The sequence below is a fragment of the Dicentrarchus labrax genome, unplaced genomic scaffold (genome assembly GCF_905237075.1).
Source record: "Dicentrarchus labrax unplaced genomic scaffold, dlabrax2021, whole genome shotgun sequence".
NCBI lineage: Eukaryota > Metazoa > Chordata > Actinopteri > Moronidae > Dicentrarchus > Dicentrarchus labrax.
In genome coordinates this window covers 11228434-11294117 of record NW_026136710.1, presented here as the reverse complement: position 1 = coordinate 11294117, position 65684 = coordinate 11228434, and the positions used below count along the sequence as shown (strand labels likewise).

Genomic DNA, 65684 nt, shown 5'->3' with positions numbered 1-65684 from the left:
ATCTGCTGTCCATTTAGCTTCCCCACCACCGGCATTGGCTTTGTGCTGCTTTGAGTTTGCAGTCTCACGAAGTTATAAGGTTTTGCCGTTGAAGCCAACCTCAAGACCCAGTGCTTTTAAGAGGAGAGTGGTATAAAGCAGTGCATTCCTCTACCAAGGGAATCTTGGGCTAAGGGGTTAGGGTGGCTTCTCTCTAGAGGTTAAGTGGGATAAGTGTGTGGCTCATGTCAACCCCTCTACCCCCCAATAGTTTCTGGAAAATTTGCAATGGGGTCAGATTGGATTACTGTGTTTTGGTATTTACATGGAGACATAGGGCTTTGAAATGGAAAACCATAGGCGGAAAAGCAAGTGCCATGCAGTCTGAAAGGCTGGGTAAAAGAAACCAGCACTGATTTCCACTGACTGGATGGTTGAATACATGTCTTTTATGTCTTTCTGCCCCACAATCAGACATTTTGTTACTGAGAATGGTGATTGAGGTAAATGGATCAAGGGCAATACCAATCTCTAAAGTAAATCCATGGTAAGTACTATGATAGACATTCAATAGGAAATATGGAGGTTTCAGGCATGGTACTTATGCTCACAGATATACCACATCATAGCGGTGACTGTGGCTTAAAGGGAGCTCCTTAAATGCAGTTAAGGTATTTTGCTGCGCAGTTATGCTACATAAACAGCAGTATCCCCCATCCCAAAATGACCTTGTAAAAACTAGGTGTCAGTTCCCCTCAAGGTAAGTCAGGTCTCCCTGGATTTGTGCCTCAGGATGTCTGTCATTTTTTCCTGTTCAACCTTGTTGAAGACCTGCTGGGATGAGTTTTCTGGGTTATTTTGGGAAAGATTCTCCAGCCACTCCCTACAGGTGCTGTGTGCAGGCCTGAGCCCATAATCCACTCTTTTCAATGCGGATTTCACTGCACCTCGTCCTACATAGGATTTGTTGTATTCTGTTTAGGTGAAGCAGCAGCTACAGAATTATTACCCCATAGACTAAAAAGCATTTATTTTTTAATAATAAATTATGATTTCGCTCTGTTCAGAATAGTTTGAGAGCTCAAAGAAAAGATCACTCTCAAATGACAGATTGTTTCACACCTTGAATGAAAAAAAAAACATTTTTTTTAATACAGCAGAATATGAATGGCATTCTTAAATAAAAGTGTAAGCTGATTTTTATTTATATTAAAACAGACTCTTTCAGAATGGTAGGCCCTATTTGTTGTCAGATTACTCCCTACTTTATCCTCCCCACAGAGAAGTGACACTGTCACACATCTTTAGAGGGAATCCATGAATTTTTAAATATCTCGTCTCATTTGACACTGCCCTGTTAGAGCTCAGACTTTCCCTTTTTAGATTTCTCTTTTTAAACACTGATAAATAAAAGCAACAGGTGTCAAACCTTTATGATTTTCGCTGAGCATTTTAGCAGAGTTCGGGGCTCTTTATGTGTAACTACCTTTGCGATCTGACACAAACGTTCCTGCAAGTTGTAGGCTACTTTTTTTTCTTCTTGCTCCTGCTGAAACTTGACCTCCCGTTTCTGGGTGAATTAACGGTTTTGTCAGTAGCGAGAACAACAATTTGAAGTGTATGCAGCAAGCTCAAGCGGCGGCAAAGTTGAGTGCGGTCAATTGAATCTCCCACATGCTTCTCTGCGCGATGGATGGATCCCTCTATTAACTGTTAAAACCACAATGCTTTGTTAATGTTTAAGGAAAAACTCCTCTGGATATGGAGCATTGCATTAAGTTGTTTGGAGTTGTTTTTTTTAACAGATATTTCTTCACTAAATTACATATAATGTAAAAATATTAACAAAAAAATAAGATTTTTAAAATATATATATATTAGATATATTACATATTAATGTTTAGAAAGGACTCATATTTTTAGGAGTCGGTATGTGTTTTCTTTGCAAATGCAAAGTTAAAATATTATTTTATTTTGCAAACCTCCTCAGATCACCCCTCTAGCTAAAGCTCACTTTCCCTCTTGGAATACAATTAGAATTTGAACAGGCTTATTTAAATAATGCTTAAACTTACCTCTGTGTGTTTACACTGCAGATAAGTTAGTTGTCTCTTTGCTTTTTTCTGTATAATGTAGCAACTGATGTTGTGCGTCAACAGGTTTATCTGGCCTGGTGCGCACTGAGCGTGTGCTGCTGTCTTGTATGGGATATGTGAATTGAAAAGCCTATTGTACCACCAGTTAGCCTAATAGTCTATTAGGTTTGACACAACCCTAACAGTTTGCCATCTCATAGTCTGCATCGAGCTTTATCCGCCTTCACTGAATAAAAAAAATCTTTCTTTAGATCTATTATGAGTTTAATGTGACTCAGGTTAGACAGTTTCAGAACCACCTTTCTGTCTTTCTTTCTTTCTTTTTTACTAGCTGTTTGCCTTTGCTTCTTTTTCATGTTCAAATTGCAAGTCGTCAGAGACTTGTGACATTTGAAATATGAGACTGGCCATATTTACGAAGTTAGACAATACACGAAAACCACATGAAAATCAAAATAAGTAGGATGCGGTTAGGAGCTGTGCTTTCATTTATTGAAGTCCCTACAGATGTTTTGCATAAAGACGTTTTTTGGGGTAATGAGGGGGAGTATTTGAACGTAAACTGAACCTGGTTGGCTTAACTTATAGGATTCTACAGTAACCCCGGATAAGCACAGAGGAGGCTGAATCTGGGCAACTGTTGCAAAAAGTAGCCAACAGGAAAAACAATGTGACTGTGTCCGAGGTTTGTGGGGTAAGTGTTGAAATGGTGGTTATGGCCACCTTTATAACTTTATTTTAGTCTGTTGTAACTTTGCAAAGTGGACCAAAGAGGCTTTTAAAAACAAAGTAGGCTATTAATAAAAAGAAAAAATCGTGTAAAATGCCAAAACTGCTTTACAAAGACACCTTTTGATTTAACCTGCAACCATATATATTGATATAAAACTTTATAAAATAATACTGATTATACATTTATATTGCATGACTCCATCCATCAGCCTTTTTCCATGCTTTCCACTTTTGTGGATCCGCGCTGAAATACAAACATTCATCCCACTGCACACACCGAAAGGACACAAGCACCAACCAACCAATTAAAATCCGATTAGGAAACATCTTAGTTTTCCAACCGAGGGCAGTGAAAAAGTCTGTAACCTTTCCTCGCTGAGGTCATCCACCTAATAAGATCCATTGCCTATAGTGAAGCCGCAGACCTTCACAAATGTTCCTGGCGACCGACTGTGGCCCCGGAGACCTTTGGCATACATGGCAGTTTAATTGGTCACTGTATTTAGGAATAAGGTGGGATTCCAGTTAATTAGTGGAGAAGTGAATACGATTGAACATTATATGATTTACTCCCGGCCCCTGGTTTGTTAGTGCGGATTTGGGGTGGATCAGCTTTTGTGCTCGACAAATGAGAAGTGAGTAGCGTGGTGCCGATGCACAGTGTCGTTTTGTGGACTGGCGACAGTCTCGATTCATGGGAAAAACTTAAAGGAGACCCGCGTTATCACAGGACCTCATTATCTCATGTCTGCAACCATCTTTTGGGAACAATCCCTAATCAAGAGTGGCACAGACCTACTTTGCAGAACTTTGGTATAATAGCCCCCTTCCTCTCTCGCTCTCTCACTACAAACCACACACACACACACACACACACACACACACACACACACACACACGCACACGCGCGCACACGTACTTGCACACACTTTGCGTGATGTGGGGTGCCACATGACAATGTGGCAATGTGATCTTAGCTGGAATATTGAGATCACCTTTTGGAAGGCTATGAAAAAACATTTAGAATAACTGCGCACGCCAGTATTCAGACATAGACCTTCAAACACCTCCGACAGGTAGGCTAGTAGGAATTATATTTGATTTAATATATAATTATTCACTCTAAATGCATTGCGTCTTTCTTTAAAAACTTTATTGTATTATACGTTATAATACAGTTTATGCATTTGACTGCATATAAGCTTTAAAATATACACAGTCTACTCTTTTTTATTTGGAAACGTGTAATTTTCTTCTTCTGTGTCTTTTGATAGATTACTAATAAAAAATAATCTATAAATAGATTTACTCGATATCAAGGAGGTGGTTTAAGATTCTTTTTCTGCCAGATAATTGAAAAACGATATTGAAAAATATTTTTTTTAAATTCCCTAATCTTTAAACATTAACAACTGCAATACATTACCTATGTTGTCTTTTCAGTGTACAACTCAGCGCACGACAATGACAACTACCCCGGGGGTGTTCTCTTTCTGTGCAAAAGCCCACAAGACCAGAGAGGTGGTTCATTTACTTGGCCATAAACCATTTATTTACCTTCAGGTGAGTGTCGCAGAGAGTGCAGAGTAAAGATCGCAGGAGAGATTTACACCTGTCTCTCTGCTCAAATAGAGAAGCCTATAGCCTACAGAGATGGCCACTGGAGCCAGCTTGTCTGGAGCTCTGTTAGACAGCCCACCCCCTCCCCTCATCCACTGTGGATTAAACAACATCATAAAAAATGACCATCAACGCGCACACTGTAAACAGATTATTCTCCTTGGCGCCTGGCGCACAAACTGCACGCTAAAGGCAAGAAGCGTCCTGCAGCATGTGTTGCAGCAGCGAGGGGTGGCTCTGTTGCTTGGTCATCCTTTTTCAGCCATTTAAACACACTTCTCTGGACACTTCCCGGTCGTGTAAATACTGACGAGCGTTTGATGTCATGGCTGCGGCTTTGGTAGACTCTTGGGAGGCTGCTGAGGGACATTTGTTACAGATGAAGAGTCACATTTCTCCACAGACCTCCATCATGCAACAGGAAAGCTTGTTTAGGCGGAAGGCTGTTGTAGATATTTATCTATTTAAAGATGTACCATAGGCTCTGGTAATTTACAAAAGCTTAATTAGTTATAGATGTGATGTCTCTACATGACAATCACAATACACACATAAACTAAATAACTTCTTTTGACCCCTGTTTTACCTGTTGCATCTCAGGGGTTCTTAGGATTCTGGATGTTACAACATGTTGAAGTATCCTTAAAATACTTTTTTGTCTCATTTCCCCGAAGTAAGGTGCGTGTACAGGTCTGCTCCTAAACCTCTCAACCTGGTGAAATCAATTCATCACATTAGAGCCTGAGCAGTGTCATCATTAGTGCATTACTTCATGGCAATCAGCCTAGAGATCTCGATTTTCAGCCCTGTCCTCCAGCATTCTCCACAGAGCTGCTTTTAGGCAGCATCCTACACGCCTGACATGTCTGTACTTTCTCTAAATATCATCAATGGAGACCCATCACCTGATGGCTGTTCACATGCAACCACAGTTATTGAAGGCTGGGTTTCAACAGGTTATTCTTCTGTCACTATGGTTTATTACGCTTATTGTGGCAATATCCTATGTAAGGTCAAATATCACAATAGTTAAAATAGTCCCCGCTGTGATTCAAGTGTGAAAATAAAGGGGTGAATATGTGGAGCAGAGCAAGAACAGACCACACAATTTTAAATTCCTATTTCAGCAGATTTGGTAAAAGTGACAGGCTGTTTCATACCATTTCACATACGGTTAAAATAGAAACTCTCCAAAATCCCTTCTCACTTACACACACGTAAAAACACACACAAATATCAACCTCTATTTTTCTCTCTCAGGCACACACTCATGTTTGTCTTTTTTCCCCCTCTTCCCTATCTCTCTTTCTCTCACACACACAATGATACACAATTTCAGCACAGTCACAGACACTGGCACGTTACTTCAGTGGTCACTTTGTTTGCCTTGAAACAGACGGGGTGTCTAGTGGTCAGCCAGTGAATTTCATGCCCTATTGATGAGAATAATCCTACTCGGTGTGAGACTGACAGTGTGGAGATTCTGCCTGATTTCTGCAAATTTAAAGTCTTAACATGCAGGTTGCTCTAAAAAAGGTCTGCAATTACTCAGTCATCAGGCTGTCATCATCCACATGTTAAGCTCTCCATGAATATTTTGGATTTTAAGCAAAGTCTTCTAGCGTGCTCAGTTGTCTTGTGTTGCTATTCTGTTCGACTGCTGTGCACTGCACTCTTTCCTCTGATCTCTGCATTTTTCTCCTCCAGTTCGGATGCTGACTCACAGATAGTTTGTCTAATACTTTATTCTTGAAATATGGGCCAAGACACAAAATGGGTCATGGGCCCCCTTTTAGTGGCTCTTTGTGTGACAATGTGAGAGTGTTTAGAAGAGCCTGGGTCACAAGGCCAGAGTGGTTTTATTCAAATTAGGTCTAGAGCTCACAAAAGCCCCCGTATGCCATCGTAACTAGCATTATATCCCACAAAATATTTTATTTCAGATAATGTCACCTGAATGTTACATAATATTGGCTCTAAAAGGTGCTCCTCCATATGCAAGACAATGGTTTGTTGGAATTTGTCAGTAAATCCTCAGCAAAATCCATTTTAAAACACACTAAAAAAGCATGATTGATTATTTGCTGAGTAGCATAGATCACAATTATTAGTCCCTTCTGGTAATGGAGCAGCTTTTAGCTTAAACACCAATATATAGACGTCTCTAGTTGTAAATTATCCTAAGAGACCCAAACTTGTGTTTTGCTGTAAAATTTTAAACGGGGGTTAACTAATTTGATCACTATAGATGCATCCTGTTGTTGCAGAGTTAATGAATACATTCACTCCATCCCTTATAATTTTTTACTTCTATCACTGACTCATTCAATCATTCAACTCAGCCTTTGACATGTGTATGTTTTTCGAGAAGGGAGGGAGGGGGGGTTGGTGGCATATGTGCAACTTGGAAATTATAAAAGGAAGCCTTCCATCTAGTGCAGCCATAAGGGAATACAGAGAGAGAGGCAGCAGGAGCAAATCGAGAACGGTGATTTCCAAAATGGCTCAGCTATTGAATGACAATAGCCAGGCCCCTCTGCCCGTCTCTTTTTCTTTCACTGCTGCAGACTAAAAAAACTAACATAATAAAGCAGGCAGAGAAAATTACCAAATGTGATTTATTCTGATTTGAACAAATCATTTGTGATTTAAATCTGGCAGGAGAGATGTCCATGGTAACTGAATTTCTAGTCGTCCTATTTCGTTTGACTTGTGTCCTTTTTTTGTTATTGTCATAAACAAGGGTTGGGGGTCCCACAGTATCAGCACATGTTTCTGCAACCACTTCTTCTTCCCCGTGGAATCCCACGTGTTCCTGTCAGAGGGAATATATACACTGAAGTTTATCATATTTATTCTAGAAGATAGTATTTATAAAAATGCACCATTCAAACATTTTAAGGAGGCACTGACACCCTGACACAGCTTTGGAAGAGCTAAGAAATAATGAGCTGTTTGGAAAGGCACAGTACATGATCTATAAAGAGTTTTTAAAGATAGAGATATTTTAAAGATATAAAGAGTTTTATAACTTAACAGTTGAAATATTTAATTCTATGCGTACAAATGTATAGTAGTCATCAAAATGTATGTGTTTAATCTGATTTGTTTCACTGAATATTCATATACTAAACAACTGAAGTACTATGGCTGAAGTAATGTCATATCAGTGTACAATATTTTTGGGAGCATTTTTCAGAAATAGACATTTTGTCCAGTTTATTTTAAAATGTATTGTCAGTGTGCAGCTCATAAGCATGTTTTCATCATTCCTCTAATATATGGAACAGTCAGTGAGCAGCCCTACATATTCTCTCATCCGTCAAGGAAGGGGAGATTTTTTTCAATAAATAATTCACTACTGATAGCCAGCCCTAATGCCTACATGAACAAATCTCTCAGTTACAGCCATCTTGGGAGTAAGCCAGTCCAAGAGCATACTTAATAAACAAATACAGGGCCTGACAAGCTCTGGTTTCACTGATGTCTTTCCGAGAGGAAAGTATTTGAAGACAGTCGGTGAAACAACATCCTTTCTGTGGGTGAAGGTTTAGGGGTCAGGTGTGGGTTATTGCTGCAGAGCGAGTCATCCCGTTGTATTGTTACTGCTGATACTCCAGATAGATTTACTGTCCATTTTACACAGGGCATAATTTAAGTTTTTCTTTAAAATGATCCAACATTTATGTTCCACAATTTTATGATCTTACACCATTTAGTGGGGATTAAATGACAAAGGACATACAATTTACAAATGCCAGTGTTTCACATATGAACACAGGTATGTTTCTACTGTGTGTAGAAATAGGCTTTTTGAACATGTTTGTGTGTCCACTTTTAGGACCTCGGCTCAGTGGGTATCACAGCCTTACATCGACCACATGTTTGGCCTAGAAACATGATCCAGACATGATTCCCCTAACCCGGCCCTTTGGGTGAAATGGCCATGTGAGTGTGTGTGTGTGTGTAACATCTTCTCACAGAAATGTTCTTGTCATACTACAAACAGCAGCCACCTTTTTGGCAGCTTTACAATGAATTTGTATTTTAGTGTAAATAATATCAGGGTCTACTCATTTTGGTATGTTCAAATGAAGTGGAAAACACATTTATTTTTGTGCAAATTTGAAGCGTGATCAGGCTTTGTGAGTGTGTGTATTTGTAAGCATGCGTGTAATCAGGTGTATGTGTGTGACTGGACATGGCCAGTTATTCAGCCCATCTGTGTGTCTGCTGCAAGACTCCTTACATGAAATATTCAAAGTCCAGTGAAAATTGATCTGCTGATCTGACTCTGTCTCTTTCTCTTTCTCTCTCTCTCTGACCAGATCCCCGTGGAGCTGCCTTGAAGAAGGATCCTAATATCACATATCAGTTAGATGACCAAGTTCAGGCCCTGCACGACTGCTGCAGCTCAGCGCTGGAGCTCCGATCAATGGAATACTGTTGGGGATACAATGGACCACACCCACATACTGATTAGACCCTCTGATTGGATATCACATGGATGTCTTGACCACTACCATGGCTTTCATGCAAATTGATGAAGGTAATTTCAGCCCCTTAAGTGAAATTTGATTTGCGTTAAGAGCTCTTGCTACTTTTTTTCTTAATGTAAAATGGTTTTGATTAATAGTCTGGGAGTCCATGGAGAAATATTACCAAGTGCAACAGTCTAATGTATCTCTTCCACTAAATTAGTGGTGCTGCTTTTTGTCATCTGGTTTCACTGGGTTTTGACAGTCTTTTAGGCAAGGAATAACTGATTTCTTCTGTCCACTCAAAAATACACATTAATAGTACAACTTTCCTTCATTTTAGGTTATTGCATGCCATGAAACTCTGTCTTGATTTGCTGAAGGGACATTTACAGATCAACTGCCACAAACACCATCCTAATCATAGGTAATTTAATCCGTGCTTTGGAACAGGGAGAAATATACCATAGAGATGTCACACACCCCATACACACAATAAAAAAAAAAACCTAAAAACCCAAACACACACACTGTCACACACAGAAACTAAAATGTTATCAGCAAACAAGGCCTGCTATACCATTGTATCCACCTACCCAGACTGTAGCTGTTACGTGCTCCTCTAAATGTCTGCGACACTTCACCTCACCTCCTCAGAGCGGCACAGCGCTGCACCCTGACTAAATGAAAAACAATCTGAGGAAACAGGGAACAATCCTAGGCAGGCTCCAGCGGGCTGCCATAAAAAGAGGGGCTGCCTCCCCAGCCTCTCCCTCATGCCTTCAGCTTTAACTCTATGGGCTGATGAAAGATCAATGGGCCGACTGGGCAGCCGCTGCTGTGCCTGCTGTCCGCCGCTGCACCAGGAAGCAAGCCAATTACAATACACCAGAAAAAAAAGGAAGAATGGGAAAACCCTAAATCTCTGAAAAATGCAAACTGAGTGTTTAGTTAAATAGTTTTTTTTTTTGTGTGTGTGTGTGTGTGTGTGTGTGTACATGTTTTCCTGTTATCTCATATATGCTGAGTCTGGTCCTTTGCAAAGCCCATTTTCAAGAAATGTTGAATGTTTCCAGTCTGTGGGTCATATTCCAAACTCAAACCCCTGATCACTCCCTACATCCCCCACCTTCCCTACCTCACCCTCTTTAACACCCCTTTAACCCCCCCTCAAGGAGCCTCACTCCAGATCTGTACCAGCTAACCAGACCTTTGGATCTCCGGCAGGAGTAATGGGGGTTGGCGCTAGGGTTTGGTGCAAACACGCAGCAGCAGACAAACAAATCATGTTAAGTCTCTGCTGCCACGGCTGGCAGCACACTCAAAGGGGAGCCGGTGCCCTGCCAGGGAGGAGGGTGCACCCATTTTCCCAGGGAGGGGGTGAGGGCGCGGGTGAACATGAGGGAGGGTAGCGTGGAGGGGAGGCCTGGTCCTTATCGAGACCGGATCACAGACACCTCCGCCCCTCCTGGCAGGAATGCACACAGCCCCTATGGGAGGAGAGACGGAGAAGAAAGGAGGAGGAGGAAACAAGCAGACATTAAGAGGGGAAGTAAAAAGGGAAAGAAAAGAGCGAGTGAGGGAAAGTGAGTGACTGAATGAAGGAGGGAGACAGACACACACACACACACACACAGAAAAAGACCTGCCCAGCTTAGGAGAGGGAGTGTCTCTGAACATACACACACAGACAAAAACACACCAATCACAGCACTCAACACACTCTCACTGGATTGAGAGCACCACTGGGAGAGTGCATAGGAAAACAAACAGGGCATTAGCCTGCTTAAATACCATTCTAACCATGCAACTGTGGTTATCATTACCTCGGTTCAGTCACAGTTTTAATGTGATGCGTGTCACTGATGACAGCCGAGGAGAGATCACAAAGCCAACAATGTGGTCACACACCACAGAGGTGTTAAACTTGATGTTTTCAGACCGTCAAGAAATGTTACATATATGGGTATTTCATAGCTGTGTGTCTGGGTCATTAAGTTCAAAATAACAATGAAACAAAAACCATGTACTTGTGAGGGATATCCCAAAAGAGTCATTTTTATGTCTTTGTTCATGAGTGATATTTTTAGCCTCTTTTTGTTTTCCAAAAGAAGCCCACCTTAATCTCAATGTCAACTTTCCTTATGAGACCTTAGTGTATGTTTCAGGTATCATGGTTGCAAATATTCTAAAACAATCATAGAAAGCAGGATGATAAATATTTAGCGTATAAAGATTATCAAATATATAACATTTCCACTGCCTCTCCTGTGATGGAAATTTTTTTAAATACTATACTTTTAGAACCTATAGAGAGGTAACTGTGATCTTAACATGGCATTCCTGCATGCTGGCTGCAAGCTCTTTGTGGTTGTATGTCAGGGCAAAGAACAGATTTTGTCAGGTGGAGATTGGGGTTTAGGGGTTCATTTACAGTTCACCCAAGAGCATTCCATGCAATCTTTACATTTCCATTCACCCTCACTCTCTCCCCCTTGCTCTCGTCGCCCTTCGCTCATCGTACACTTTCTTCTTCTCTCTTTTTGAAATGCTAATATCTATGAACGGTTATTTCTTCACTGTTGACACAGTTCACTTTTCAGTTCAAAATGTGGAGAGCTTTGACATATATTCTGCATGCTTTGCTGAATGCCCAGAAGCGATACTGCCATGACGGAGATGTGAGTCACACTACAATGTATGTACTGTAACGTCTGTTTACTGATCCCTAATTACTTCAAAGTGTCTCTGAAATGCACTGCTGCCAAACACACAAACTCTTACGGCCAATGAAATACCAGTGGAGCTCAGTAATCCCCTTCTTAACACTTCTGTGAGTTGAACTTTTCAGAAATAGAGTCAGACAGACATGCAAGTATTTTTATTTCACTGTACAGAAAGTCAGTTGTTAAGGCACCTAATATTAGTTTATTTCCAAATAATGCTCACAACATATTGATAACACTGTTCCCAAATTTGTTGCTTAATATTTACTAATTTACTTCATTAATAAATGTGTTATATGATGTGATAATATGGAGAGGATACATTATATTAATGGTATACTAAAAAATAAAATAAAACTGGGGTGGCGTGATACAAAATCTTATAGCATAATGCATTTTAAATTAGCATAATTAATGTCCATAAAAATAGCATTATGATTTAATAGGCAGTCCTTTTTAAAGATGTCTAAGTTAGTTAAATATTAACCCAGAAGGACTCATCATTGTAGTACTCTACCAGTATATTTTAAATGGTGAACACTGGAAATTACTTTTCATGGCACACAATAACCATCAAATTTATGTCTGAATAATATTGGGATAAATTAACTTAAATTACAATTATTTAAAAAAAAAAAGGAAAAATATTTTTTTATTGCTGAACGAACTTTACATTTTTATTTAATGTTATTTCATTCCAATTTTGTGAGAGAGAAAATGCATTTATTATACAATACTTCTCATTATTTTAAAACTAACAGAGTTTAAGAAGATAATTAATGTAATCCTCGTGTTCAATCTACAGTTTTTTTAACTGAAAGTATCAATATCAAGATAAAATGTCCTCAAAACAACAGTAAAACACTAGACTGTATATTATATCATTATATAAAAGGTTATGTGAGTATAATTCTTTTCTTTTTTTCTTTTTTTCTTTTTGTTGCTGAAATGGGAAATATTCCCGTCTCAGCAATAGAGCCTCAGCCCAGTTCCATCTGTTTGTCTGACCAAAGTGGCAGCAAGGCTTACTTATTGCTAGCACATGTGACCGGGTGACTGTGTGTGTATGTGCTACGGCCTATCACACAGCATCCCCTTTCCCTATCAGCCCCCCCAGATGGATCTCTACCCCCATTAATGCAGGCCCACGGCAAGCGCATGTCTCCACATGTTAGCATGGGACGCAAACATCTGGCTTATTTTGAATGTTGTGGATCCCCTTTCCTCCCTTAAACCTTCTACTGCTCTTTTCTGGTGTGCTAAAATGGGCAACTCACATTTTGTCTTTCTAGGGGAGAGGAAGCTGTGCTGGTGTTGTTGTGGCGAGAGACTTCAAAGATGTTGGGATGTCAGTCATGAGCAAGTAGAGGGCAGAACCTGGTCAACGGCAGGGATTTATCGTCTAATAGCCCCTCTGGGGGGACTTTAGGTCTAATTTCAGAGGTGCTGAAAGTCGGATTTTATGGAGTATGCCATGTCCTAAGTTCCTTTTGTTTCACATGTTTTTTTCATAACACAAAGGCTAATTGTAGTGTCAATGGAGAAGTAAATACCTTTTATCCCCTAATTTTACATTTTTAATAGATTTAGGGAGATATGCACATTTTGAAAAATTACCTATGGCAACATTTGAGCATTAGTGTATTCTAAAATTCAAGTAACTATTGTTAAGTCACAGAAACCACATTGCATGCTTACAATCTTAACTTAAACGTTACTAGTGTAAATTCATTGCATATTCTTTATCTAACCTGGAAATTACGTCACCTGGGGATAGCCTATCACGTAACACAGCCAGCAGTAACTCCAGTTCAGTTTAATATTGATGTTTCCCTCCCCTTGTCTCTCCATCAGCAATATATTTAATGGTCACATTCTGTGCTTATTCAGCACAAGAAAAACGAGAGCAAAGTAAACATGCCAACTTGAGAGCACAAGACATTAGTCTTGTAGCTTGAAATAACTGGATTGCATTTAATGAGACGTATGTAAGTTGAGAGGGCAGACATTTGTTTTGTTCCTGACCGCATGTGCCGAATTAACTGACAAACAGTGAACTTCTCAGACTTTGGGACTGCATAGTGTTCCAACAGCCATCAATACAAGCTTGGGATCTGCAGTCGTTGTCAGTCAGGAGGTCATTTAGAAGAAATGCACATTTAATGGCTTGATCCATTGTGATTGGAGTGGTTAATTGATGATCTGGTAGTAAATTTCTGTCTCACAGCTGTCACTATCTCTCCTCCTCTTCTTTTATCGTTCTCTCTGTTTATCTTTCGTTGTCTCTTCGCTCAACTCTTTGCTCCTCCTGTTCTGTGACTTGTATATGAGTCTCTCTTGCTGCCTTGATATGTCCCTTGCCCTTATTGATTGGAAAGTAGAATGCAATGGTGCTCTTGAAATATTCACAGTTGAAATCCTTCTAATTGCCCAGTTGAAATTCATCTCATAAAATTATTCACAGTTATGCAGTGGGGAACTGTTTGTGTTGGCTGCCAACCAACACCAAGCTCTGAGCATGCCAGATCTGGAGGTTGAGGGGATGCTGGGGTGCTGCTGCTGGTGCAGATGTGCCGCCTAATTACAGATTCCACCATGCGGAAACTATTCTTCTCAACCATTTCAAAGCATCTGCAATAGGTGTCACTGCAAGGTTAAACCAACTTCAAAATGCAAGTCCTGTTTCCATTCCTCGCTGCTGAATTGATTGTGTAGTGTTGCGTGCCCTCAGAAGAAAGGAGGAGAAAAGGTACTGAAAGAAGGAGATTCACAACCCTGGTCATGCACAGTATGCCTTTGGCATAAAATAGAGGGAAAAAATGTGCTTAACATTGAGCAAAAAGGGTTGCATTAAAAATTGTGAGGTCAGTTTTTGTGAGTATCTCGAACATTTAATTTCAATTCGGGATGAAGTATATTGCCTGAAACTTTGCAATAGCATTACATTTTAAAATGATTGTGATATTATGATACTGTGCATACTCTCAAAAAAGTCCCTTTGTTTTTATGGTTAACTGTAACTAAGGGCAGAAAACTGAAAACAGCTGATTACTTTATCTTGCGCTAATTTGGATGCTTTCTGGGAAGGTATTGATTTAGACAATTGCAGCAGTTAATGGTGACTGTAGATGCTAATTGAAACCTGGAAAAGAAAGTGTAAGGTTTCATATTCCTGAAGCAATAAAGATCTAAACTAAATACCAGGAAGTTATAGTCTTATCAATCAATCATTGTAGCCCTTAACACAAATATTGTGAGCTGTGAGAATGTCTGAATGAATGTTAGCTTAAGCGAAATAATAGTTCATCAACAAATCAAGGGTACTCTTAACACACCGACATAAGTTAAATGCTGAAGTCCAGACAAGGTGATTTCCCAGAGACACTTAAGCTGTAACTAGTGAACAGCTGAGAGAACACAGAGCTCTTATCATTGGACAGACGTGATAGATCAAAGGCTGAAAACATATAAGGTCATAGGTTGTGGTGTACAGCAAAGCATGTGTTTCTGAATCTGTTTGCCCTTTCAGAAATTTCTTAAGGTTTTCTTGACATATCTGTTACTTACAGTAACTTTAATCTACCAGAGGTGAAACCCCTCTCTTGTATGTTTTCATTTTCATAAAACAGAATGCAAGCTGTGTAGTAAGTTAGTGAGCACAACATTTTTAGCTCTTAATGCTATCCGTAATTACGCCTAATGGTCCGTAAGAATGTATGTTATAGTGGAGCAGCTGTGGCTTTATCAACTTTTGCTCTGCTGCTGAACTTTTGCACATGGCTGTCCTGTTGGGTTTGAGCTTGTTGTTTTTTCAGATATGTCTGTCCATCTATCCATGATGAACATTTTTGTCTTATATTTTGTAACAGTCATATTTTTCTGCATTTAATTTACAGCGAGTTTGAGCCGAGAAAGACACAGCAAAAGAAAAACGGTATGTGTATTTGTGTACGTGTAGGTGTATTTGTACACTTGTGTGTATGTGCGTGAGTGTGCAGCACCATGTCTGGCCAGCCATGGCCACATCTGTTTGTCATGTTAGCACTTAAGCGCCTGCAGGAGCCACGATACTAAGTGGAGACAGAGTCCTCTCTCCCACTCTCTCCATCCTCCCTTTCTCCTAATTACATTTGTTCATTAATCCATTTTCTGCCCACTTCTCTTTCTTGTTTATGTTCTTGCTCCAGTGGGCTTTTGCCTCCTCGGACCAGCAGACAGTGACCTTTAAGGAGATGCCAAAAGAGTCTGTAAGACAATGTTACCCCTTCACCCTTTCACCATTCCCGCTCACGCACACACAAACACACCCATCCCTACCCAGTCACATCTTGGCCCCTCAGTATCCCCTCAGGCCATCTCCTTCAGAGAGGCTAATGGAGTTAGCCTAATGTCTGCACAGCGCCAGCCATAAAACTGATTTGAGGCTAAAGGCTTGGTGCCGAGACCACCACTCTGCCTACAAAAAAGAGAGATGTGAGTGAGATGTTAAAAGAGAGCGAGTGTATCTTTAGAGGAAAAGAGGTTGGGGTGGCGGTGGTGGTGTGGGGCAGGCTGGCGTAACTAAGGCAACTGCAGACAATCTAATTGGTATTGACATCCTTGTCTCGGAGGAAATTTGACATCTAAGGGCAAATCATTCTATTTAGTCGCCTGAATAGTCTCCAAGGCGGGGCCTGAGGAGCACAATCACGCTGTAGCGTTGTTCTGGTCCTCATGTCTGGGCCAGCTCTGCCATGCAGCAATCGATCCTAATCTGATCGGGGGAGGGGAGGAGGATAAGCGGTATGGGGAGAAAAAAATGACAATAAAATCAAAAGCTCTGTTGGGGTAATATTTAACAAGCGGGAGTACAATTGGGCCCTGCTGGGGCGGCAGCCTGTAATGCACTTGTGCTGCTGTAGCATGGTTAATGTAAAGAAAAACCCGGGAGTAATGGCTCTGCAGCCAAGGTGGCCAGGCTTCAAAGAAATCTGCTTGCTTTAGCTAAAAGACTGCCAGGCTGGGCCGCCAAAGACCTTCATTCTGTTAGAGCATCAAATATGGCCACCGCTCAGGACACACAGACACCCTGATTTTATTAACCTCACTCCCCTGAGAAACTCATCTCATCCCTCTTTTTGTTTGTGTGACTGACCATCAATGTGAAAGAGTGAAGTGGTGCTGTCCATCAAAAGGCACACTGCCTTTTCTTGGGTCAAAGAGGAGTACAGGGTATCTGTGATGTCTCCAGACTCTGACAGAAGTGACAGTGGTGGCTGAGGTTACATTTTTCATTAACTGGATGCACGAGTTTAACAAGACAAGTTATACTAATAGCCATAAGAATGTTTAGTTTGTGACAAAGAACTTTTTATTGTGAGTTATCATTTGTTCTTTTATCTGTCTATAGGCCTAAAAGCCAAACTTATTAGAGAATGACGTTTATGCAATAAACTTGTCAGAATTGTGTATAAGATGAAAGTATTCAAAATTCAGACTTGTCTTTATAGACATTCTTATGGCAGCTGCATGAAGTTCATTTTCCCAGCCATTGGAATGTCTACATTCTGACTTTGTCTTCTGCCCATTTTGGAGGCTTTTTACAAACAGTTACAAGTGTATGGCTGCCAGCATACCATGCATCTGGAAATCCAATCATGTGTGCAATACCAACAAAGACTATGTACCTTTGTTCAAACATCCATATAATGCATTGTTTTCATTATCTCCTGATCACTCAAGTAGATTGTGTGGTTCGCTCAAACGTGTCGTTAACTACCATCCATCAAGTTGGAGACTCAAATGAAGGCTGGCAAAGACTGTCCAGTACTGAGAATAAGGCCAAACCTGTGCAGATTAAAAACACCTGACTGAAGGACATACTAAAGAAAAATATACTTTTATATATCCCCTAAGGAGGTTTATTTTGTTACCATTCACTGAAGAAGGCCATGGTCAGTACCTCTGATTTTCTTATTAATACAAGGACAAGCACAGTGGTAATTGTTTGTGCTACTATAATAAAAGTTTTTCAAACACAGCAGCAAATGAATGAAGGACTTAATGCTTTGACTGTAATTCAGTGAGCATGGCTTCTAATCAGGTGGACATAAAGTCAGTGATATCAGGAGAATCCCTGCTGTTTTCCTCTGTGTCTCCCAGTGATATGGCTCTGGTACACTCAGTTTAGCTCAGTTTGAAGTCTATTTGATTTGGACTGGTCTATGTGGGATCTGATAGGTTAACCATGTGAGGACCCAGTATACTTACACTAATAATAAGATGGCGATATAGAAAGATCTTTTTTGTTTCATTGTTTTGGTCCATCCAGTAACAGTCATCTTGAGTTAGATTTAGGGTTACTGAGTTTAAATTTAGCATTTGGTCTAGTATTACGGTTTGCCATTAGAGTTAGGGCCAGGTTGATGATTCAATTTAAGTTATTAGGTTAGGATTAAGTGGTTAAAATTAGGAGTAATTTCACAGTTTGTGGCTAATGAAATACAAGTTGACTGAAGATTAAATTTAGTCTACAGAATATAGACACTCAGTTGTGTGATGGAAAGTAGAATAAATAGAGTGAGGTTGTGTGTACATGTGCATGTTGGAAAGCATTCTTGGGAGTGTGTGCATATACATGTGTGTACATGTGTTTGTGTGTAATCTCTGAGACGGAGAGAGAGTGTCTGAGTGTCTGTGTAAGTATGTGATGAGGGTGTATTGAGCTGATGGCTGCAGATATCAGTCCAAGATACTCAAGTCATAAAAGTGTGTCTCGGAGCCCCGTGGCTGTGCAGGCCCTGGTGCCTGATGTTATCAGAGTGAAACAGTGGCCACTCTATCAGGACAGATGAGTACAGAGGCATTCCTGTATTACTGGAGCTGGTGTCAGGCCTGTAGCTGTGACTGGGGGCTGGGACGGAGGGTTAGAGCACGCTACAGGACTGCAGTTAGACAGTTAGGGAGTGGTGTGGGAAGTTGCCACATTACAGGCTGTTGGATTATTTACAGCAGGGTGTTGTTAGGGCTGTGTTGTGCTGGTTTGTCAATAGTTTAACTGGACTAACAGGGCAACAAAAGGAAACTGAGATGTCCAAATAAAGTTTTGTATTTCAGTATAGCCTCATAAATCTTCAGCACCAAAACAAAGACACCACTTCTTATCTACTCTGACTTTCATGAATCACTGTGGGCAAATGGGGTTATCAAATTGACACTTTCTTTCTTTGATATTTTGTTCAATTAGGCAACACCCCCAGAAGTCTCAACAGTGTATTCCAGTGTTCCAGAAACACAATGCTCTTTCCCAAACCTTAACAGAACAAACACTGTATACACTTGTCCAAGAGATGCATATGCTAAATTGTGATATATTAGCTTTGTATTGAAAAACAATATAAAAGGCATTGTGTGTGTGCAGTGGTGGAAGAAATATTCGGATAATTTATTTAAAGCAGCAACAAGGAACTTTCATTTTGAGTTGATTCTGGCGGCCGCTATCGACAAGTGGTATTTTTTACACCGCCTTGTTTTATTGATTTCAAAAAGAATCTGACTGAATTTAAAACCCAGTAGCAGGCATTAAGAATAACTACAGAAAATAGCCAGTCTTATTGCTGTTGGTCTTGTTTGCTTATGTAGATCATAGAGGCATCATTATTAAATTGACACCGTTTCATAACAGTTAAAAACCTTTTGCTGAAGGTTTAAGTACTGCTGATACTGTGTCAAAATATGTAAAAGTAAATGTACTCATAATGCACAGTGGTCCTCTTCAGAGTGTTTATTTTTGGATTATGATAACAGATCTATCAATATGTTGTCCCTGGTTGATGTGGAGCTAACTGTAACTGTATGTACTGTTAGGTGGTTTGATATACCACATCATTATATTTTAGCAACTGATCATATGATTTGTGTATAAAATCCTAAATAACTAACAACCATAGTTTTCAAATACAGTAGAAAGTAGTAAGCAGTGCAATATCTCACTCTCAAATGTAGAGGAGGAGAGGCATGAATAGAAATACTCAAGGATAGAATAACCTTAAATTTGTACTTACTTGAGTTTCCAGCAGTGTTTGTGTGTGTGTGAGAGAGAGAGACAGTGTCATTTTATGTCCCTCTCTTTTTTTCACAAAGATTGAAGCCTTTTAGCTTTAAGACTTCTCCATTATACCTGACAGAGTGAGAGTTGGGTAAGGAGGCATATTTAGAAACAGATGGCGAGACCAAGAATGAGAGTGACTTGACAGGTTATGTCTTCATCACCCCTTTCCCTCACGTCCTCACTCATTCTCCCTGTCTCTCTGATCTCTGAGCAGTAGCACCTACCAAGCCTGTGTCGCCTTAGTGCAGAAGTCAGAGGTCTCATGACAGAGATGGCGTATCGTCACAGGGGGTATCAGCACCTCTAGGGCCTCCGTATGCCAGCAATTGTCTCTGGCCTGGATTAGTTTTTGTATCCTGTTACAGACTTTTATTCCCGTGGAGTCAAGTTCAGCATGGCACTGAGGGCCAGCAGTGCTGCTGAGAGCCCAGTGATTTATGTATTGCTGAGTGAGAGCAGCAGGTTCAAGTCAGAGGTCTCCGGGCAGGGTAGCGTGCCATGTATGTGTGTGTGTGTGTGTGTGTGTGTGTGTGTGTGTGTGTGTGTGTGTTTGGATGTGTGTATGAGAAAGTGTGTATGAGTCACGGTTGCTCTCTGCAAACACAAATGTGTGTGTATGTCTGAGAAGCTGCATGAGGGCCTACCCAAGGCTCCCGGCGGGGTGGCTTGGTCTATTTGGCTTGGAGAGGCTCCATTTGTTTGACTGTGAACATGCCTGGAAGAGTTTACGTGCTGTAAAAATAATGACAGGCTCTGAGAGGCGGAGTCATCTGTTCAAAAGCTGTGCTGATTGGTTCAAGAGGGACACTGAATGATGTGTTTTGATGATGGACAAACTTTTAGATATATTGGATATTTTTTCTTGCACTTTCTAAAGCAACTAGTTGGCCATTTTTTTTTTTTACAATATCAATCATATGGGTTTGGCTATCATGTGACATACTCATGCAAAATGTGGAAAAACGCCATACATGCACTCCAAGACCCTGTCATTTAATTACTTAGGCACACAAGTGAGGTCACTTGCTCCTGGTAAGGTCCCTGCCTTTTTCTGAACACGCATCATGGTCGACTGCCAACAGTAACAACCTGGCCTAATTAGTCTGCCGATTTCAACAGTGGCGCATTATCATAGTTGAAACATTTGCTCACTATGTGATGACTTTGGTAAAGTAAAGACATTTCCTTTATATATATATTTTTTTTTTAATGTTTATTTGGGGAAAAAAATTATTTCCAAATTTTTGGTATGTCGGTCTTGTCCTCCAGCCAGATAACACCTAATGATTTCTCACTTAATCAAACACAATAACTTTCTTCTCTGCTAAAAAAAAAGCTTGATTGAAACACAAACTGAAGAATGTAAGCTGTTACAATTGGACCAATAATCAATTAAGGCATGCTTAACAAAGCCTAGGCTTATGCACCCTGCATCCCCCTGTATCCATATCCATATTCCTTTGAAATATGATGTCCTAAAGATGGAGCCATATTTATTCTCGATGGTGCATTTTGGATCCCTGAGATATTTTAAAATGGGGCATCTGTCCTGTGGCCTGGTCAGCCATCTGGATATGACAGGACAGGAGAAGATGTTAATGCACTTCATGATGAGAAAGGAGGATGACACCTTTGACCTTCCCTAGCCTTTGACCTCTGCAGCCGATATGGAGCCACTGACGCTATGGGTTTCCTATATCTAGCATATGCTGGCCAGGCCGATACGTTAAAAGAAATTCCTCATTTGCCACACACTGTTTATATAGCCGCTCCCCCATGTTGTAAACATCCAGGCTGTAAGAAAATAGATATTTACTTCACAGGCTTTCTATTTGATTAGAGAGAGAAAAATTGACATGCATATTGGATATGTTGCTTATTGCCACAAATGCTAATGGAGAATGGGTTGCAGATACCTGAACAGTACATACAACATAGGGTTAGAGTTGAGATTTTATTGTATACTGTTGTTCCCTCTGTAATCTTTCCCTTACATGTGTATGGGCACATGCACACCAAGCAGAGATTGGATGTGCACATTTTGCCAACCCAACAGAGTTTCAGTTACATATCACAGAAGCTCAGGTCCACTGCTATGTAAGAAGATCTGACCCTAAATCACTGCTGCATTTCCAGGAACTACCACTAGAGTGGCAGAGAGGGGGGAAAAAAGCACCAGTAGAACTCCATGCGTTCGTATGATGGCTGTGACTCCTTCAGTAGCAGTTTCTCAGTACATTGACATTTATATAGTATTTCCTTTGGAGTTCAGCCAGGGAGCCCAAGGTGGCTGGAGTCCAGGGGCGTTGGCTTGTAGTGGCATTAAGGTGGGGGGTTGATCCCTTTACGTGTGAAGCCGTGGTAGCTGAGCCCTTGTCAATAGAAACCTATGGGCAATGACAGATCACTTTTCCACACTGAAACTTAATTAGAAATTAGAGTGCACATCACCTCTGACCTCTAATCCTGCACCGCCGTTGTCGTGGGTTGGAATTCTAGGCATATTTGTGAACTGGGACCAGTGTGCATCTAGTGTAAAAACAATGATATGCCAACAAAGCCGTCAGAGCAGATGTTATGACGAGAAAATTCATGGGAATGCCAAGGATGGTAAGAATCAATCGATTCTGGAAGCACTTCAGTTTATGTTAAATATTGTAAAAAAGTTTAAGTAATAAAAAACTATATAAATCACATAACTTTTATGACTTATACAGTAAGACTAAAGCAAGGTCACAAGACATTTAATTGAAAAGAGAGCAGCCCTTGCAGCTTTTTGAAAAATTCTTGTTTTTACATTGACTGCCAGTTCAAACATAAAAAGTGAAATTACAAGACACAACAGTCATTTTTTTACTTTTAGACACTAACAGCAATTAGTGGATTTGGGCTGATGATGCATTTGGGTAGGCAGGTGAAGGTAAGGAAGTGTGATTTAATTTCGTTTTCTGTTAGCTGAATTCAGATGTTTAGTTAGAGATGAAAGAAAAAGTAGCTGTCAATCAAAAACAGTAGTACCTCTACTTCCTGCACACATTCAGTCATACTGATAGCTGGCTGTCCAGCAGCATGCATTTCCAGTCATCTGGCCGGTCCTGTGTGCTAAACATTGACCTTGTGACCTCTGTTCATGACCCCTGACCTGTGATGTTGACCCCTTGTCTAGGGGGATGGGTTTCTTATATATCTCAACTGGCCGTCTCCATTGACTACCTGCCAGGCACCTGCTCAGAGAAATGAAGCCAAGGCGAATGCCTCTCTTGGGAGCCTTTTGGGCTCAGCAGACAACAAGGCCTGGCCTCAGCCATGCATTTGAATAGGCTTTGAGTGGCCCTGGTAAACCAATCTCCCTAATTATCTATTGAAAGAACATTCTTTTTCCTTGCCCAGTCATTACCTTGATTTCAATTGCTGAAAAGTAACATGGAGGAGCTAAAAAGAAAAGAGAGGGGAGGGAGAGGATGTGGAAAAACATACATGCATGCATGTGCATGCACACACACACTTAAAAGACATAGAAACACAAAAGACTGTGTGTCTTCCTGATTTCATAAGGTTAATTGTAGGTCAGAGGGAGCAGATTCGGGATATAAATCCATGATGTGGGTGCAGGTCAAAGCAATGAAGAGAAATTAAACATGACTATATGGCCTTTAGCTGCATTTTGCTGCAACAATTACTGCTGTTAGGGCAGGTTGCAGGTTTGCCCCCATTAATTAGCTCCATGTCAAACTACAGTCATTTTCATGTGAATATTAAGAATTGTTTTATTTTTATTTTCAAATGTAAAACTCTTAAATCGTGCGTGCATAGTGACAACTAGCACCCAGTTTGCAAAGTATAGAGTAAAATAAGGCTCACATCATACAGGGAGAAACAACATCAGGGATCTTTTTCCATTGTTTTCCATATCTAGGACAAGAGAAGAGAATATGTTGCGTGAATAGTAAATAAATCCAAGAAGGAATAGTAAGAAAGTTTGAAAAAAAATTCCACTTTCCTATGAGCATAAACCTTGCAAGATGCACATGATTTCCAATGGTGAAACTGTGTGTATTTATTTGGTTTCAGTTTTTTGCACGTGGTTAATTATTTTCTGTCAATGTCTTTTCTCAGGCTGCAAATATACCCTTTTCTGCAATTACAAAAAATGGACCACCATCCAAATCTTAGCATCTCAGAAACAAAAACAACCACTTGAAAACCTTTTCATTGTACTTTGTGAAGAGTTTCAACAGGAGTTTTTAAGAGATAAATTTTGCTGCTCTGCATCCGTTACCATAGTTAAGGCTATCTACATGCTGTACCGCTGGGTCAAGAACATGAAGATAGTCACTCAAGAGTAGGCTCTCGGGGCTCTAGAGCTGTTCTCAGAAAGCACTCAGGGCTTGCATGCAGTCACCATGTAGTGGGGGAGATAAGAGTGGACAGAGTTATCCTTTGAAACTAAATATAGGTAATGAAATGCAGCATTTAGGTTGTGTCTCATGCCTATAATGTCTGTTTTGTGCCGATTATTATTCTAGTGTTGTGTGAGTAACTTGGTACATGACTCTATGTTGGCTGAATCGTTAAACATCCGCTGCTGAAAACAAAGAGATAAAAACAACAACAGGGAGTGGATTTGATCCCACGGTTCTACATACAACTTACCGAGAATAGATAGCTTGTGATATTTAAGTTTCAAACTCAAAATTTTCTGAACAGACCAGAAAATGTCTAATGATGGGATAAGATTATTCCACGTTCTAACTCTAAGAATAAAACTGACCAGTGAAGTAATGTAAATAATATGACACAAGCTATAAAAAGTCTTGAAATACGTTGATTTGTTGTGGAATGAACTGTGGTTACCCTAACGAACTTGCTTACTTTTCCAACACTGTAAAAGAGACTGAATGGCATGTTGAGATAAGGATTTCTTTTTTCTTTTTTTGCGATTATGTGTCTCTTAAGTGCTGCTGTGGTCTGCAATCTTCAGACATCCTCTCATAAAAACCTGCTATATTGCAGTCTTTGAACTTCTCTGGATGTCTGTCTATCTTAAGTTCTTTAATCTTCACCGGTCTGTCTGCTACAGCAGCAGCACCTCCAAATCTCTCCCCCAGCTTTGGACACTGACTGGAGCCTCAACTGCCACACACTGTGATCTCAGAACACACACACACAAACACACACACACACACACACACACACACACACACACACGCACACACACAAACAAACACATGTACATACATTATCAGACGTGTTACAAGTTATCACCATAAGAAATGAATTTCCCTTAACACTTTCTCCACACTTTCTCCTCTCTAGTATTTCTCCTTTACATAGAGAAAAAATATATTTTTTTGCATCTTAAAGTGTAGAATCCTTTTTTCAATGCTGATCCTTATTGCATCATCTGAAGACACTAATCCTCAAGAACTGTATTCACGTACCTCAATTGAGGATTATTGGGCCTATTAACACGACACATGGACATAAAGACAGTTCGGTCTCTTTGCTGGGACAAATGGTCTGCACAGATTATCTGATACTGTGAATGCTACTGTGATCACACCTTTAATATTCATGGCCTGAATTTCTGATCCTTAGCCACATCTTTCTTCCATAGATAGAAAATGTTGTAATTAAGTTAAAACTTCTATGTGATTTTAAGTCAGAGGAGAATTGTGTTCTGTTTCTCCACAAGGTCTCCATCCCTCTACCAACAACACACTGAACCATCTCTCCTCTCAGCAAATCTGTTCGCATATTCATAAAACCACAAATCTATGAACGCCCACAGTCATAGTTGATCCACAGTTACTGCTGACATCCGGTCAAGGCCTCTGACCACCACCACAAAAAGGCTGCCAGGCTTCAGTAGCTGGTTGCAGTGGTCAAAATTACAACCATATCGTGATGTGGTAATGTTCTCAGCAGCTGTGATCATACTCACAGCCCCAGTGTGGTTCCTGTCAGGAACAATAAGCGGGTTGCAGCTTTTACTCCTCACAGCTATCTCTTATGGACCCTCTAGGCTCCTGTCCTCTGCACCAACACCACACAACACCCCTCTGCTGACATCAAACAGCTAAGACAGAGCAGACCCCGCCTGCTAATGTCCCACTCGGTGGCCTAGTTCACATATATATATATATATATATATTTCCATACATTTGTACATAATGCGCACACACACACACAGGGTTGCAATGATCTCAGGATTAGATCCCATCAGCTCTAATAAGCTCTTGGTAGACAGCGGTTCCTCAGTCACATCATTTATCTTCCAAGCTGGGACCACTTCAAGGCCCTGGGTGGTTCATGGTGCTGAGGTCGCTGATGGAGGCTGGTCTGGGGACATGAGTGTATCAACATAGAGACATTAGAGAGACATGCAGCATTACTGGGTTCATAAGTGTAATATATAATACGATCAGGGGCCAACAAAAGTACAATTTAATGGAATTTTAGATAGCAGCAAAATGAGAAGCCTTTATTTTGAAGTTCAAACAAACCTGAATGAATCCTCTGAAGTTCCCAGTGCTCTAACCACTTCATTAAATGCTAATCATTTGCATGACACAATGTGAAAGTTTTTCTGTCACCAATATTGTTATGAAAACTTATCACCTATATAATTAATCACAACTCATTGGGTTAAGGTTATGTGTTAATCTGTTAGTGTTTTAAATGTCTAAGAATTTTGCAAGTTGGATTTCAGTAGGTTGCAGTTGGACTAATTTTTGTCACCTTTCGAATGTTTGAATCAGTTATCCGCATATGGAATCAGTGCCACTGTGTCATTAGGGGAGCAAGTGTTTGATTTTGATCCTTTGATTCAAAAACTGATCCAGTATTTGGTTCTTTCATTCATGATCTAGATTCCCCTCCTTCGTGCTTCGATGCTAGACTCCCAAAGGAATACAAAAAAAGCTTGAACTTTTTCATGCTTTGTCAGAGCTGTAATGAAATCCATTCCTCCCTGGCAATATTTCATACTGATTCACTAGCAAAAAAGCAACAGAAAAAGTACAAATCTAGATTAAGATAAACTTTCATGAAGCAATAAGTCAGTATTCAGTGGCTAAAGACTTCCACGTACATCACATTCCAGCAGCTGCTTCACAATAAACGCATTCCAGTGGTCTCTCAAGGAAGGTGTATTAGTGCATATATGTGTGTGTTTGTTCCTTTTTCTGGTTTGTTCATGTTTTCAAATTGATTTGATTGATTTATCAAAAGGACATGTTCAATTGAAAGATTTGTTCAGGACTTCAGGACATGCTCAATATATTTTCATACAGTTTGCTTTGGTTCAGCTTGAAATTGCCTAATTTAGCTATGGCGCAGTACGTCACATCAGTCATTGATGCTCTTTGCTCACTCTGTAGCTGTATGAACAGTTGAGAACACTGTGAAACTTTTCTAACCCCCTCTTTGTGTGTGTGTGTGTGCGTGTGTGTGTGTTTGTGTGTGTGTGTGTGTGTGTGCGTGTGCGTGTGCATGTGCATGTGCATGTACTTTGACTGTGTATGTGTGGAGGTGGGGCTGTGGGCTGAGTGATGACACTGGCGGTGTAATCCCACTGACATCTGCTTCTAATCTACAACATGAAAAAGACACTCTTGTGACCCCATACCTGCCCCCAACCATCCTCTACCCCCACCCCGCTCCTTCTGCCCAACATTGCTCTGTCTCTCTCTCATTTGAACCCAAATCAAACAGTGTATCAGGTTACGAAAGGTTTCAACCACAACTCACAATCAAACATACAAAAAAGGGAGCATTTACTCATTTCTTGTGCTCTCATCCATGCCTCCATAGGTCAGACATTTCACTCAGTATGAGAGAGTAACTGCATGTTTTCCAGTGGCTGTTTTTCAAACAGCAAAAGAAGGTAGGAGAAAAATGTTGCCAGTGAAGATCAAGCCAACATGTTAGCTTCCAAGAATAAAAGTTGCACACTGATGACAAAATGCAAGTAAACAAAATCAAACACGCCGACAGCTTCTCAAAACAGACTCTGTTTCCTTTTTACGTCACTCCAGGGGCCATATTGAGCTGACATAAGAAGAAAAGAAGGGAGCAAAGAGACTACTTGGGGTTCTGGAGAGTGTGGGAGCATGTGGGGACTTTCCAGTGGATGAAGACTGCCTCACTAGAGGAAAGTATTTATTCAGGAGTAATTGAAATAATACAGCAGCCAAAAGCTCAGCCTGAGCGGATGAGCAAGAAGAGGATGTGGGTGATTGAAACATGGCTGCAATTTGTTTTAACTGGCTGTAGAAATAAGCATGGCAGAGCTCTTAGGACTTGGTAGTTGTAAATCTGGAGCCTTGCAGGAGTATTGTCGGTTCATAACCTTTCTCTCTCTCTTGTGCTCTCTCCCTCCCTTACGCCTCCCAGGGGTACATTTAGCTGGGGAAATGGAGCTTTTCTTCCCTTTATTTGACTTCCTTGTCACTGGCAAACTCTCTGTTCCCCCCTCTCGCTCTCTCTTTCTCTTGTTGTCTGGCACACACACACACACACACGCACACACTCGCCTTGACCCACGTTTGCAGGACCCCTAACTGTTGGTGTGCAGACCAGTCGTGGGAGGACAAGGACACAACACAGAGATACATTAGAGAAAATCACTTCCCCCTTTCAGCCAAGAATGGTTCTGGGAAGTCATGTAATTCTTCCGTGATCTGTGTTCTCTCTGTCTTCCTATAAATGCATATTTAAATGCATTATGCTATGGTCAGCTTACATATACATGCATGTCCAATTCTGCGTTAATATTTGTCAGAAGACACAATCTTTGTTTGGAAACAGTTTGATGTATTTTTAATGTAAGATAGGAATTGAAATGTATCACATATTAAAGGGGTATTTCACCCAATTACAAAATAGATTTTAGATGTATTATTACTTTTATTGTTTTTATTTTTACTGGTTAAAACTCTTTTCTACTTCCTTAATAACAAAGTCACAAAGCTGGAAACAGGGTTGACTTTTTTTGGTGAGCTGACCCTTTAATTACCTGCCTGCATGTGAAGAAAACAGAGATGGAGAGAGGCTATGTTAAAACTGTAAAAGAAAAATTAGTAGTTATGTGCCAAATGTGTGAGCGGATCTCTCTGTTCACACCTCTGGTTCAAGGCCTCTGGCTCACCAGCCCCCTGGTCTGTTTAGTCAGCCCGTCTCCCAAAGAACACACACACATGCATGCACACATCCACATACTTTCATTTTCTACATCACCTCCAATATTCCCTTTCCTGATTCCTTCCTTCCTACGGAGCTTTGACTGAAAAGTGCTGCTTTGTAACAATTCAACACAGGTCTACGGGTTACACACTGCTGCATCTCAAAGCTGTGTACTTCTCACTCTTCGCTGTGGGTCAGTACTCAGGGTTTACACAGGGGGCAAAGGTGTTAATGCTACATGCTTTAAAGAAGCACAAGATGTCTTCACTTCAGCTCTAACAGGCACCTTGGGTAAAAGCTGGAACTAATCTGAGAGGTGTGTGTGTGTGTGTGTGTGTGTGTGTGTGTGCGTGTGTGCGTGCGTGCGTGCGTGCGTGCGTGCATGTGTGTGTGTAAAACAGAGAGGGTAACAAGACGTAGAGTATTCAAAGAATAGAAATGCATTTGTAAGTAGGTGAAGTTCAGAGGTTCTTTCAAAGCTTGACAATAGCAAATATGGCTAACATTATTTCTGTAGTGTTGAGGTTTCTCTCTCTGTTTACAAAAGAAAGGGGCTTCCACTTCCGTGCTTTCTCTGCGATTCTATTTTATGCTGCTTTAGTACAAACAAGGCCAATTATTCTGCACTGAGAGCATGTAGGGGCACTAAAATAGCACAATAAATATTGCTTCAGTCTCAAATGTAAATGCATACTTTATGCATGATCAGCCCTATATGTTTAAAATTACGTGTTTACTTGGCATTTATCTGCTTTATTATAATTTACTGTGTCAACATACTGGGTCTGTATGCTATGCTATTTTCTTTACATTACTTTTCTTTGCTCTTTACTCTGCTTCCCTTATATTTATTCCTTTCATGAGTGTCTCATTATTTGTTTTTATGCATGCGGAGTAAAATCTTTTAAAACCTCATTGATTATGTGCATATGATCAGGAATGTAATGGTGTGTATAGAGATGTATATCAAATTCACAATTTCTTGTTTGGCCAGAAGTGACAAAGCAAATAATATCAACCACCAAAAATAAGCTGGTTACACATTTAGTTCGGCAAAAGTTGGCTTAGGTCATAGCACTGGGAATGAATGAAAACACATTTGCGAGCGAATCAATTTTTATAACCTTTGCGTGTTTATTAGATATTCTGAGGCTAATGCAATAAAGTGGCCAAAGCCAATATTGTATGCCATGAAGGGTGGTGGAACAATTCCAAATAGTAATGTCACCTCTACAGACCAAGCACAAATAATATACATAGAAGGAGCTTTGGAATCGAAGTGGTGTGTTTACGAGTGAATATGTTTGATTAAACCCATACAGTACTGGAAATGACAAAATGCCTGTTTTTGTGCATAGTTTTTTTCTCAGGGATAGAAGCAGACACAGACATACACATGCACCCTCTCTAAACATACATGCACACAAACACAGTCACACAGACGTCGTCCTCCCATCTACAGCCAAGGGAAGTAATGAAAACAAATGGCAGAGTTCTATTCCCGCTGGGACCTGAGGAGGAACTTAGTCATCAAGCTAATTTTATTCTTGTCTGGCCCAGAGACTCCATTTCCTCTGGGTGTTTTTACAAACGCCGGGCTGCACCACGCCATCGGCCAGTGATGGATATGAGGGCCTGATGGCCGGATGGCAGATGCTGGCCCTGTAACTCAAGCTCCAAACACTCGCTGATGACCCCCCTTGCACCCCGTGCGTTCCTCACTCAATGCAGTGTTGCTACTTGTGTGTGCACATGCAAACTTGTACTTTCCAAACAAACTGTAATTTTATTTTTTAGGCTCAAAGGTATGTATAGACACACACAGTTATTGTGTGATTTTACACGAGTATGTATTATTCTATGAAAGATAAAAGATTTTTAAAAATTACTACGCATAATACAGACAAAGAATACAGTCAGCACTGATTTGTGCTACAATTCATAACAAAATATTGTTTTCTCTCTTAAAGCTCAAGCTAATTCTTTTGATCAATCTGTTACTTAATGTTTTAAGAATATTTTTTTGTCACTATTTGGGAAAAATAAAGATAACAAAAACTATATACATTTACCACCCAAACTATAATCTACCACTAAAGGCAATACATTTCAGTGCAGTTGATGCAGTAAAGTAGGAGCCAAATATCCTAAACAAATCACATCAATGGCTGAATGTGTAATGTCATTAGTTACAGTAAGTCTGCTAATCATGTAGTCAGGTTAGAACCTCTTTCATATTACAAAATTGTATGTCTGATTACCTCCGCCTTTGCTTCCCTTGTAAATTATGAGCAAGAATCATGTTACAGGAGGCGGCAAGTTGTAGGTTAGCAGCTTAAGCAGTGAGAGCTCTCGTTTCTGCTGCAGGCTACAGAGAAGAAATTTCAAAGGGCTGCTTAAGCCTGCAACAAATGAATTTATCATGTAATCTGTTGCTAGACCTTTTATCACAATCTTAGTTTTAAGGTAGACATATTGTTACAGGAGTTCCCCACATTTATAGGAGAGCTGCTTCTACGGGCAAAAAGTCAAAACAAACACAAACAATAAAACCCAATAAAAATATGTATATGGCTGCTATTCTGAAAACTGAAACTTTATTTTTTGGCTGTACCTTTTTTGTTTCAAATTGTTTTAGCACGCAACTGAAAAATTTTACTCTGTGTACGGTGTACAACATTTTTTTGTAAAAAACATTTTCCCCTTTTCTACTTTTAAATGTAATGTTTAACAGCATATGCTGCAATCTATTTCCCTGAGATTCAGGCATAACAGATTGCTACACTTCATCTAAAAGGGTCTGCAGAACAGGGCGCTATTCCTTATAACTGTGTAGATTAATAATGAATGCTAAAAACTCTAATTTTGCCCGAAGTTGTAGTTCAAGAGAGAGGTGGCATGTCACAATGCTTCATTTGGTTAGCTGGATTAGATGGATCAGTATTACATCTTCCCATCCTCGCTCGCACCAAAGTCCTATTCTGCGACATGCGCACAGCTGGGCGCAGAGGACACTTGGGACAAAACAGAAAGAAAGCCAAATGGCCTCCTGTTACAACTCCTCTGTTACCAGCTTGAAGCCTTCATTCCAATGCACCCTGCATGGATTATTCAGTGACTGTACCCTTTTAGTCTTGGCTGTGGCCCGCAACAGCAAAAAGAACCTTATTGTTGTTGATTTGTTAGTATGCAGCAACTTTCAGGAGAGAAGGGGAACATTAAAAAGCAATTAATATACTGGAGTGCGAACGAAAGGATGAGTCGCCTGGGCCTCCAGTGGGACTGGCGTTATCTGCAGCATGACCTGAAAATGCAGAAAACATGGAAAAGATGGCTTTTAGTGTGACTTCTGCTCATCCCTGCAGATGGATGACTGATGGGAGGGAGCAAGGGACAAACAAAGGCAGTTTACGATCAGCATAATCAATGTGACATCAGCACAGCAACATAATGCATGGGGGTTGGAGTGGAGCGGGGCTTGGAACACAAGATGCTCTTTTTAATAAAACTACAACTTGTTCCTTTGCGATTACGCCTTTGCCTGAAAGTTTTTTTTCTCAGGCTTTTACCACCCGTCAAAGAAGCCTTAACATCATGGCAGGATATCAGTGGCACCCACTTTAAAAGCAATCAAGTATGCATTTAAATTTCAAGCTGACAGGTTCAGCACAGGCCCTCTGTGCTTTATTGTCAAGAAAGTGCTGCTCCTTCTGTTTCTCCACTTGAGTGTTACCCAAAGCTCATCATAAAACGGGGAACCCTGGCTTGAGATTAAAGGTATCTCACATTACTTGAATGGACCCAACATGAAACGGCAGATAAAGTAGAATTATGCTTTCTGTAAAAAGCATGCAAGCATCTTCACATTTATTAGTGGTGTTTCTACATGTATGGTTGAGCTCTCATCTAGGCAGAGCCTTTTTGCTATGTTCAAAAGGGACTTATGGGAAATTTACCAGCTTTCAATACATGCACAATAGGTGAGTGTTGCTGTATAAAGCACTAACACTATGTTTTCTGAAGTACCTTGTGCATCAAGTAATCCTTACCAGTGTTCAAAGGCGTTTATTGCAATAATTCAACATGAGGTTTTATCCAAGCAGTGCATGACCACCATCACCCCCTCTGAGACACACACACACACACACACACACACACACACACACACACACACACACACACACACACACACACACACACACACAGACAGAGGTGTTTACGAAAACAACTTTTTGTTGGCCCCCCTTCCTCTTTTGCCATTCATTTGGTCCAAGGCTAAGAAGAGGAGGAGGGCGTCACTTCTAGTGGGAAGCACTCAAACCTTGCATGCTTCTGCCATTACAATAAAGGAAAAGGAAATCAATTTTGGCTGTGTTTCTCTGTAGTGGGCATGGATTATTTGAGAACAACCAAGGTAAATGTGCCCAGCAACAATGCAGGCCTGAAAAAAGACACACATTGTGAGAAACATAGAATGACTAACCTTGGTCTGAACACCATGGTAACAGGGCAAATAGAGCTGATAGTGATATTTTTAATCTGGGAACCAAACAGAATGAGAAAAATTAGAAAACCCAAAGCTTTATCATTATTGCGTGATTTTATCCTACAACAAATCTAAATCTTGACAATTTACTACTTCCTGTACTCGAAGTAGTAAATTGTCAAGATTTAGATACTGGCACAAGCTACACAATATACACCAGTGCTTTAATCATAACATTATAACTATAAGCTCATGGACAACTCTTATTTTTTTCCTCCTTTAGCTACATGATGTGACATGTGTTGGGCCAATGCACCAAAACCCAGGTGTCATGGTTGCTACATGATGGCTTTTTCCTGCTACAAAACCTGTTCATCATCCAAGAGGCCTGTTGGGTTTTATCTCTGCCTGGCTTACTTTGAAGCACTTGATCCTCTGTCATGTCTGCCATTTGGGGCTCATTGAGTCATGGAAGAGGTCACAGAGAGGGCAGTATCGCTGGCTGCTCTTCCTCCTCCGATCCATTCATCTTAGTCTGCCTAGACTCCGTATTCCCTGTAATATTAGATAGACAGAGAGATAAAGAAAGGGATAGAAAGGTAGCTAGAGAGAGAAATGGGGAGTGAGGAGGGGGAGTGGGCAGACAGACAGACAGTGCCAGGCAGAGCTGAATCAATTAAGGCACATCAAATCAAGAATTCATGCACGCTGAAAGTGACAAATATTGGCTGAGGCGGTCAAAGCTGTCAGGGCCTTGACATAGCTTACCCTCCATCATCATCATCACGATTGTCATCATCATCTCTCTCTCTCTTTCCCACTCATCCGCTGTCTGTCTTGCTGGTGATGTGTGTGTTGCTTTCCTAATAAAGGGATAAACAGATAATTAACACATACACAGTTCTGCATGAGACCTGAACCTGTGTCTTTCAGACCTGATTCAATTGAACCCAACTGGTGCAGACAAATTTGAGACCTGAACCTGACCCAGGAACCTGAAGCTGTATCGTTGTCTCATTTTATCTATTATTGACAATTGGCTCACCAAGCTAATGCAACACATACACTCTAGTTGGGAATGACGTATTTACTTGCGACTCATGACAGGCATTGATGCAGATAACTGAGTGAGGAAGAAAGACATTTTACATTTTCTGTCAGATATTTGTTGAGCTCACAGGTATGACGTCTTTATACACATTCACTGTCTCACACACTTGATCTTGCGGATCATATCTCTTGTTTTATTAGACAAAATTCAATCTGATATTCCATTTAATATTTTGCATTCCTGAGTTTTAATTTCAAGATTGACATATATTTGAAACATAGGATTTGCTGAAATGGGATACTGTTAAAAAATGTTGGATCAAATTTACATATTTGTCATCATAACTATCCAGCACGTCAAGCTATTGTCTCTTTATAATAGCTCGTTTTAGAGCGGCTCCTCTAAAAGCCATCTTCACCCTTTGTTGGAGTGCTCACTGAATCAAAAAAAGCATGTAAAAGGAAAGTTCTGCGTAAAAAAGTATGATACAATAAATCAGTTCAGGCGCGCAAATCCAGGCAAACTGTTGAACTCAAAGTATAACCCGTTACGATATTTGTGGGAGTTATCAACCCCTTTCTGCCCCCAATCTCCTCTTACTCCTCCAGGTCATCCTGGTGTCGTCAGCTGGCGTGAGCATATGTCCGACACCTCCGTTTGTCTGTCTTTCTGTCTATGTCTCTCTTCCTTGCCCTCCCTGTCTGCTCTCCAACCCCCAACACTCGTGTCACTGTCCCTGTCACTTCTGTCGGCCATGGTCCACGTAAACATGTTGCGACCACTTGATATGTTTGTACGGGGATTTGGGGATGAACATAACCGTGTTTTGAGAGAGGAACATCTGGCGGGGGGAAAAGGTTACAGTATAGGGATACCACCAGAGCCAGAGCCCTGTGCAGAATTCCTTCCATCAGATAAATCAAGCCAGAAAGTCACTGCGAAATAGGAGGGGCAAGGGAGGGATGAGGGGGTGAGAGGAGGGAAGGGACGTTAACTCAATCCTGCCTGAGAGGAATGGAGTGCTTTGTAAAAGATGGGCCTCTGTAGAATGGCCATGTCTCCTTTAGTATGCTATCTCTTTGTCTCTCTCTCACTACTCTCTTTAAAGGATAACTTCATCCCAATTACAAAAAAGACTACATTTTGTCATTCACCCCTGGTAGTATCTAGCCATGCAGATTGTTTCAGTTTTACTTGGGCAGGTCTTGAAATTTGACTCCACCTTGATACAATGCAAATGGTATTTTATTTGTGGTGTGCACAGGATTGAAATCACCAATGTGTGCAGAATTAGTGTAACCAATGTCACTGTCAATAGTTTTCTAGATGGATAGAACAGAACTACTAAAATATAAAACTAAGAAATAGTCCCAATGAGAACTGTTTATAGCCTGTGGAGTATTTAGACTAAAGAGGACATTGTTTGAGAGATCTTGCAATTGCTTAGTGTTGTGAGCACGACAAATACAATTACATTAACCTTCCACTGCATATGAATTGAAATGAAAATTCCCACTCTTCATCAGACAGGGTCTGTCTGGACTGCATACTGGGAAGGACATTGGGTTTGTTTATCTCTTCATTTTTTTAAATTAATGTACTTTTCTTTTGATTTTCCGTTTGTTTTTTCAGCTTGGACGCTCTTCATTATGTTTACAATATATTAAACATTTCATAGCCCTCACATATGTCCTTTCTCAGCCTCACTGTAGGCCAATGACAAATGTGTCCATGGACTATTTTGACCGCTGATACCAACAAGCACTGGCCATCATAACATCCCTTCATCCATCTCCAACTCTCCCTCCTACCACCCCTTCTTTCCCGTCATGTCGAGTGGAACAGAGAAGGGAGGCAGGGATGAGTAAAGCACATGTCAGGAGACGTAAGGACTTCTGTGGTGGCCGACGAGATGAAGCTGTCAGAGGAAATGCTGTCAGCGCCGACACCCAAGTATCAAGGGCATCTTTGTGTCTTCTCCCCCCTCTGTGCCTGTCCTCTGTTGCCTTGCTTAATTACACTGCATGAACGCTACTACTGCTATTGTCAGGGGCTTGACGTGGCTGCACTGTTGGCATGCATGGAGCCAAGTCTTGACACAGTGCCCTGGAGACTGCACTGTGTTGTTTTGATGTGTTGTTGAAGGCTTGTGTGCCGAGGCAAGTGAGCTGAGATCAAGAACGGGGTCATGTGTGCTCTTTGTGATTGAAAATTGTTAAAACGTTGTGTTTTATTGGAGCGTGTGTACATGAATTTAAGGTTGTGTTGTATGTCGAAGTATGTGCTCTTCCCAGCATGCTTGCGCACACAGTTGTCACACTAAGATATAGCTCCTTGACTCACTCCTAAATCAAGACATTCTACTCAGGTTTCAGATTGGAAGAGTCAGGTTGTACTCAGGTTTCGTAGTCATGTAATGCTGTTAAGGCGCAGTTCATGTTTAATGTGAAATGCCTGCCCATGTGTGTGTGCATGCATAGCATTTTCAAATGTGTGTGTGCCTGTGTGCAAATCTGCACCACCACAAGTGGTACATGAGGGCTGGCAGTGGATGCATACTTCACACCCCAGATTGACCAGGAAGTAGTTGACAGCTCTCAGTGCCCTGGCCTGCTGCTAATTTCTCCACTTCCTTCCTGCTAGCCTAGCTTAGCATCAATCACCTCTCTCCACTTGCAGCGCTAGTGCAAACCAATTTCCTTAATGCTGATTGCACTGTAAACCAACTCTCCTCACCGCTCTGGCTCTTGTTCCGTTCTGCTCGTTCATTCTTTCTCTCTTTCCTTCCACAGCTTCCTCTTGACTTGACAAAGCAATGATTCAACTCCTGAAAGCTGCTTAGCTGGAAGAGATGACTGAAAAAGTCTCCCAAAGATTCTGCCTATTGCTCAGTATCATGTAATGTTAAGGCTATGAACTAAATCTTTTTCAAAATGTAGAAACACATTTAGTTTATCTCTTCTTACTTGAAAAGAGGGCACAGTGTATCATGCACAATCTCAAAACCAGATTCAGATCCAGAGGATTTGTATTGACGTAACATGACTTCTAAATCTATCTCTGTAGAATGCAGAAGGCTCATCGAACCAGTGAGAGGGGATCCCTACTTCCCGCTGAGGTATGAGAAATTCCCTACATGTTTCTCAAGTTTTGAAGTCATCATCAATTCAAGAGGCGGCTAGCTATTTCTCACCTTTGCTGAGTCTGTATGCCCGGCCCTCATCTGAGGTCAGGAACTGCACCAGAGCATGTGTGTTTACATGTGCCTGTGTGTTCTCATGCTTCATTTTAACTCTGTCTCCAAGGCAAAAAGGCAGTGAGCTCCCCACACAGACAGAGTACACAGTATTCCTCTCACTGCAACACAAGTGATGACGTGTTAATCCGGCTATATTTTAAAGGACCGGTGTGTAGTATTCAGTAGCAGATTGCAACTCCCTCACTCCATGCTCCCCTAGAGCTATTGTTTAGTTTGTCTGCTCTGGGCTACTGTAGAAACATGGCGGTACAACATGGCCTGCTCCATGGAAGGCGACCCGCAGTGTGTGTAGATATAAAAGGCTTATTGTAAGATAACAAAAACATAAATATTCTTATTTTCAGGAGATTATACATGAATGAAAGCACAGTTATGCATATTATATTCTATTTCTGCCAATAGATCCCGCTAAAAGGTGAACCTTAAAATGTCTATTAAGTTTTTAAAGCCTCACGTGGGACATCACCACGTCTTGACAGGGATTTTGGCTGTGTTACAAAAGCATGTCTTACCGTGAGAACAGTTAGGCCTGAACACAGCAGCTATCAGCTCTCACCTAATCAATGTCCAGTCAATTATGGGATCCAGTGTTCTCTGCCACTACATCGTTTCACATAGCAGCATATCAGTCTATAAAAAAATATAAATGTGCAAACAGTTGATCTTCTTTATGTTCTTTTGTTTAAAATATAAAAGATAGGGCTATGTGTGGACAGCATTGTAATTTTAAATACATTCATGTTTACCCATGTAGTAATCTACACATTCTTATTTTTTTAGCTATGCAGGTACAGGTGCCAAAATCAGAACATGTAGCTTGGAGCTTGTCAGTTGTCACTTATGAAGAGATTACTGGCTCTGTTGCCTAATGGAAGATTTGTGTTCCACAAATTGTTTACTAATTTGTACAAATTGTGGCATTTGAATGCAAACCCCTTTTTAAGTAGTTTTCAACAAAAAAAACAACAACTAGAAAATGAAAAGATAATGAAGGATAAATATTAGTAAAAATTCAAAGTACTTGTAAGCCTCTCTGGTATATTATCTTAGAAATGTTTATAAGATGACATATTGATGAATGTTGCTAAGTTACCTCAAATGTCTCCCACCCCATGCAGGACACCATCACTACACTGAGCAGCTCCTTCAGCGACAGACTCCTTCACCCCAAATGTGTGAAGGAGAGATATCGTAGGTCCTTCCTTCCTGCTGCTGTCAGACTGTTTAACAACCAGCACTGCTCCCAGTAGACCCCCCCACCCCACCCCCCGGCCCATCTCGGTATCAATAATAATAATTAATGCTTATATATGATATATATAATAATTATATATAATAACAATGTGCAATAATTATTGTGCAATATCATTCCATATTCACTGTGCAATCTATTGCCCATGTGCAACTGCTGCTGCTACTATTTGTGTTATCTGTTGTTTGTGGATTCTTACTGTTTTTTCTCTTGTACATAGTGTTTTTATTTATTTTCCTACTCTTACTGTTTTTTTATACTGTTTTTTTCTCCATCCACTTTGCCGCTGCAACATTGGAATTTCCCCATTGTGGGACAAATAAAAGGAATATCTTATCTTATCTTATCTTATCTTATGAATAAAAATCTGTGTGAATGAAGGTTAGAAAATACAAAAACTAATTTGTGTGTGTAAACAACACTACTATACTATACTACTATATTCCTCTGATTCTGTATACTTTGGTTTGTCTGCTTTTGCTTCCTCTCTCCGAGTGTGTGTGTGTGTGTGTGTGTTTTGTGTGTGTGTGTGTGTGTGTGTGTGTGTGTGTGTGTGTGTGTGTGTGTGTGTGTGTGTATATGTGTGTGTGTGTGTGTGAAACCCTTGCGATCCAGTGGCAGGCCTTTCCCAGTGGAGAGATTGATGAAGTGCAGTGGCCCGGGGGCCAAGGGAGAAGTAGTCCCCTGCTGGGACTTCTCTCTGGCCCACTGAGCACACCACAGCCACACAGGATACATCACTCAATCTGCTGCTGGCACACACACACACACATACTCTGCACTGGACAACATACGGGCTGGATGGCTAGAAAGAAATCGTAGCTGCGTTTACTCTTGTCCTAATGGCTGGTACAGAGCGTTTCATGTTTCAGACTTGCTCCAGGGCCCACCACCGACATGCTGCTACATTATGTTAGCCTGTGTTTTATTTGGCTCTGTTTGGTATAGTGTAGTGGGATAGGAAGTGAGGGGGGGAGCGGGGGGTACAATTGAAGGACCAGCAGGAGGGCCACTCCAACACAAACAGTAGGAGCCTGATGCCTGGTATGCCTTGCTGCACACAAACTGCTGTGTTACGTGCAGTCCAAGCCACAGATGGAGCGATTTTGTCACTGTGTTTGTGTGTTTTGAGTGTGTGGTGGGATTTGCAGTGTAAATGTCAACAGGTTCAGCTTCCAAAATCATCTGGGGTGTATAGACTCCATTGTATACTGTGTCTGTGCATGTAATGTATAAGTGTTTAGGGGAGGGGGGTACAAATACTGCACGGTGTTGGGTAGCATGCACGTCATATCGGGCTGATGGATGGCTCAGATTGCCGTGACCAGGATGCCCCAGCTTCCAATGCACCGCTACTATGAGCACTGCTTACACAGCCACTGACACTGACTTGTCTGGGACCGCCTGGACTGGCGACATAGTCTGAGAGATTCCTGGAGAAAGCCCTGGTGCATACACATGCTTGTATGCTGACACACACACATGCAAGAAAAGTGGGGGTTGGGTTGCCCTGACAAATTACCCACATCTCCGGCACTCCGGTGTCGCAGCATGGGGGAAACTCGATGGCCCAGTTGGAGGTGGGTGGATAAGTGGAAGGTCAGGGAATTGAGTGGAGAGGGCACCCAAAGTCCATGCTTTCACTAACATTGAGGAGGAGGAGTAGTTGGGGCCAGGATGCATACATTTATTTTAAGTCTCTATATCCAATCTATCACCACAACCTGTGCTTGGTGGTGCGAGGGGCACAGAGACACAGCACAGAGTATGAGAGAGGTGTACATGTCTATGTGTGCGGGCATGCATGTGTGGAGCAGGGAAGGCCGGCGTTCCAGACTGCAGGGAGAGGATTAGGAGTCTGGAATGCAAGACACTCCTTGACCCCAGTGCGACCTTTGAGGCTAAATCCCTTGCCCATATCTGTCCCTCATGGGTCATGATCCAATTGGTAGCCCCTTTAGAATGCTGACCCCTTATGCACCTCATCACTCAGTCTGCTTGAAACATCTCCATTCACTGACAGTGGGGCCTAAGCTAGGCTGCAAGGATAACAACTGGAGAATCCTAGTTGTAGACCAGTTCCTCAGAGTACGAGAATAACATTTCAAAGCTGAAATTCAGGGACATTTTCGTTAATGCAAGCCTACTTAAGGAAATAAAAAAAATATATCACTCTTGTTCTGCCTTTCAAGTGTCCATGTACACCTAAAACATAAATGAAGTGTTTCCTCTTTCCCTATTTTGGAGCCCTGTATGCCTTTCCATTTGCGCTTGTGTCGACCAAGAGTGACGTTAATGGAGGTGGAGAGGAACGAACACATCAGAATGGCGGGTGAGTGGCAGTGACACTGAGCAGCAGCAAAGAGCTGGGTGGCAAGCAATCAGAGAGGCTCTCTTTCTCTTTCACTTCAGTCCCACATGACATGGATGACTAGAGAGATGAGAGACAGATGGGTGCCCCGCTTACTACTGAGGCCCCCTGAATAAAATATAATACTTCTGATTAATTTATATTTCATCTGCATAGAGAAAAGCATTTTTGTTTTTAGATGTTGTTCAGATGGCATCTATTGTTGATCCAGGTTCATTCACTGAATTATCCCTTTATACTTTAGATGTTAATTGTCATTGATTCAATAATTGCTTGGTACATTTAAATTAGTGAATTAGAGTGTCTCATGTGATGCTTTTGGTCAAAGATCCCAGTAAAAAAATACAGAAATTCAAATCTACATGTTTTTTTTTTCTTATGTTTTGTTTTTAGAATACATTACACTGTGCACAATAGTGCAATGGTTTTCTAAAATGGTGTATTGGTCATGCTTGTTGAGGCTTGATAATACTCCCATACCTGTTTCCTTACCATACTAGCTACTATTTCTTGGCCAGGGTCAGTGACTCTTGGACACAGGAGTCTTGTCACATTGATGTCGAGAATCCAGTAAGAACGTTTTCGTTGTAGTCATACAACAAACATGATATAACGTGTTAATTACTATTTAGCTTTATTGGTGCTGGATTGTATGGATTTTGGTGTGGGTTTTCTTACCTTTGGACAAAGCTAAGCTAGTTATTTCCACTTGATATACTGAAAGCATTCTTTCATGTTTCGCCTATTTCTTTACTGACAAAGTTTTGAGGAGCCAATGGGAGTACTTTATCAATGCAAAATAATGCTTGCATCATAGTCACGCACAGATGAGATGGTTGTGATGGCTCCACATAAATTAATTCAGAAAAAGGAAGATGGCTAGAATCCACTGCTAATGTTAGGGTTATCTGGAGTTAAATGAACATAAAATTGAATTAAAATGGGTGTAGAAGGAGGAGAGAATAGAGATGTAGGAGAGGAGGAGAGAGTGACACGGTCAATGGTTACATCCGGCACCTGTTATGGTGTATTGGCAGCAAGGGTGGAATGAAGAAAAGAGGTTCTAGAAACTATAGCCAATAACTTTGGTTGAAGTTATGAATCTGTTTGCCAAAATATCACTCCGTCATGCAATCAGAAAGACTAATTTGCCACCAAGACAGTAACTGTATTAGTGTATTCTATTAAGAAATTAATAACTCAGTTGTTGAGGAACAACCAGGAAAGCGAGAATTCAACTTGTTCTTTTGCTCTGTGTTGTCTTGACTTTATAAAACCACGTGAGTGTGAGCATGTTTGTGCAAATGAACACACATGATTGCGTTATCTTCAGTGTGAGGCTGCCTCTCTGTGCATCTGTCTGACAGGAGCAAAGAAGCAACTGTGAGGAGCCTGGAAGGTCCCCCAACTCTGCCCCTCACCTGTGTCACATCTGCCTGCCAGTGCCATCAAGGTGCGTCAATATTCCACCCTGGCATCTCTTTACCTGTGGCACCACACAGCACCTCGCTGGCTAGCATGCTCCTACCCTCCCCCATTCCTCCCACCTCCTGCTCCTCAAGGCATCTGTCACTCACCTGTCATTTCTTTCATCAACTCCTGGCTTCCTCCTACCTTCTTGCACCGGCCTTGGCGAAGGCGGGAAGGGATTCATCGGAGCGAAAATGGTGACCATTTTGTCCCAGTTCCAGGTTTAGCTGCTGCAGAGGATGACACATCGGGGAGGTGTTGACTGACAGCAGCATTGCACTTAAGCAGGTTTCTCTACCGAGGCACTGGAGTTAAACATTTGACACGCTTGAAGAATATGAGATTTTCCATCTGTAACAGAAATTTCTTCTGCATGGGTACATCTCTGATAGATGTAAAGATGAATAATATGAAGTCTGCATTGATGTTCCCGAAACTGTAGAAAATGTAGATCAGCTGTCTGTGTCTTGAGTGCAAATTCATTCAGGTTAGAGTTTGTATAGTATAACTCCTGCTCACTGTTACCAAGACAAATACATTTGTTGTACTCGTCATACTGTGATTTTATTTTATTTTTTTCTAACTACTGGTACCTACTGTTTCATTGTTGTATTAAATAAAAATAAGAACAAAAACAGATTTTTAGACAACAAATCAGCAACAAATCAAATTTTCTTTCAAATTTTTTTCATGGAAATGTCAGCCAACTGTTACAGTATGTGTAATCACATTGATCAAGGTCAAAAGAAGAGCTAGAAAATAAACAGCTAAAAATGTTTTCACAAAACTTCTCTTACAATAAGAAAAATTCTCTTTGTGTCAGACACATAATCTGTACCATCAGTGTTGAAAGTAATGTGTCCGTCATCACTCCACCTGTTTCCAGTCATGTCTCTTCCACATAATCCTTTCACAGTGAGAAAACATATTTCTGTCTCTTTCTCCTGAGCACAAAGCCGGATATCATGTTCAGTTTGGTCATTTCACATAATTTCCGAAGACTACACAAACAGGTACTCTCACACGTTTATCCCTCATACCCCTTGCAGCTGTAAACAAACGCCTGAGTGTTCTGAAATTTGTTGGCGGCCTGAGGGTTTCTGTCTTTCTACTCTGGGAAAAATGATCAAAGCAGTGCAACTCCTCAAGGGTTAAACACATCAACAGCAACAAATTTGTCTTCACTAAACCTACCACACAAGTAAAATCTAATCTATTGACAACCTTCAAATTCCAGTCCTGCAGTGTGCATGGAAAGACCCCACAGGTGAATCCATGATTGAGAGGCTTTACTGAAGACTAACATGTCCCGAGGCAAAGAGAAGGAGGGGATAGTTGTTTCTTAACATGTTTTTTTTTTTTCATTTGGAAAAAGTGTTTTCTTGGAGTCTCCTCAGCACGGCAAGTCTCACATGAGCAGGGGAGAGGATATTTCAGCTAACAGTGGCTTCCACACACCTAATGTGAGTACTGTCTGAAATATTGCACAAATAACGATCAAAGCAGCTCCCTGCTCTGGCTAGGCCCAGACAGTAAATCCAGCTTGGTGAGGGCCAGACAGTGATTTTGTTTCACATTTCCGCCCAAGACGCAGGCACATGCAAGGAAGAAGAGAATAAAACGGATCAAAAAAAGAGCCCTTGGCTGTGGCCCAAACTCCGGCCATATCAGTTAGGCTTTGCTGCCACGTGGCATATGGTACAAGACAAACTGTCAGCCTTTTTCCCTCCTGTCTGTGCTTGCTTGGAGATGACAGGAGCAAGAGCACGTTTGTGTCCCGGCAGCAGGCATCAGGCAGGCTTAGCAGTGATTTGGGGGGAAAAGGGGTGAAAGGCAGAGCATCTTGCTGTGGCGAGCAGTGATGCGTCTGCATGGCTGGGCGTGGGGGGCTACATGGTAGCTGCGGGGGACAGCGCAGTGGCTGCTATTGTGAGGAAACTGCAAATTGATCAAATTGTGGAGGCAAGACTTAAGGCCTATTATCTGGGTCATGTCAATGTCTCTCTGGTCTCCAGTTGGTCACAGGGGCAAGTAGAGTGTGTGTATGTTTGTGTGTAAAGACTCTCAGCTTTAGGAGCCAAAATGTAATTTTTGTACGTGTGTGTGTGTGTGTGTGTGTGTGTGTGTGTGTGTGTGTGTGTGTGTGTGTGTGTGTGTGTCTAGCCAAACCTTCATGCACATGTTGTTTACACCATCCCTCTGCAACAAATAGATCTAACAAACACCAAACACAAATAAGCCTCAATTTGCACCAGTGTGATACTTCCCAACACATTGTGGTGAAGGTGAATCTGAGGTCATATCTTGCAAATCACAAATCTTAAGCAACTACATATCTTTATTTCAAATTATTGTTCAAGTTTTCATTGCTGCATAGGGAAACTATTCAGGGAGACAAGTGAAGTTGCCATTTCCATATATGCAATCCGACATCCACGAGTCACATTGTGCCCCTATCAGCAGTGATCACAGCGCCAGCCCTCTATCAGAGTTGACTTCAGCAGAGCATATCGTGGCTATTAGCCTAGCATGGTGCGTGATTGCAGTCTTGTCTTGTTGCTGAGGGTGCTGTCCTGTGCAGTGCGGGGACACATGCACGAGGGAGGGCGTTGTCGTCACTTGTCACCAGGGTTCTGTCATAGTCTCCAGAGTTTCGATGGCTCCCTCCGGTCCCCTGTCACTCTGCCTGGCTGGAAACAGCTGGTTACCATGGAGGGATGTATGGTACATGCTGGTATGAAGTCCAGTACTGGGTTCAGCTTTTGCACAATACAAGTTTATTCAGTATTTCATTTTCTTCTTCTACTCATTATTTCCTATATATGTGTAGGCTATATTTATCTCTTCTGTTGTAAGTTCATACCAGCTAATGTCAAACAGGTTGATGAAAGCAGCTCCTGAGTCCAGCGACCAAACCGACCAATTCCTTGTAAATCAGCGGTGCTGATATTAGCTGTTGAAGGCTAAATGGCCATTATGGATCCTCAACACTCTGACACGTTGTGACCTGCCTTCTCTGGTGAGGTATGTGGCGCTGTGTGTGGGAAACACATACACACATATACATGCATAGACGCTCACTACTCTGTGTGTGGGCCATGTTTGCCACCACTTAGTGACAGGTCAGGCTCCCATGGTGTGATCAAACAGCAGTCACAACTCTCTAGAGTTCTCACAACACTCCGCCTGGTGGAGAGTGGACAATAAAAACAAGAGTGGTGGGCTTTCATCACAGGCTTTGCCAAAGCCTGGCCTGTTCTTGCTCACTCATTTGGTCTAACTTTTGTGAAGGTCAACACAAATATGTAAACTAAATCTAGCAGGGATTTAGTTTGGGAGTGGCTCCAAATAGCAGATACACTAGGCACTGTACCTGTTTTACATAGCATTAATAATAAATACATTCAAAGGAGAAATCTAGTTTATTTAATCTCAGGTTTTATTTTCATAGTTTGGGCCATCAAGTCTATTCTTTACTGTCTTCACTACTGTGATTGCTGAGATTTGACAACATGGCAATATCACTAAGTCCAGCTGGTCAAATGACTAGACAGGCTGGAGACAAGCCAAGGCTTTAGCCAGATTATCTAAACCACTTAAGCCAAAACTGAGGACAACCAAAATAGCATAATTAATCTCTCATTGCACTGACAAAATGTGTGCACACAACTATATTAAGTACTGTAGGTTCAAGTTGAACTAGAGGGCCAGTCTGTAAACTCGGAAGAATGTTTATAATATAATTTATAATTTTTAGCATGTTTTCAGTTTTTTGCCTTTATTGATCAATTAGTGTGGAAAGAGTGAGGTGGACAGTATAATGTGCAAGTCCCTAAGTCAAGAGTCCAGTGGTGAACGTTGAGGTTATGTGCTGTGCACCTTAACCATTAGGCTAGTGTATTCTCTTACATACAAGTTCGGCTAACCTGGAAACTTGTTTAAAACCTGTCTCACCTGACTTCTTGTGTTTCTTGCTTCATCTTTTTACCAACCTCAACAGTGTTGATTGGTATTGTTTTCACCTAGAGAAAGTGTGTGTGTGTGTGTGTGTGTGTGTGTGTATGTGTGTGTGTCATTGTGGTTAAATGTGGTCCGGGAGACACTTATTGAAGCGGGACCTACCACAGAAACAGTTTTGAATACTTTTCCAGGTGTTTTTGTATAGTATTCTTTTTTCCAATAGGAATGACATAATGGAAATAAAACCCTATTAATCAACGCTCCTGCTGTATTCTTGTTCTGATACAAATCTTCTTAGGAGCCATGTACTTGGATCATGATGAAAGTACTTTGTTGTATGTCTGCCTCTCAGGTGCAGGGGACAGATTTATTCTGACTTGTGCAAACAGTAGTCATTAGCTCTATAAAACTTCAGGCTAAACAGGCTGACGGCCAGTCAGCCAATAGGTATTGTAGTAAGGAGGGGGCCCTATCTGTAGCGTTATCAGCCCCAGCCCCTGTCCTCCACTAATGGAATTGTCCTCCACCCCAGGCTGTGTATTACCATAGATCTGTGGGATAGTCTCACTCCAGTAGGAGAGCCCACTGATTTAATAAAGGGCCCCTTTCTGACTCACTTACAACACAACAACATCAAGGCGGGTAAGTTCAGACATATAGCAAATAAATAAACAGAGGCTTTCTTCGGAAATGGGATGTGCAACTCAATCAGTCTGTGTGTGCATGTGTGTGTGTCCGTGTATGAACAGGCTGATTATTCAAATGAGCTGTACCTTTTAGTCGACGGAGGAAACCAGAAACGACAAGTAGTTCATGGATGAGCCTCGTCAGTCCTCGGTCTACATGTCTCAGTTACAATTCTTAATTAGTACCACAGTGCCTGTTCAGATGATGATATGATATTATGATGAAGTTTAAAATTATTTTTTAGTTTCAGTTGTTTTTCCAAAGCAAGTGTTTATATTGATTTTTTTTCCTAATTTCATTGAAAAAATAAATAAAAACGGGTGAGAAAAACTAATCATCTTGGTAACCATTTATTAAATGTATATGTGCTGCTTATAAATGTTAAATAAGAGGGTAACATATAGGTTTACCAACATCTTCATGTGATCTAATATTTATTATCTACTGTGTGTCTGTGCCTACGCCTTCTATAAATACATCCCCAGTGTATAGAAACACTTTCTTCTTTTCTGACTTTGTGTTCAGCTGGCCGACTGCCAAGGGTGAGTGACAACCAACAAAACAATAGGCTACAGACAATGACATAACGCAATTTAATCCTTTCCACTTGATATCGATTGTTACACCTTGGGGTGCAACATTTTAAGATTATGTTGCTTTATCCAAGAGTTTAATATATTATTTTTGAAGAAGCAGCACATTTTTGCTCATTCTCTCATTGACTCCAACAAAGCAGTAACCAGAATCTGGCTGTCAGCAGAATTTGGACTGCGTTTGGACCAGCTTTATTACATCTGTGGTGTGAAAGGTATGGATTGTCTTGGAGTCAATTACTTTCTTCTGTCTACATTTGCCCTAAGTCTTTATTCACATTGCCCAGCAGAATTATATACGTCTAGTGAGAATTAATCTACTTATTTAATCCCCATGTTGTTTGAAAATTCCACTCACTTCAAGTTATAAGCACAGTTTCATATTAAGTTACGGTTGCTCCTCACTAAACACTAATTCTGCCCATATAACTGGAGCTTATATAGAGGCATACCAGTGCAGTATCTGTGTGGGCTGGGCTGGCGGGCAGCCGATGGGCCTCTGGCTCCATGTTACGAGCTCCTGGACCACGGTGCCATTACCTCCGCACACACCTAATGAAGTTATAGCAGGGCTGGGGCTATAGGGCAACGACTCCCTGTAGATTGCTGGGTCTGGGCCTGCCGTGGCCCACACACACAGAAACACATACACACATAAGTATACACAAAAATACACACATAGACAGTCACACACATGTTCAGTGGATAGTTATGGTGCGTGAAGTCCCAAACTACTGCATGGTGGATAGAGTAAAAGCCACTTATTCTTCAAACAGCCCCTCCTCTCCTCTCCTCTCCTCTCCTCCATCCCTCCGTCCCTTCTTCCCTAAATTGGAGAGGTGGGGTAGATTGATGTCTTATCTGCTGTCTAGTGGGTGGTTAGGTATAGTCTCACTGTCTCTGTGTCGTGGTAAACACACACTAAGTCCCTTTGACCACCCTGGAGCACTCGTTGGCTAACTCTTAAAAAGCCCAGGCAACGCAATTATCTTTTATGACCTGCCAGAAAACACTGGCTGTGGGGAGGCTATGGAGGTCCACATTTGGAGGAGGGACACGAGTTGTCACCTGAGTCCCTCTGTCCTGCTGCAACCGGACCAACAAATTTAAAGTGAGGTCTGAAACAACAGTAATTTTTACTCTGACACCATTGTTTCTCTCTACTTGTTTTTCACTCCCTCTTTTTATGTTTTTGTCAGACCTTTTTGAGCCTTTGTGTTTGATTAATATTTAATTTACTCTTTCATGCACCTAATCTTAAAGCGAGCCCACCAGATACTTTGTACACTGTTAGTGGACTCCCTGTACATAGTGGAATAAAGAAAAGTTATCCCTCTCTTTCACTCTATATTGTACACCTATATCAATTCTCAGTTTTGTAAGTTTTGTAAAATTTTAGAACTAATAGGAATTCATATTCACAGGCAAGCATACGTTCTTTGGTGTTTTTGTCACATGCCCATTTCTATGCTTTTTTAATGATCTTTCTGGTTGTTTGAAAGTATGTAATGCCCTAGCATTACAGCAATATACAGATACTGCATATACACAAAGAAGATGAAATGGGTTTCTTACAGGCTTTTTATTAATGTATTCAACTGCAAACAGTGGAGAGATGACAGGAAATGATGGGAGGGAGAGATGGAGAATGACACATAACACAGGTCTCCAGTGAAATGCAAGGGACTCTGCCCCTCATTGCCACAGTTTATTTGAAAAACTGTTTCCAGGCCTGTACTATTCCATTTAATTAATTTCAGCTTTTTTGTCAGATTTTCCATTCAGATTGTTCATATATTTTTTGTAAATAAAAAGGGATTGGGAAGACAGTAGTGTTTAGAGTATTCAGATATTCAGGCAGTTCCCATGCATCTTTTAAGGACTCCAGTAAATTTTGATTTTTATCCTGTTTTAATTTGTCTTTTGTTTATTTTACTCTGTTCCACATATAATGCATTTACTCCTTTCTTTTACTAAATTAATTTGCTCTAATCGGTGTTAGGAAAAGAGAGCTGAGTCTGATTATGTTTCATTTAACATGAATGGTCTGTCTCATTAACAATTCTTGATGTCTGCATCTTTTCTTATCCATCAACCATCTTACAGAAATGGCTACTACAGTACATTAAGCCAAATGAGGGATGGTGACAGCCAGTCCCCGGGATCTGTTGTATGTTCCTCCATTGCCCTGTGCTGGAGACTATTGTCTCTGCTTTACAGGGGTAGCAAGGGTCAGCACTGTAAATCAGTACACTGGGCTTGGTCATTATATACGGCCTTTACCTCCCCTAACTGGTGTACAGAGGCAGGAGCAGGAGGGAACCTACAAGAATGTCAGCTATCAATTCCCAAAGCCCTCCCTCCTGCTCATCTCATTAAAGGGTAGATAGATGTAGCTGCTGGCTCCAGCACGTCCATCAGAAAGGACCATCAGGAAACTACACAGACTACAGGAGGTTGGGTTGGTTGAACAACCCACTGCACTGGCACGATAAGATGGAAAAGGTTTAGATTTGTGACTTATTCCTTCTGTGGTGATTTTTTTCTTTCTTCCATGCAATCCAACATGCTTACATTGGCCACCAGTATTCTTGTATCACTTTCCTCTCTCACCCCTCCTCACTGTTTCCTCCTTTTCACTCCCATATGGTTCATATGTTCATTATGCTTACTGCCTCTTAGTGCTTTGACCTCAGTGATTCGTTGTAGGATTGAACTCAGGTCTCCACTAATTAACAGCAGCCTTGATAGATTGTGACAACCCCAAGCAGAGGCTGTGGAGTTTCATCTACTGCTACTTTATATTTCTACTCTACTAAATTTCAAAGGAAAATATTTTATTATTTTTCTTCTCTACACCACTATAGTTACTTTTCCGATTTTTTCCGAAAAAAACAAACATATAATTTGCTTATAAAATTACATACATTGTTAAAGATTAAATAAGTGGCTCCCAACTTTTTTGGCTTGTGACCCCTTATAAAAACAATCATCTAGTTGAGGCTTCTTGTCATGTTTCAGATTTCTATGTCCACCAAAGAGTGATTAAAACTAGCTGCCCTTTATCAGCTGCAACAGTAAAATGCTCCTTACACACTGATGTTTTAACAATAATATTAATCCATAAACAAAATAAGTCAATCAATTAACAAATTAATAATTTGTATATTATTATATACTATAATATATCACTGACAGGGGACATTTGTTTACATAACAAGTGCTTACTTTTAAGGATACTAATCATAATACCTCTGTACCTACACTCAAATAGGATTTTTTCTTTAGCTTTTACTTAGTATTTTTACGTTGTGGTATTGATACTTTTGAAAGGATATGACTATTTCTTCCACCACTCGGAAATTCTGTATGAACCTGAATCATACTGAGAGTTCCTCTTTTTGTTAAACATGGAAGGATTGCTCACATTGAAGGGTAATAATTATTTTATACTCATGCAGGGATTATTATCAATTGAGGATGATCCAAATAAACAGAACTTGTACCTCTGCATAATACAATAAATCACTACCATTTTAGTATTCATGTCACATCATTATTTGTTTGCCCTCAAATAATTTTGAATAAAAAGAAAACAAGCTTTGTTGCTCAAAATTATTTTCTTGATATTGATTTCTGTGGATTTTATAATTCATTATTCTCAAAACAGTATTACAATTAATATATATGCAGTTGAATATATTTATGTATAATGCCATTCTTAAGGGCCCAACAAAGGGGAAACTGAATTTACAGTCTACGATGTTCGGAGGAAATGGAATGTATGTTTTCCACTTCATCATTATAACATATGGAACACTCCTGACAGAAACCCCCTTAAGTGTTTACCCACATATTTATGATTATTACATTTCAGTGTTACTCTTTCCCAATGCTGCTCTCAACTCACAAATGCTACTCTCTTATGGTACACTATTGTGTTTATCATGGTCATGATCGGCAAATGCTCCTCTGACCTTTTGTTGCCGTCCACTGGCAACAATCTTTCCAGATAATATCCCTGATATCAGGAAAGCCGGGGCCTTCACCGAAGGACCCTCATTGTAGTGATGTGTGCATATGGAGGCCGTACGACCGCAGGGAAAGAGCCGGGTGCCTGTGTTGGTGTATCGTATGGGACAGGCGGTGTCACACCAGGGCCTTAACAGGCATACTGATCGTCCCTGTAGAGAATAAGGATAAGGGGAAGGTCTGACTCCGACGTGTCCCCAGGCCCTGAGTACAACTGGGGAGCCTGCCTGCAGAAGCTGGTGTGCCTGTTTACCATCTTACCAGGGGTCCCCACAGTCGGCGGCAGCGCCTCATCTGCACGGACTAGAAATGTCTTGTGAGTACGGGCAAACACGCTGTGAAGACAAGAATATGGAAGCTGACAGAAATAAACGTGGGTTGGGGGAGAGGCGAGAGGCAGAGAGGGAAAGGGAGATGCAGCGAGCGACGGGGTTCCCGAAGTGCTGAAGAGATTGTGCTGGCATGGTGGCCAGAGGCCTTTCAGCTGAGTGGGCACCACTACCTCTCCTCTATCCCTCTGAGGAGCTGCATGCTGGTGCTCAGATGCTGGGAAGTGTGTTTGACACACACATACGCACACTGAGACACCAATGTGGCCTCGCCGCCTGCATTCACTCGCCGCAGTGTTTATCTCCAGCTGTGTGTCTGCCAGTGTCTGTGTGTTTGCATACTTTGTGCACTTAAAATCACAAGCACGCATTTATGTATTTAGTTTATGTGCTTGCTTGTGTGTATATTCATTGTTTATTATTTTACCTTGGATCAGTCCTCAGATCTTGAGACCACGGTATCACTTAACTGATGAGATTTCTTACAGTGCCAGCGGGCAAACTGTGCATGATGCATGACAGACATGATGTGTTGATATGGAGTGTATGTTGGCAGAAACTAAATACAGTAGCACAGTAGCACAGAGACAACATAGTGAACGCATCCACAGTTTGTCTAGGATACATCTTGTAAGATGCTTGAGTATGTATTTCAAACTTTAAAAATAGTTGGATGAATATGTAAAGTTAATATAATGTGTTAAAGGGAAAGCCTTAATTTTCAGCACTGTAAGATGTTTTCAATTATAGGTGGAAATGGAAGTGCTTCAAGCCAAAGAAATGTCAACACATCCTGGATTAACTTTTCCCCACTGGGGAATCTATTCCAGTAGAGTGGCTCATTCTGAAGGTATTAGGAAGTTTGGTCTATGTCTCTGTCCTTTGTTTACTTTAATCTTGCTCTTTAACTCATTCCTCATCCCTCCTAAATATCTATCTTTTTCCACTAATTCTATCTCCAGAAATAGCCTGCAAAATGAAAAAAATAAAGGGAAGTGAAAGATGAGTGGACTGAAGAAGGGGAGTGTCATTAAGGTGAAAGAGGAGACAGTGCTACAGATGGTGATGGAGGCAGAGTGCTGAGAAGTTAAGAACCTAATGATAACTCAAAAATGTCTTCTTTCTGTTCTCACTTAATACTACTGTTCAACAATTTTTCTCTTTCTGTACCTCACACTCTGTTTGTTCCTATTGCCTCCCTACCCATCCTGATTTTCCTACTTCTCACCCTAAGTTTGGTGGGGATAGCAGAGCAGAGAAGGGCAAAGGTTTGGGGCTGGGGTTAGGGAGAGCGTAGCGGCGATGCAGTAAAGCGATTCTGATTTGTGCCCACAGCCATCAGCGTCACTCTGCTTGGCTTGTCAGTCTGTAGGAGCATCAAAGCACGCTGTCTGGGACTGCTGTCACTAACAGTAATAGATATCATTTCAAAACCATCGTTCCTGCCCATTGTGTCTGGCTCAAGCCAGTGGCTGGGGCCCACCTTGGCCACGGTTGGATGGGCCTGCTCCGCGTGCGGCACACAGGGGCCCCGGCGCCGGGCTTAACTGTTGGGTCACGGTCTGATATGTAGACATTCATGGATGGTTAACTCAGTAAATGTGTTGATATGGGCAGAGAGCTGCAGTGAGTGGAGGGTTGTGAATATGGTCAGGCATAAGTACTGTCATGTGAGGTGGGTTTACAAGTGTAGAAAAATGATTTAGGAAACTTTGGCATAAATGCACTGATGTCTGATATGGTCCATGTCTGGCTTGGTTGGGTCACACTAAGTATCACATGGAGGTGTCATTGATGCACATGCAAACACACACACATAGGGTCACACTGTCCTCCTGCACCAATCAGAGCCCCTGTACAGCCACTAATGGCCATTAACTACCCAGCCGGTGGTGCAAAGAATCTGACATCACAAATGTCACTCTGCATTAGGCCCACATTACGTCAAGACTCCCTCCAAGATAGCTAGGCTCTTTGGCACTGTGTGTGCGTGTATGTGTGAGTGTGTGTGAGTGCACGAGCATGAGCTTTTGTGCATCTACATTTTTGAACGTGTACATATGAATGTGTAGTCACGTGCTTGTGTGTGTATGTATGTAGCAGTGTTGCAAATGTGTGCAAGTTGCCAATGCTTTTGTGAACTGTACATGTATATTTTGTCACTGTGTGTGTGTGTTCGCATGTGTGTTTGTGTTTATTGGTGTCATATGTTATCATACCTGTATGTGTGTGTGTGTGTGTGTGTGTGTGTGTGTGTGTGTGTGTGTGTGTGCGTGTGCGTGTGCCTGTTCCCTCTCATCTGGTCTTTCTTCTCATTCACTGCATTGCTCTGTCCTGCTATCTAGTTCAACTGTCATATGTATATATTCCATATAGCAGACACACAGATATAACCCCACAGATATAACCCCTATAATCTGGCCTTGATGGACCACTGTTTATAAAAGCGAAGCATCAACATCATCAGCATCATCTATGCTATTTGCTCCATGCATTTACAATGGCTACTATACACTACTACCAGAACTAGGGCATCCAAACAACACATGACACCGTCTGCTTACAGAATTGCTAAGTGACAATATGCCACAAGCAAATAATAAGGTCATTCATTAGTGGGGCACTTATATATTTTGATAAACATAGCGGGATGCACATCCAGTATCCAGTGTCACACTGTGCTACTTCACACATATGTAAATCCTGTGTCCTAGAAGTCCCATTCATATACTACATGGGATTACCTAGATTTGATGAGGTCTTTGGCATGGTCTTTTTACATGACGAAGTGTTTCATCACTGGCCCCCCGGAGAGAGATGTGTAAATGAGGTCAGGTGAAGGAGGAAGAGAGAAATGGATGGATGGACGAGAGAGAGAGACAGCAAGAGAGAATAGAGATCAACAGTAAGTTGACAGAAAGTGCTTACGACGCACTGCCACTTTGCCTCAGCTCCCCCCGTCCCTCCCAACCCCCCCCCTTACATGCTCTCGTCAGCTAATTATCCAGAATTAGAATCTTCTTTCACACCAGTGGTGTCAGGGTGCCTTAGCTTGATCTGTCAAGGCCCCTCATGACTGGGTGCTAAACTCACGACAGTTGATGAGTGCGAAGCCCGCCACAGCTAATTGTAAGTGAAAAGCTGGACAGGACTGACAGTGCAGGAAAGAAAGAAAGGGAGGGCTCTTTGTTTGAGGACAGATGAAGGAGGGAGGTCTTGTTTGTGTTTTGCAGGTGGGAAGAGGGTGGCTACATGAGCTGGTGCCCATGTTTGATGACCGGGTGGGGGAAGAGGGAAGGGGGAAGAGGGAAAGGGGAGGGAGGATGTTTAAGGGTCCTGCGGCACTGAAATATCTGCTCAGCAAGGAGAAAGAAACATGGAAGGAGGGCTGGAGCGAGGGAGGGAGAGAGAAGAGGAAGCCAAGTGTGAAAAAACAGGTAGGTGTGATGAAGGAGGACAACAAATCTTTTCTTTCAGGGCATGTCGGCCAAAATCTTGCTCATCAGTCCTCATGGCCTGTGACCACGAAGGGGTGTGTGTGTGTGTGTGTGTGTGTGTGTGTGTGTGTGTGTTTGGGGGGGGGGGTGTGGGTGTGTGTGTGTATTTATAAATTTTGATGCAAGCTGTTTTTGTTATTTGTGTGATAGTTTGTAGGTGTCACTTGTTACAGTTGGCTTAAAGCCTATAACACGTGGACATACGTGTTTGCATGTGTGTGCACATACGTGTTCTCTTCGTGCAGAAGCAAGGACATGATTTGCATTTTAGTGTGGGTGTGTGCGTGGGTGTGTGTCAGAGCCTGTATGAATCAATACATGAATTTATGCGACAATCAAAATGACCTATGATATAAAAATGTATATTATAAAGATGCATCTGTAGCAGACAAGGGAAAAAAAAGTTCTCACATATCCGTTTTTTCTGTAAGTGTGTGTTTTTCAGACATGTGAGTGCATTGTGTGCCAGTTGGCCTGCTTTGAATGTCTGTTAATGTAATATTAGGTTAAATGCTTACTTGCCAGGCCAAATTAAGTGTGTCACCAGCACAGGAAGGGCATGATGTGGCATGATGGGAGGTTGTCACCTGTCTCTTCAGGGCATCTGGGTGTCTAAGGATGGCACAGTCCACTCACATCACACAGAAAATATGAATACAGTGAAACACAAAATTCATTTTGTGAAATTTGACACATAAATTATATGATAATATGATGAATTTAAAAATACAATTAAAGCACAAATTATACACATTTCTTTCTTTAGATAAAACTTTTGTTGTTAAATTTCTTCAAATAAGATTTCTTTTTCCTACAAGCTGTAAATTGAATCTGGATAATAAGAGTTGAGGCCAAAATTAATTTACTTTATGTCTTGCTTTTTCTTGCAAAACGTATTTCTCATTTTGTGTACAGTACTGGAAGACATGTTGCTCCATTTGTTAAAATATTAAGGGATCAGATTAAATTATTTATTATTAAAGACTAATAATTAATCTTTTTTGACTTCTTTTTTCTGAAATGAAATTAAAGGAAATCTGCATTTTTATCCCTCAACAGAGGAATTGTCTTGACTGTCTATGATAATTCATTGTTGTGTTAATGATTATACCCATTATATTATAAATGCAGAGGAGCTGTTGACCTCCCATTTATGTGTTTGCTCGAAAGCTAAACAGGCAGCCACCAGGACTCAGCAGTCAGCCAGCAGCCTCCACTCCAATAGTACTTTCACCCACTTGAAGACTGGAAACAGCTTTTCTCCAGCTAGTGTAGATTTGTGTGGATTAGGCCTCAGCTCTACAGCCGAGGGCTTGGAGAGATTTTGTGCAGAATAGGCCAGGAAGCTGTTTGGAATTGGATGTTGTTCCTCCCCTCTCATCATTACCCTCAAACTCTCACAAAGGACCCAAATCTCCCAGTGCCTTTGAACCTGTGTTTCAAAATGAAAGACATGTCCAATGGAGGGTCTTTTCTTATTCTTCTTTTTACTGAAAGGAGGAGAGAGAGAGGGAGAAATAGAGTGAAAAAAGGAGCTTTAGAGCCTCATTTTCCCTCCTGCTCTACCTCCTTCGTTTTCTTCCGGCCTTAAGCCACTTGTTGGAGGAAAAGGCAAATTTCTGGAAAAATTCCTAGAGTTTTTTTCTCCAATCAGCCAGTACCCTCATCCCCCTATTTTTTGGCAGAGAAGGAAAGGGCAAAAGAGCGAGGGAGAAAAAAAAGCAAGGGGAAACATGGTTAAAGGAGAGGACGAGAAAGAGGGGACCCTGGAGACAGCTGTTGGAGAGGTTAGTTAGAGATTTCCAGCCATTAACTTCAGTCCTAGCCAGCTCGCCCACTTGAAGCAGACAAGGGCCTGGGCAGGCCAGAGCCCCAATATGAAAAGGGACGGGACCCAGCTTGATCTTGTGGGGAAATTGTTTACAAGTGGGACCCTCAATTCCACAATAGAGCAGAGCGCAAGAAAGAGGGACAGAAAGAGAAATGGAGAGAAAGGACGGAGGAACGAAGGAAATTGTTTATTGAAAGAGTGAAACAAATCTGCCAAAGCATGGGAGCAAAAGTGAAAGAGCATGGAGCAAGAGTGATTAAGGATGGACCAATGAGAGCCTCAGACGGGTGCTGTCGGTGGGGGGGGTCAGCGGTTGTGACACAATAAGCGGAGGACCTATGGCGGTGGAGGGCAGGGGGGTCCCTCTTTCTCTTTTCAAAGGCAGGATAAACAAGGAAATGAGTCTGTAATCATTTCCAGAAATTGCCTTCCTCTTTGCCTCTCCTCTCCTGGGCTGTCTACCCGCCTCCGTTCATTAGCAGGCCATGGCCTGATTAAAGACTTTCATTGTCCCAAAGAGACACAGAGAGAGGATCTTCAGTCCACTGCTGTCAACGTGAGTGATACTCCAGGTATGGTTTGTGTTTTTACTGCCGTCCTGTCCCTGCTGCTTTATTTTTATTTCATGTGCCACGTGTGTACAGCCTTAAGCATGTGTCACCCAACCAATCAGACAGCCCTATTGTACTACTGGCAGAGTATTGTTAATGAGAAGTTCCTTCACCACATAATATATTTTTTCAATCTATGCAATATTTTGGTAAAATGCTAATTTATTCCAATAGAATATAATTTACATAAATAGCAAAAACATTATGGCAACAATGTACACAAGTGGTTGTTTGCTAGAACTAAATGGTGACACTTTAATAGAGATACTGAAATAGCCTTTATCTCATCTGATTGCAGAACATTTATTCAATTAAAGCATGACCTGACAGGCCACTGTGGAAACACTGAGCTCATCTGACAGAAGTCTGAACTGTAATCCATTAATGAACCATCATATCCTTTCCTGCCTCTCTGTGCTACAAAGCAATAATCTGCTGCTATTCAGGCACACAAGGTACTTTTCTGCTATAAAGATGGATTTCATTGCCGACTGAAAATAACTGAGTAAACTAAATAATGTCCCTGTGGAGAATCTTCTCTGGTGTTGTCTGAATAAGCCAGAGGTCATTTCTGTTTATGTTAATATGATGCTTGAGCAAATACATACAGTAAACGTGTCCTTCATAGTGTATATATTTTTATTGTCCTCCTGCTCTCAGTGTTATGACATATTTAAATGCAAGATATGGGATTCTTATATAGTCATTTATTCACTAACATCCTATTTGGGCAAAGAGGTTTATAGTGAGATTACACATACTGAGCAATGGCCCACCATTAGGTATAAGATTATAATACTATATTATATGATATTATTCAAGCATAGGAAATATAATTGTCATTTTACAACACAGGGTTGTATAATGAAATGTAAATAGATATTATGTTTATATACATATATATATATATATATATATATATATAATAATTACAGATGTTGTTTAATGATGGAGGGCTTAGGATGAATCAATTGATTATTCAGGCTACTTGATAATTTTTCTAAAACTGTAATTATTCTTTTGCTTTGTTTGAATTGCCATTGATTAAAATAAATACATTTACACTATCTTTATATTCACCTTTAAAGAGTAATGAGATAGCAAGAACTTCCAAAATGTATTTTTTTCTTTGGTTCTTCTTTGCTCTTTGGCACTGTGTGTGTGTGTGTGTGTGTGTGTGTGTGTGTGTGTGTGTGTGTGTGTGTGTACACTGGGAAGTTGTGATAGGTAACTATACAGGATCAGTGCACATGTCTCATTATGGGAAACAGACTTGCAGGCCCTCTGATTCTTCCTGTGAGCTCATAATTCTCTGGTAATGGGCGGGATGCTGATCAGTGTCATCAGGAAAAAAATAATTTGTGGATATGCTACAGTAGCTTCCACGTGATGGGCAAGAAGAATTTATTCTCAGGTATATTGCTTTTGCAGATGTCAGGCTACACATTGTGTATATACTGTACACTATGTCTTAGTATCATATATATGTTGTTACAATGTTACATAGGATTTTCATTTGCTGCAAGTCCTCAAGACCATGTGAAGTGTATGTGTTCAGTACAGTACAGTGGCATATTTGTCTTATGTTGTTAACTTATTAAAAAATATTTTCCGTTTTTGCTTGCCTGTGATTCCTCAAAGAGACTTCTGGTCACTCCTTTTTACCTCAATCTTCTCAAGCCATGAATCAGCACCCATGTCCTGCCACATATGTACAGTATTCACCGTTGCTTGCGTTCACATGAGTAACAGAGACGCAGCAGGAGTGCAAGGTGGCATACAAAGGGCAGAGAAAAAGGTAGAAAGAGGGATAAATCAAAGCCATGGTGAAAAATGGCACCAAATAAATAAAAAAAAATTAAAAACCAAAAGAAATACGGAAGAATGAGCATACCTTAAAGGCAAAAAGCCGGTCTGGCAGCATGGCAGACAGTGAGTTGTGGTAGGTTAGGAGGCCTTTCCCCGCCGGGGAGGAAGTGTTTGGGTTTTATTGGTTTCATATGACACGACAGAACCTTTTTAAGATGTTGTAGACGTGCTGGTAAAAAAACAGTCTGCCCACCCCTGCATTAAGTGCCTCTGTGATCTTGGCCATATTTATAGGCACTGTCTTGTGTCACATGGCTTCCATTTCTTCACTTGTTGGGACCCCCTGTGGCTGCTTTTACAAGCACAGGTATGAAGAGGTCAAGAGCCCCCTTGTCAGTTGCCTGGTCAGAGAGGAGATGGGAGGAAGATACTATTGTGTATTTTTTTATTTAAAAGAAAAAGATTTTTACATGTTTTTATGGTTTCACATAATTAGTGTACAATTATATAAAGAGTTATTCATCTATTTTCAAACCTCCACATTTGTCAACATCTAAAAAACACAGTTTTTACAACTTGCAGCCCCTCTGTGTGGACATTCGGTCCGTTACCTTCACGCTCCAGGGAACGGATTGAATGTATGTCTGTATTACAAAGCAACATTATGTATTTATTTTACCTTAAAATAGCAGCTTCAAAATCATTTTGATGCTACACTGAATTGTAATAGAGTTTCATTCCCAGTCTGCACCCAGCCTGTTCCTGTTCTATGTAACTTTGGTGTCTAGGTCGCAACAAGCGTGATAACGCTTTACGCACACACCACCAACTATGTCACTGATTTTGGTGAAACCGGATCACGTTTTATGTAGAAATTGTTTTCTGGTTTTCCCTCTAATGCTTTCGGTTACACCGCTCCCATGACTGAGTTTAGCGTTGTTTTGTTTTCTTCTGAGATTAGCCGACGAAGACTCTTCACATTGACTAATGGTTAAGTCGACTATTAGTGGGCAGTCCTACTGCTAACTGTAACTTAATTGCTGTTAGCTAGTAAGCTTACTTAGCTGGACTAGGAGCTCATTGGAGCACCAGGGGAGTGTTGGTGTTTAACACAGGAGAGCTTTGAACTGCTAACAGGAGGCCCATGGCGGGGGGGGGGCTGATGGGAAACAGCAGCAAAATGGACTCCAGAACCGTGGAAGTGGCTGGTAAGTGGGCAACGTATGCGGGCTCAGCAGCCTTTATAGACATCCTGGTAGAGGCAAAGGAACATTGACGGAGGAAGCTAACAAGAGAAAAAGAAAGAGGTTTGCAAAATAAAAGGCTGCAAGACAGATGCTGAGCTGGCCTTCTTGCTGTTGGACTGGTGAGTAACATCAGCTGGCTTGCTGTGTCTTGTGTTGTTGCACTTGCTTGATGTTTGGCTGTGTTAGCAAAGTTGTCTAGTCACAAGTTTTTAATCATAAGTAGGTGATGTAATCATAACAAATGCACATTATAGCTGGCCGTATGTCCGACAGTAAATTGCACTCTGAGGCACCACATCGTAAAAAATACCAATCCTAATATATATGCAATTATGCAAATGTAACTATACTTTGTTTGCAGGATGGCAGGTGTTTTGAGATTGTCTGTTTCAGTTAGCATTTCACAACAGTGCAATAGAAAATGATTGTCTGATGTTTTCAGACCTCTGTATACGTTGCTCTCTACTGTCTACTTGCAGCCAAACTATAGCAAGGGTGACATTTAAAGGCCATCACAAGGCAAAGTCCACAGTCTATCCACAGCGGAGATGTTTCCATGTATTAAAGTCATAAACATTTGCATGTTGATAACAGTAATTTATGACTTTAATTTTTCATACCAATGACATCCTGATGCCATTGAATAACATAGTCACACCCTTAAGTACCTCTTTGGCTGTTGTCCAGGAATGGCAAGTTCGTTGGCATCATAAAAACCAACATTGTCCAATGATACAGAACTGGAAATGATTTTGTAAAGTTTTTTGTCCATTTATACTCAGGTCTTGTGCTGGATTGATTTGGTGATTTTTGGGTTTGGTTTTCCTTGTGTTTTCTGTATATTATGTCTCAGTTGGTGGTGAAATAACAAATGTATATAAAATTGTAATACTGACAGCTAAGAGCCTTGCTACTTGTGGAAGTATAGCTTCACACTTCTTCTTTCGCATCTCTTGGAGCCTAAAAGTAACAACAAATTTGCTCAGTAAATCAGTCAAAGCTTCAATGAAGGCACTATGAGAAATATCAGGGATTTAATCCTCTAGGGACCATGAGCATCCACAGCTACAGTAATGTAATTGACATCCTGCCAGTAGTTTTCAAGTTATTCATTCTTACATTCTAATGGACCGAACTGCTGGCAAAGAGGAAATTATGACTGCTGTTGGATGTCTGATGACCACGGATATCCACCAAATTATATAGCAATCTGACAGGTAGTTCTTGAGAGACAGAAAGATCATGTCAAGTAAAGGACCAGAACCAGAATGTGACTCTTTGCTGATGAAGAGCCATGAAGTCCCTCCTCCTTCTCTCTATCTCTCTCCCCTCATCTCTCTCCCACTCTTTAGGACACTGCATCTCTCCATCTCAGCCATGTGGTGCGGTGTGTTGGTTTTAGTGGGCACTAAAAACACACTGTTAAACACAGTTTTAAAAGTTCCTAAAAGCATTTTTCCTCTCTGGGGTTGGCACTTTAATCTACTCTCAGGTTTCATGTGCAGCATGGGCACACCTGGGGAGAGGAATGAAATAAGCTTGGTTAGAAAGCTCCCACACATCGTAGACTCCTTGTAAAAATGAGGAAGGGGAATGCTAATCAGATTTATTGTCTTAATAATAGACGGAGGTGTTTCTTTCTCTTGGTGCAGATGACTTTATGACCTCTGGGCTGTCCTGGAGTCCTTTGAATCTGAGAGACAGAGATTAAATCCTTAGCTGCCCTGCTTCATCTCAGTGGCTGCTCCTCACTATTTAATTCTCAGACTGAACTGCCATTTGTCATTGCTTCATGAGGATCAATGCCCAACAGGTAAAGTGGAAAATGAAAGGGAGAGTCTGTAGCATAGATCACAGAGAAAGACGTACACTTGAATTCAACCTTTTGATAGGTTTACATCATCTCTTTGACTTCAGCATTATTGAACGGCTGCTTTCTGCACTGTGGGTCAGAATAAAGGGGGTACATTGAGGTCAAATCCAAACGTGACAAGGCTCACAGAGAGGGGGCTCTTTCCTCCTTCAACTATCTCGTAAAAATGATTTTTATTTGCACTTTTCCCACTTTTACAGTCCTCTCTGTGTGTGCAGGCAAGCATTTGAAAGCAAGAGGAAGGAGTAAAAGAAGCTCTATCTTTCTCTCTTCAGAGGATAGGACACAGTGGTTCTAAGAGGTAAGGGGTTGTGAGTGAGTTCAAGGGAGTTCAGAATTTCCAAAAGGCCAAAGGTCAGGTTCAGAGGGGATAGAGGTGAGCTGTTTAGAGTTTTAAGGACTTCTTTTTATTTAGTGTTTGAAACAGAGATACTGGTGAAGTGTTAGGAGGGGTTGCAGTCATTTTAAATGAAGGGATCTGTTAAAAGAATGAAGTTGGACACGGAAGGGAACCAAAGAGCAGAAACAACATGCTCATCAGTATTCATGGGGAGGAATGATATCTAGTCAGGATGGTGGGGAGTCTGTTGATATTAAGGAGGAGAGGACTGAGGCCTTGAACTGCACTTGGCTTCGCAGACCCTTAGCACAGTATTTTTCTTGCCTTGTTAACTCACCAACCCTCTGCCAAGTGGTAGTGGACAGATCATTTTGAGAAACTTAATAGAATAAACACAAAAGGGATTTTGTACTGGTTTTCTTTATATGCTAATCTATTTTGCTGTCCATATTCAAACAAGACTAACAGTCTGGAGCCATAGTAGTAGTTCTGTGAGGCTACTGCACAGCAAATGCCGTCATTTGTTTTGCAGTTATTTGATTAGTATAAGTAAATTAAAATTGGCCAAATCAAACGTTTGACTTGATGATGGAACTATATAAAAAGTTAAGGGATAAAAAAAGGCAATCCATCTAGTTATTGAAATATTTTATTAAAAAACTAAAACGTCAACCTCAAAGTGGCACTGAAGAAAACTCGCCAGTGTTAGTAGGCTTCACCCTTATGGAATATGGAATATGAATGTCTGTACAGAATTTCATGGCATCCACTAGCTCTTGAGATTAGGGATGGACAATATACGCGGTATAGAAAGTATATCAGTATGAATTTGCCTTATGGTATGAAATTTGACTATACCATGCTGACCAGTAGAGCTCACCTGCACACAACAAAGGGAAGGAGGACTTGGTAAAAAAGGCCAGTGAAACTTTATGTTGTGCAAATTCATACTTCACAAGAACTAGCTTCAAGTTTAGTTCACACAGATAAAAACTGGTCAGGGTTTCTCTTAAGAGCTGGCCATACTGCCTAACAGTAGTTGAGATATAGACCAGTTCAGCTAGGTCAATAGCATGGCTAAAAATTAAACGCTGCTTTAAAGAAATAGGCACAATTTCAAAAGACCAAAAGAGTAAAATGCTAGCCACACAAAATCACTGACCATTTTAATTTTGGTCAAACAAATCTCCAGACAGGCTTGAATGGATTATAGGTATACCTTGCTTGTCAAGTATAAGTCGCTTAGTAGTGCTATTCCAATAAAGGTTTTTATTTACATTTTGGGAATTGTAATCAGGACCAATCCAATCAAAGCCACAAGCTGTACCGCTGCTTTAATTTAGTTTTTTGGGGGGAGTTGATTGTCTCAGATTTGGGAAGACAGGTTGATCTTCCCTGTGGTCAAGAGTGGCTACATCTGTGTGATGAATAGCATCTAATAACTGCTAAGCCTTTATGATTGGATCTGCGAATCAAAAACTATGAGCACTTCACCAGTCAGCAGCTGTAGATACTGTACCACACAATGAGTGTATTCCATTGGATATTTATGTAAGATGAAAAAAAAGTGGATTAGTGCACAAAGGGGACTGAAAATGATCATATTCTAATATGGTATGACATTGACTCTATAGCTAAGGATGTTGTTTTTCAAGACAGCAATGTTTGCTGCCTTAAATCTCAAATGATGGTGTAAATCTGAAATATACAGCATTGCATTAGCAGGAAGACATTTAAGTCAACCCATCATCCAAAAAAAAGACTACTGGTGAATTCAACAAAAACATAAAAATAAAAGCAAAACACATTTTTTGGACAAAACAGGTACAATATTGTTGTCAAAATTGTATGTTGCCTTTCAAAATTAAAATTCAAAATCTGTTTTTTGTTTTGATTAAACCCCAGTTAAGCAGCAATCACAGAAAAATGTCAAAAATGAACCCCCTCACCTCTTTGAGGCATTGTGGGAGGAGAGTAGTGTTAGTGTGGATGGGTGTGTAAGGAGGTGATACCCCTGTCAATGATCACTGTGGATGGGATTAGATTAGGATAGATCAGATTAGGGGTTGTTTGGGAATAA

At 41.0% G+C, this 65684-nt stretch overlaps 1 long non-coding RNA gene across 3 annotated transcripts; it reads left to right on the top strand.

Annotated features, from left to right (window-relative positions):
* The first annotated feature begins 8283 nt into the window (after positions 1-8283).
* Positions 8284-30404, top strand: LOC127370873 (uncharacterized). Of its 3 annotated transcripts, XR_007886305.1 has the most exons (5): positions 8284-8375; positions 8756-8976; positions 15528-15565; positions 27536-27608; positions 27760-30404. It is a non-coding gene; the product is annotated as an uncharacterized LOC127370873 (long non-coding RNA). The 3 variants fall into 3 exon arrangements; XR_007886304.1 differs by lacking the exons at positions 8284-8375; positions 8756-8976 and adding an exon at positions 9295-9332; XR_007886303.1 differs by lacking the exons at positions 15528-15565; positions 27536-27608.
* Positions 30405-65684: the final 35280 nt, after the last annotated feature.